The sequence below is a fragment of the Meles meles genome, chromosome 7 (genome assembly GCF_922984935.1).
Source record: "Meles meles chromosome 7, mMelMel3.1 paternal haplotype, whole genome shotgun sequence".
Classification (NCBI taxonomy): domain Eukaryota; kingdom Metazoa; phylum Chordata; class Mammalia; order Carnivora; family Mustelidae; genus Meles; species Meles meles.
This window is the reverse complement of record NC_060072.1, coordinates 136,444,712-136,500,355: the sequence shown is the minus strand read 5'-3', so window position 1 is coordinate 136,500,355 and position 55,644 is coordinate 136,444,712. Positions and strand designations below refer to the sequence as shown.

The following is a 55,644-nucleotide window of genomic DNA, read 5'->3' as shown; positions in this document are numbered from 1 at the left end:
GCAAGAAAAATGAAAGAACTGCTGCTACCCACAGCAACTCACATAGATGAAGGGCCTATGCAGAATGAAAAGAAAAAAAGCTAATCTTAAAAGGTCACATACGATATGCGTCCATTTATATAACATTCTTGTAATGACAAAATTCTGTAGATGGAGAACAAAGTACTGGTTGCAAGGGGTCGGGGGTGGTGGGGGAAAGGGGACAACTATGACATAACGGGATAGAACAAGAGAGATCTTTGTAGGACAGAATTGTCCACACCTTCTGTATGGTGGCTACATCAATTCCCACATGATAATGTAGCATAGAAATACATACACGTGCATTTAACCGATGTAAATCTCCTGCTTTTGACATTGTACCATAGTTACATGAGATATAACCACGGGGGGAAACTAGGTGAAGGGAACAAGGTAGTCTGCACTATCTTTACAACTACTTGCAAATCTAGAATTATTCTAAAACAAAAAGTGTAAGAAAAAAATGAAATTTTAAAATAGAAAATAAAAATAAATTCCTGTTCTTTGAAAATACAAATAAAATAAATACCTAAGTCTGACCAAGAGGGAAAAAGGAAGTAAATAAAAATATACAATTAAGAATAAGAGATAAGAATAAGAAACAAGGTATATCCCCCAATACAGAAGGAATTAGGAGATCTTAATTAGCAATTAACTTGAAAATTAGAGTAAAATGATCTACTGTGAGTCACTTTTCTATAGAGGGTTTCCCTGGATGGACATGGATTTGTGCTCCCTGAATCCATTTCCATAAAACACAGTGGAATACGTAGAGGTCTACAGGGCAGAGGAGAGAAGTTTAATTGAATGTATAAACTGCCCTTTTCAATTTTCTAAAGACAGATACATTCACAAGCATTGTCCATGTCTTCATGTCACTTACAGATGCAAAAGTTGTAAGTAAACATATAAGTTGAATCCAGTAGAATATTTTTTAACAAAACACTACTGTGTTTTGTTAAAATAAGTAATACATATTCCAAGACTATAAAGATGGTTTTGCAATAGGAAATCTTCAACATAATTCATTATATTAAACCAAGCAACAACAACAAAAAATTACTTGTATTAGTAGGTGGTTAAAAAAAAAGAATTTGAAAAAAAAATTCAGCTGCCATTCCAAATAAGATTGAGGTAAAATATTAAAAGAATGAAGCCGCATCAACATTCTAAAATAGAAAGACTGTTTCTTGAATAAAAAAGCAAATAGTACATTAAAAGGCAAAACAGTAAAGCTATTGCCATAAAACGAGTAACAAAATTATCTTTACTCACACATAAAATTATGAATCTAGAAATACACTAAAGAGATTAATATTAATAGCAAAATTTGGTAAGATGCTATTTATAAGAAATATATGCACTGATTTTTATTCATTACTGAGAACAATTAATGAAAAATGAAAAATATTAAAAACACTTGGTACACTGTAGTAACAATAAAAATGATGAAATGCCCAGGAATATATTTTTTTTAACTTTTTTGAAGATTGCCTTTATTTATTTGACAGAAAGCACAAACAGGGGGAGTAGCAGAGGCAGAGGGAGAAGCAGGCTCTCTGATTAGCAGGAAGCCTGATGTGGGGCTCGATCCCAGGACCCTGGGATCATGACCCAAGCCGAAGGCAGCCACTTAACCAACTGATCTACCCAGGCACCCCTGCCCAGCAATATATTAACACATGTCGCTAAAGGATATATATGAAACAGATTCTAAAATTATACTGAAGGATGTAAAATAAGAACTGAAACAATGGAAAGATATGCCATGTGTCTGGGTAGGAAGACTTTTTAAAATGTGAGTTTATAAATTAACACATTTAATACAGCTCACGTCAGAATTCCAAAAGATTTTATTTTGTACCTGGATAAAATGATTGGCAAAATAAGTTGTTAAAAAAAAAAACAGTGAGGGGCGCCTGGGTGGCTCAGTGGGTTAATGCCTCTGCCTTTGGCTCAGGTCATGATCTCAGGGTCCTGGGATCGAGTCCCGCATCAGGCTCTCTGCTCAGCCAGGAGCCTGCTTCCTCCTCTCTCTCTGCCTGCCTCTCTGCCTACTTGTGGTTTCTCTCTGTCAAATAAATAAAAAAATCTTAAAAAAAAAAAAAAAACAGTGAGGAGGAGAACGTGATTTACATTCTGTAAATCTAAATGGTTGACTTTGGCATAGCACTACATCGTTGGAACAGAATCAAATCTAGAAATAGATTAAACTGTTTATCTACTGACTGAAAAAAATTCACGATCCATCTAGCATCATGGCTTCCCCACTTCCAACTATCTATTCTTCCACTCCCTTAGGTGCCCACCCATGGTTATAATCTTGATTTACTCCCCAAATCTCAGTCCAGCATTTCTCTGACATTGCCTCCTTCTAGCTCACTTACCTTCATATGCCCACCTTTTTTAAATTTTATTTTATTTATTTATTTGACAGACAGAGGTCACAAGTAGGCAGAGAGGCAGGCAGAGAGAGAGGGAGAAGCAGGCTCCCCACTGAGCAGAGAGCCCGATTTGGGGCTCGATCCCAGGACCCTGAGATCATGACCTGCGCCAAAGGCAGAGGCTTAAACCACCGAGCCACGCAGGCGCCCCCATATGCCCACTTCTTGATTCTACCTTTTTATCTTCCTGTCAACAATTTCTTGTTGACCTCACTAGTTAAAAGGCCAATGACTGCTCTAGCTTAGGAGATACACGTATAAGCACATGTTTCTGTGCCCTCTCAAGAACATCTTAAAAATAAAGGAATTAAAGAATAAATCTTAATACTGAAGGCAGTGAAGTACATTATCATATTTCTGCAGATCTATGCAAAATGGAGAAAAGCTGGATGCCTTTAATGGATAAAAGGAGAGGAAAAGGAAGTCTAGAACATCCAGGTATAGACTGTAAGAGAGGCCAGAGCCCATCCGCCTGGGGTCCACAGAGAAAGCCCCAAGCAGCATTGGGTATGGTAGAAGTGGGAAGAAGAAGGGAACCAGACATTATATACAAGAGGACATTTTGGAATATGCATGTTCCATATCTTTACTGTAATAGTGATCATACAAGTGTATGTATCTATTAAAACTCATCAAAATGTGATCCTAAAATGAGTGCTTTTCACACTAGGTAAAATATACTTCAATAAGCATTTTAAAAATTGACTTAGGAAGCTACCCAGAGAAATGAAACACATAATTATTCGCTGTCCATTCATGGGCCATGGGTTGAACAAGCTGTGAAATCTGTAACATAGTACTGGCAACCATTAAGAGAGAGAGAGAGAGAGAGAGAGAGAGAATGAGGAAGAGCTCCATGGACCAGTGATATGTAGAAAGATTTCTTCAGGTTACATTGTTAGGTTAAAAAGGAAGATTCAAAAGAGTGTATGTTGTGGGCTACTTTTTCTATAAGAAATGGGGAGGGGGGTGCGTGCCTGGGTGGCTCAATGGGTTAAGCCTCTGCCTTCAGCTCGGGTCATGATCTTGGGGTCCTGGGGTCGAGCCCCACATTGGGCTCTCTGCTCAGTGGAGGCCTGCTTCCCCCCTCTCTCTCTGTCTGCCTCTCTGCCTACTTGTGATTTCTCTATCAGATAAATAAATAAAATTGTTTAAAAAAAAGAAAGAGAGGGGAAAAAGAATACTGCATAGAGTATTAAAAGAAACACTGGAGGAATAAATCAGAACTTAGTGATAATGACTGCATATGGTGAGGGCATGAGGTCAGGATGGCATCCGTAGGAATGGGAAAAAAATCAAAAGAAGGATGGAAAAGAAAGTCCTAAAATTGAATATAAATAGGAGCACAGGAACTTGTATCAAATAGATAATAAACCTAATCCCTACTAAACCATAGAGGAAAGTATTCAAGTAATGTGAACACTTGATTGTATGTCCATGGCGAAATTACACCTAAGGACAAAAAGAATGCTAATGAAGCTCTACTCTCTCTTAGCCGGTTTCTGACTGGTAATTCTATTGGTATTGTAACTCCAACCATTTCGTAAGAGTGATTTAATTGTATTTCCATTACTATGAAGTGAGCTGTGCGAGAGGTAAGTGTCAACAGACAAGTTTATAAATGTACATGGTTAAATTATCTGGTACGAGATTTATTAGTGTTGCGTTACAGAAAACTTGGATGTCAGTTGTGTTTAACCTAAAATAGGTGGTATGAGTGTGACATGTGGGAATATTTAACCAGCTTAAAATTCCTAGTGAGGAAATTATGGCTAAAGGACCATGAAGCTAAAGAGAACAAATGTCACGTGGGGAGGCAAGGCAAGTTGAATGCTTGGAGCGCCTGTGGTGTGTGTAGACACAGGCGATGTTGTGTAGCCTGAGGGGAGGCCTGTCAATAGAAGGCCTCAGTGGGCGTTGGCAATAGAAGAACCTGGCAGTGTTCTGAGTAAGTACCTTATCTGCATTTATCTACTCTACCTAGAAATATTATATCATTTATTTCCCATTCACTGTCGTAGACTACTGTTTTGCCTGTTTTAAAAGACCACAGAAGGGGATCTGGGTGGCTCAGTGAGTTACGTGTCTGCCTTTAGCTCAGGTCATGATCCCAGGGTCCTGGGATGGAGCCCCACATCAGGCTCTCTGCTCAGTGGTGAGTCTGCTTCTCCCTCTCCCTCTGTGATCTCGCTCCCTATTGCTCTCTCTCAAATAAATAAATGAAATCTTAAAAAAAAAAAAAACCCTAGAGACAAAATGCTTGCAAAACAAAAAAGGAAAATACACATGAATGAGAAACTGTAATTTCAGAAAAATAATTTTCACATGAGTATCTCCAATTTTGTTCCAAAAACTTTTTAACCCTCAAAAGAAAAATGTATTGTTTTCCCTCTGGGAAATATAAAAATTGATTTAAGGAACAGAAAAACTGAGGCAGCTAACAACCAGTTTATCCTATAGTAAGAGCTAACACTTCTTGAACCACACTGTGTCAAGCTTTTTACTCCCGAGGGGAGGAGCAAGACGGCGGAGGAGGAGCCCCTCATATCATTGGTCCCAGGAGTTCAGCTCGATGGTTATCAAACCATTCTGAGCACCTACACACTCAACAGGAGAGCAAAGAGAAGAAGAGCAGCAATTCTAGGAACAGAAAAGCAACCACTTTCTGGAACATAGGACGTGCAGAGAAGAGAATCCGAGACGTCGGGAAGAGAGACTGTGGGGGGAGGGGCTGGTTCCTGGGAAGCGGTGGAGCAGCAGAGCACAACTTCGGAACTTGTAGAGTCTGCTCCAGTGAGGGACTTTGCTCTGGAGGCTAAGCAGGGGGTGGAGCCCTCGCGGGGACAGTGTGGTCTCAGGTCCCCCGGGGTCACAGAAAGACCGGGGGTGTCTGAGTGTGGCAGAGCTCCCAAGTATCGGAGCGGGGAAGGTGGCTACAAAGACGGAGCCGAGGAGGGGCTCTCAGCTCGGGCTTACCTTAAACCGTCATCTGAGGCACAGTCCAGGCTGCTCTTCGAGCAGAGACCACATAAGTGGCAGATCCAGGGAGACTCACCTTCCTTCCTTTTCCGGGAGGACAGCACGAGCATGCGGCAGGAATGGGCTGGGTTTGGAGACTCCAAATGGGGCCGCGCTGGAGACAGAAATGCTTGGTCACAGGCTGGAGGAGCTCAGAGTGTGGCCGGAGACCAGGGAGACGGGAGTGATTGAGTGCTTATCTCTGAGGGTGCACTGAGGAGTGGGGCTCCAAGCTCTTGGCTCCTCCAGGGCCAGAGATTAGGAAGCCGCCATCTTCCTTCCCATCCTCCAAAGCTCTACGGAAAGCATTCAGGGAACAAAAGCTACAAAAGACCAAAACTGTGCAGATTACTTAGCTTGGCCTCTGGTAAGGGCGGGTCAATTCCACCTCAGGCAAAGACTTTTGACAATCAGGGCAATAGGCCCATTCCTGAGAACATCAGCAAGAACATCCAGCCGAGCCCAAATTCACCAATCAATGTTAGGGGAAAGCAATACATAGAATTCATGGCTTTTTCCCCCATGACTCTTGTCTTTCAAAGTTAAATTTTTTTTTATTTTATTTTTTTCTTATTCAATTTTTATATTTTCCCTCATTCCTATTTTAACCTTTTCTTAACTATTTTATCTTATCAATACCTTTTTAAAAAATCTTTTTAAATTTTCATGGTTATAGTCATATTCTATCCTTTCATTGTATTTAATCTTATTTTTTATATACATATAGGTTTTTCTTTCTTTAAAATTTTGAGATACAGTTTCTTCTAATACATCAAAATATACCCTAAGTCTAGTGCATGGCTTTGTTCTAGTGTCCAGCCTGATCACATTCTTTCCTTTTTTTTTCAACCAACTTATCATTCCTTTTCTTTTTGAATCTTTTAAAATTTTCATCTTTACAGTCATATTCCATCCCTTCATCCTATTTACCCTTATTTGTGTGTGATGTTTATGTGTGTGTGTATATATATATGCACACACATATGTATATATGTGTGTGCGTGTGTATGTATATGTATATATATATATATATGTTTTTCTTTCTTTAAAATTTTGCGTGTGTATGTATATGTGTGTATATATATATATATATATTTTTTTTTCTTTAAAATTTTGGGAGGTAGTTTCTTCTAAGAGACTAAAATACACCCAAAATCAAGGGTGTGGCTCTGTTCTATTCGCCAGTCACATATGTGTGTGTGTGTGTGTCTGTGTGTCTATTTTATAATATAAATGTTATTTTTTTTCCTTCTTTCTTCCCCGCCCAGTTTCAGGTCTCTTTTAGGTTGGATAGTGTATATACTTCTGCGGTTGTTGCTACCCTTTTAGTATTTTGTTCTCTCATTAATCTATTCTTATCTGGATAAAATAACAAGGCAGAAACACTCACCTCAAAAAACAAACAAACAAACAAAAACAAGAGGCAGGACCAATGGGTAGGGACCTAATCAATACAAATATTAATAAGATGTCAGATCTAGAGTTCAGAATGATGGTTATCAAGGTGCTAGCTGGGCTAAAAAAAAAGCATGTAAGATACTAGAGAATCCCTTTCTGGAGAAAGCAACCCATCTCTGGAGAAACAAAAAAAAAAAACAAAATCTAACCAGGCTTAAATAAAAAAAGCTATTAATGAGGTACAATAAAAAATGGAGGCTGGGGTGGCAATTTATATCAGATAAATTAAGCCAAAGACTTTAATAGGTTTTAAGCCAAAAGACTATAATAAGAGATGAGGAAGGGCACCCTATCATACTTAAAGGGTCTGTCCAATAAGAAGATCTAACAATTGTAAATATCTATGCCCCTAACAAGGGAGCACCCAATTATATAAACCAATTGATAAAAAAATCAAAGAAACCTATCAACAATAATACAATAATAGTAGGGGACTTTAATACACCCACCCTCACTGAAATGGACAGACCATCTAAGAAAAAAACAACAAGAAAATAAAGGTTTTAAATGACACACTGGACCAAATGGACATCACAGATCTATTCAGAACATTCCATCCCAAAGGAACAGAATATACATTCTTCTCTAGTGCACATGGAACATTCTCCAGAATAGATCACATCCTGGGTCACAAATTAGGTCTCAAGTGGTACCAAAAGAATGGGATCATTCCCTGCATATTTTCAGACCACAATGTCTTGAAACTAGAACTCAACCACAAGAGGAGAGTTTGAAAGAACTCAAATACATGGAGGCTAAAGAGTATCCCACTAAAGAATAAATGGGTCAACCAGGAAATTAAAGAAGAGTTTTAAAAAATCCATAGAAACAAATGAAAATGAAAGCACAACTGTTCAAAATCTTTGGGACACAGCAAAGGCGGTCCTGAGAGGAAGTATATAGCTATACAAGCCTTTCTCAAGAAACAAGAAGATCGCCAGTATACAACCTAACCCTACACCTAAAGGAGCTGGAGAAAGGACAGCAAAGAAAGCCTAAACCCAGCAGGAGGAGAGAAATAATAAAGATCAGAGCAGAAATCAATGAGATAGAAACCTGAAGAAGGCTAGAACAAATCAACCAAACTAGGAGCTGATTCTTTGAAAGAATTAACAGGACTGATAAATCCCTGGCCAAGAGAAAGGACCCAGATTTTAAAATCATGAATGAAAGAGGAGAGATCACAACTAACACCAGAGAAATACAAACAACTATAAGAACATATTATGAGCAACTATACACCAGCAAATTTGACAATCTGGAAGAAATGGATGCATTCCTAGAGACATATAAACTACCAAAACTGAACCAGGAAGAAAAAGAAAACCTGAACAGACCCATAAGCACTAAGGACATTGAAGCTGTCATCAAAAATCTCCCAACAGGCGAACCATAAGAGACTATGGACTCTGAAAAACAACCTGAGGGTTTTGAAGGGTCAGGGGTGGGAAGTTGGGGGAACAGATGGTGGGTAATAGGGAGGGCACGTTTTGCATGGAGCACTGGCTGTTGTGCAAAAACAATGAATACTGTTACGCTGAAAAAAAAATAAATAAATTATAAAAAGAAAAAAAAAAAAACAAATCTCCCAACAAACAAGACACCAGGGCCAGATGGCTTCCCAGGGGAATTCTACCAAACATTTAAAGAAGAATTAATTCCTATTCTCCCAAAACTGTTCCAAAAAAACAGAAATGGAAGGAAAACTTCCAAACTCATTTTATGAGGCCAGCATTAGCTTGATATCAAAACCAGACAAAGACCCCATAAAATAGGAGAATTACAGACCAATATCCTTGATGAACACCAATGTGAAAACTCTCACCAAAATACTAGCCAATAGGATCCAACAGTACATTAAAAGGATTATTCACCACGACCAAGTGGGATTTATTCCTGGGCTGCAAGAGTGGTTCAACATCCACAAATCAATCAGTGTGACACAATACATTAATAAAAGAAAGGACAAGAATCATATGATGCTCTCAATAGATGCAGAAAAACCATTTGACAAAGTACAGCATCCTTTCTTCATCAAAATTCTTCACAGTGTAGGGTTAGAGGGTACATATGTCAGTATCATAAAAGCCATCTACAAATATCATTCTCAATGGGGAAAAACTGAGAGCTTTTCCCCTAAGGTCAGGAACATGGCAGGGCTGTCCACTATCACCACTGCTATTCAGCACAGTACTAGAAGTCTTAGCCTCAGCAATCAGACAACAAAAAGAAATAAAAGGCATCCAAACTGGCAAAGAAGAAGTCAAACTCTAATTCTCTGCAGATGATATGATACTTTCTGTGGCAAACCCAAAAGACTCCACCCTAAAACTGCTAGAACTCATACAGGAATTTAGTAAAGTGTCAGGATATAAAATCAATGCACAGAAATCAGTTGCATTTCTATACACCAACAAGACAGAAGAAAGAGAAATTAAGAAGTTGATCCCAGTTACACCTGCACCCAAAATCATAAGATACCTAGGAATAAACCTAACCAAAGAGGCAAAAAATCTGTACTCAGAAAATTATAAAGTACCCATGAAGGAAATTGAGGAAGACACAAAGAAATGGAAAAGCATTCCATGTTCATTGATTGGAATAACAAATACTGTGGAAATGTCTATGCTACCTAAAGCAATGTACACATTTAATGCAATTCCTATCAAAACATAAATTTTTTTTCAAAGAAATGGAACAATAATCCTAAAATTTATATGGAACCAGAAAAGACCCCGAATAGCCAGAGGAAGGTTGAAGAAGAAAACCAAAGTTGGCAGCATCACAATTCCAGACTTCAAGCTCTATGACAAAGCTGTCATCATCAAGACAGTATGGTACTGGCACAAAAACAGACACATAGATCAATGGAACAGAACAGAGTCCAGAAATGGACCCCCAACTCTATGGTCAGCGATTCTTCCAACAAAGCAGGAAAGAATGTCCAATGGAAAAAAGACAGTCTCTTCAACAAATGATGTTGGGAAAATTGGACAGCCATAAAGAAGAATGAAAATGGACCATTTCCTTACACCACACACAAAAATAGACTCCAAATGGATGAAAGACCTCAATGTGAGGCAGGAATCCATCAAAATCCTTGAGAACACAGGCAGCAACCTCTTCGACCTCAGCCATAGCAACTTCTTCCTAGAAACATCACTAAAAGCTAGGGAAGCAAGGGCAAAAATGAACTATTGGGACTTCATCAAGATCAAAAGCTTTTGCACAGCAAAGGAAACAGTAAACCAAAACAGAACCAACAGAATGGGAGAAGACATTTGCAAATGACATATCAGATAAAGGGCTAGTATCCAAAATCTATAAAGAACTTATCAAACTCAACACCCAAAGAATAATCCAACATTTGCAAATGACATATCAGATAAAGGGCTAGTATCCAAAATCTATAAAGAACTTATCAAACTCAACACCCAAAGAATAATCCAATCAGGGAATGGGCAGAAGACATCAACAGACATTTCTGCAAAGAAGACATCCAGATGGCCAAAAGACACATGACAAAGTACTCAACATCACTCGGTGTCAGGGAAATACAAATCAAAACCACAGTGAGATACCACCTCACACCAGTCAAAATGGGTAAAATTAACAAGTCAGGAAACAACAGGTGTTGGTGAGGATATGGAGAAAGGGGAACCCTCCTACACTGTTAGTGGGAATGCAAGCTGGTGCAGCCACTCTGGAAAACAGCATGGAGGTTCCTCACAAAGTTGAAAATAGAGCTATCCTATGACCCAGCAATCGCACTACTGGGTATTTACCCTAAAGATACAAATGTAGTGATCCGAAGGGGCACATGTACCCGAATGTTTATAGCAGCAATGCCTACAATAGCGAAACTAAGTAAAGAACCTAGATGTCCATCAACAGATGAATGGATAAAGATGATGTGGTACACACACGTGTGCACATACACACACACACACTGGAATACTACACAGTCACCAAAATACACAAAATCTTGCCATCTGCAATGATGTGGATGGAACTAGAGGGTATTATGCTAAGCAAAATAAGTCAATTAGAGAAAGACAATTATCATAGATCTCTCTTATATGAGGAATTTGAGAGGCAGGGCATGGGTTCATGGGGGGTAGGGAGGGAAAAAATGGAACAAGATGGGACCGGGGAGGGAGACAGACCATAAGAGACTCTTAATCTCAGTAAAGAAACTGAGAGTTGTTGGTGGGGGTGGAGGGGGATAGTATGGTTGGGTTATGGACCATAAGAGACTCTTAATCTTAATCTCAGTAAAGAAACTGAGAGTTGTTGGTGGGGGTGGAGGGGGATAGGATGGTTGGGTTATGGACATATGTGCTATGGTGAGTGTTGTGAATTGTGTAGGACTGATGAATCACAGACCTGTACCCTTGAAGCAAATAATGTATGTTAATAAAAACATTTTAAAAAGGCTTTATACTCCCTTATTCATTTAATGCTTAATAGTTGTGGAGACTATTACCCCATTTTCTTCTTCTTCTTCTTTTTTTTTTTTTTTTTTTTTTTTTTTTTTTGAGAGCCCACACACACTGGGGGAGGGGCAAAGAGAGAGAGAATCCCAAGCAGACTCTACACCCAGTGCAGGCCAATGTGAAGGTTTACCTTACAACTCTAAGATCATGACCTAAGCAGAAATCAAGAGTCAGATGCTTAACCAACTGAGCCACCCAGGTGCCCCTATCCCAATTTCAGTATGAAGAAAATGAGACCCAAAAAGGTTAAGTAATTGGCCCAAGATCAAACAGCATTAAAATAACTGAGCTGGAATATGAACATACTCTGATGCCAAGTGGCCACACCCTTAACCAGTTTGCTATACTGACTTCTAGGAATGCTGCATGAACAGAAAATCTCCCTTTTTAAAAATTAAGTATTTCAGCATGTAGAAAAACACAGGAAAATCTTCCCAATTTTATGAATCTCACAAAACACAAAGTTATCAACAACAGAAATGACAGCCCAGTCTATTACTACATTAGAAAAAGTCAAAATGGTGGATCCCAGGGAGAGCTTGGCCCAGGGAAATCCAAGAAAAGCTATGGCCTGGAGACAGCTGGGAGATGTGGGCAGTGCTGGCCAAGGAGCAGCACAGGAGTGGCCTCTACAGAAGGCTGGGGTATGCAAACCTTAACAGCTGGTGTAAAATGGGAGGTTTTCTCTACCCACTTTGTCAGGGCACGGATCAAAGTATCAAAACAAGATGCCTACAGCTTTCTCTAGATAATACAAATTTTAAAATAAATTACATAATTGTTAGTTTACCTAAAAAAAAAATAAATAAAAAGAAAGAAAAGAAAAAAATAGAAGCTCTAGTTTAAACCGAAGGAGCAAGCTGATTTGGCACCTGGATAGACAGAAAAGCAACTACACAGATTCTGAAATGAGAAAACCAATTCTATTCACACTAATGAAAAAAAGAATTCCTGAGAATAACTTTTAAGAAAGTCCAGGACCTATGCAAAGAAAACTATCAGTTTTTAAAATGGTAAAAAATCTGGACAGAGATAAAGATATCCTTATGTTTCCTAATGGCAAGTAAAAATGTCATTCCAATTAGATTCCCAGTTTTTAAAACATTGATGAAAATGACTAAATTTCTGGTTTAAAATACTTTAATTATGTAATATTTCAAACAAATCCAAAAGAGAAATCATAACTTGAGAGAAAATTTCAGCAATATATATTAATGGTAAAGGATTAGTATCTATATCATACTTTAGGAAAAAACTCCGTTATTAAAAAAAAAACTACAAAAAGGAAAAATGGGCAAAGGATAAAGTGATCTTTAAGACTCATATGTAAAAAACAAATTGAAAAAGAATGAGAAAAGGCTCACCCTGCTAGCCAAAAACACATTATAGAGCCATTAACATCAAAACTATTGTTTCACCAGGCCCCTGAGACAGTCTGATGAAAGCTGCAGAGCCCTTCTAAGAATGTTTTTTAAAGCATGAAACAATATGCACAGGATTAAAGAAAACCAATTACACTGAAATGCATTAACTTCCAAGGTTAAGAGACCCTAGAATAGGCCAAAGAAGATTCCAGTACTTAAGGGAATTTAATCTAGGACAAAACTGGTATTTCAGCTCAGTGGGGAAAATAAAATGTATTTAATGTGTAGTGCAGGCACACTGGAAATCCATATGGAGAATACGATGGCTCCCTATCTTATGACATAAGCAAAAGTAATTCCAAGTTTTCAGTGGTTTAGAAAGCAAAAAGAAAATCATGATCTCAGAAGAGGCTAAGGAGACTGCATGTACAATGTGAGAACTGGAGAACCCAGAAGGTATAAAATACAAAAATGATAATAGTAATAATAATAACTTGTATGAAAAACCACAGCATCATTAGAGCAAAAAAACAAACACAGGTCAGAAAAAAATGCTTAAAACATACACATATGGGTTAATAGCTTTACTACACAAAGAGCTTATGGAAGATAAAACCCCCAAAACTGACAGAAAAACTGGCAAAGAATATGAATAATCATTTCAAAAAAGAGCAAATCCAAATGGCCCACAGACACAAAAACATGCTCTACAGAAAATGTGAAACAAGATGGGATTGGGAGGGAGACAAACCATAAATGACTCTTAATCTCACAAAACAAACTGGGGGTTGCTGGGGGGAGGTGGGATTGGGAGAGGGGGAGCGGGCTATGGACATTGGGGAGGGGAGGCGAACCATAAGAGACTATGGACTCTGAAAAACAACCTGAGGGTTTTGAAGGGTCAGGGGTGGGAGGTTGGGGCAACCTGAGGGTTTTGAAGGGTCAGGGGTGGGAGGTTGGGGGAACAGGTGGTGGGTAATGGGGAGGGCACGTTTTGCATGGAGCACTGGGTGTTGTGCAAAAAGAATGAATACTGTTACACTGAAAAAATAAATAAAATGGGAAAAAAAATAAGTTATACCTTGCAAATACTAGGTAACGAAAATTAAAATTTGAGAACACTTCCTGTGGCTGATGGGGAACCTGGTGGAAATGTTCGTTACACATTTTCGGAAAGCCATCTATAGAATGTATCAAAACTAAAAAACACAATTTTGTTTGACCCATGGATCCAGCTCTTAAATACATATCCCACAGAAACAAAAAGATCTGTGCACAGAGTATTTATCACAGTACCATCTGCAGGAGCGATAAATGGAAACATTTATGATGAGCGCACATCATGACAGCAGTAGTTACACCCTGGTAATCCATACCCCAAACCATGGGATATTAATATTGCACAATCACTGAAATAGATGTTAGATGCATATCAACTGGTCTGCAGGGATTTTCACAATCTATGGTAAAGTAAGAAAGAAAACGGGGTAAATACACAGATGATGCCATTTGTTGTATAACAATGTATATATACATATTGCATATGATTTTGGAGGCAACTATGGAGGCATGGAGAAATGCAAAAGGGGATACACGCCAGGTTGTAACAGATTCGCCAGGTTGTAACAGATTAGCTCAGGGAGGAGAGGTAAGAGCTGAGTATTCACGTGACACAGGAAACTAAACCAAAAAACATGAGACCCTATAAACCAAGAGGTCCTTAAAAATCACATGTATGAATTCAACTCATTTGTATGAATGTCTATAAAGAAATATATGAAAGTAACCTCACTAAAATATTGTTATTTAAGAGTAATAGCTTTTCAAGTGATAGCTTTTTTTCTTCCCTATGCAAATAAGTATCAACATACTGAACTCGGTGCAGAGAGCCCTTACAAAATAAGAACATATATACTCATGTGGCATACATTTGGTTGCAAGAAAAAAGAAAATCCAACTCACACTGGCTTAAACAAAAATGGAATTTATTGGCTCACATCAGTAAAAGGTCCGTAAGTAGGGCTGATTTCAGGTCCAACTTGATCCAAACGTTCCAGATTGCATCAGGGCTCTAATTTAGACTCCCTCTCAATTTTTTTTTTTGGTACAGCCCTGAGGCCGGCTCCTTTTGTATTAGAAAAACTAGTTGCAGCAAGTTTGAATGTGAATCTTCACACCACACTATCTTCCAAGAAGGTGTCTTCTTTCAGCTGTTCCTAAGGAAGCCTCTTGTATCTAAGCAGCCTGAGCTGGGTCAGGTGCCTATGCTTGAATCACTTATTTTGGGGGTTGGGGGAAGAGGGACAGTTAGTACCAATGGTTAAAGGTAACCAGGCCAGCCCTACCTAGAGCTGGGGGTGTGATAATCCCATTATCCAAAGAAAACATGGGTGGAAGTGAACGGTTAGATGGGCGACCACCACATACAGGAGCAAGGAATTAAAGAAAATACAAACATCCAATAAAATACTGAAAGTGCCAATCTCACTAGTAATCAAAGAAATAAATAAATTACATAATTGATCTCTTATCACAGGTTAATTTAAAAAAAAAGAATTAAGTGTGAGAGAGGTGGGTGGTGCAAGACTGAGAACAGGTGCGCACACAGTTGGAAATGTATGTGTAACACAACAGCTCTAAAACTTTATACCACAATCAGAAACAACATGGATTCCTAAATATGAAACAAAAAGCTAACAACAAATAGTAAAATTTAATGCCCCAACAGAAGTTGACTCCTTTTTTTGTTGTTGTTCAAACTGGTAAGATGCTCCCATTTGGGGGGGGGGGGGTGGAAATCAGAGATCCCTGGGCAAATCTTTATTTATATTCCTTAGCTCCAAGTCTGGACTTAGCCTGTTTCTTCCTATTTACTTCTGTCAACATTCTTAGACAAAACCCACGATAGAGTCTCTAGTTAATTACCCAAGGAACAGCTGGGGTCAGAACTAGGGTAATGTCTTCCGGAAATGGATTAAAGGCTTTTTCCCTCTATCTAAACAGACAAAAAACTTTCAAAGTATGACTAATGAAATGGAACCCAAGATAAAGAAGCATAATATTTAAATACTGAGAAGAACTACAATCCAGAGTACCTAGATGATTATCCCAGTTTGCCTAAAAATACAAAAAGACTACACACTGAATTGTGTTTAAAGATATTATGGATATGAGGTAGGTCTGTGCCATCCCACAGAGAGAAAAGGTAGTGATACAAGGATTCTTTTATGAACTATGGGGTTACAGTTCCAAACTTGTGCAGAATCACATATATTTCTTTGAGTATGCTAAGTACAATGAATCAAAATCAAGTTCAGTTCCACTGTGTTCAATTATAAAGTCAACTCCAAGTGTGAATCTGTAGATACGGCGATTAAGTACTTCAAACGAAAACATTCGCCCAGTCCCCCAGATTTCAATTTTGAGCAAAAGACTATTCTAAACAAACAAAAAAAGAGACTATTCCCAGATTTCATTTTTTTCAGGTCCAATTACAAAGTTAAGGTCCCATACATCTCCTGATTTTGTATCTTTCTTAAGTCAGGGATTTTCTTTCCATTCCAAGAAGGAAAAGGACTAAGAGACCAGTCTCTCTACTCCCTTAACTTGTAGATCAAATGACTTACCTGGTTAGTTTACATCAGTGGAATTTACTTTATAACCAAGAAATCTGACCTACTCTTATCACACTTAACAAAAAAATGACTAAAAAAACATGACAGAATGCATTAATCCTGTTGTGTTAAAACAAAAGAGCTAGTAGGCAGCCTTAGCAAAAGGAACCGTGGTTGAGACCATGGACATATGAAAAATGCCTTCACTGGACTCCAGCTCCATCACTGATGAAGCTTCGTGATCTTTGGGGAGTTACCCAGCAAACCTACGCGTCATCATCCTCATCTTTAAAACGAGCATAGTAGGTGTACAAAGCAATCTCTTAAGGTTGCTGTGAGGTTTAAAGAAATAAAAATAATCCAGCTCTCGGAACAACACCTGCACGAAGGAAGCTTCCGATAAATGTTAATATGAATCTTAATATAAACTGAGTATTTATTTGTTTGTTTAGGTCTGTGTCAGTACCCCTGGACTTCAAAACACGACATTCTAATTGTTCCAATTTGCACCATCTGCAAAAGGCACTTTTAAACTACTTCAAATAATTTGGAAATGAAGAATTAACAAAATCCTCAGCTATTCAAGTGACTACTTTCAGATACCATAGCTACTTCAGTTAGGAAACCTCCACTAGGAAATAAGCTTGCAACAAACCAGTAGAGTGAAAGCCATATAATAGATGAGAATCTGAGTAACACTATATTCAGATGTTTCTCAGCCCATGAGAGTAACAGGGAAATGTAGAATACCTCCTGCACAAATGCATCTACGGAAAGCAGGCTGTATTTATTTCAAAAACTATAAAAGGTTACAATATAAATCTATCAAACAAAATTAGTTTTTAAAAGTGACTCATATGTATCCAAATTTTGACCAAATCAACACAACAATCCAATGCACAAAAAGATGATTAGATAGCTCAAGGAGCAAAAAGCAATAAACAGAAATAAATGTCTTATCAATACAGACACAACATAAATATACAAATCTACAGCTTTAATGTAACACAAACAAATCATAAGTACATGTGTTAGCTACCTTTCTCCAACAGTAAAGGAGTAAATGCTTTATATTTAGTAAATACATATATAATGTATAAAACCTTTAATCACATGTAGTCTCACAAGCGTGAACCAAATAGAATGCAAGAGTTTTCTTACGTGGAAGATGTACAGTTCATAAAGGACCCAACTTGAAGTAAACCCACTATCACAAGTCATTGCAAAGGTGACCCAGAAAAAGTCTATCATTTGCAACGTATACACAGAACAAACGGCCCAGAAATTAGTATCAGAAATCTTACTGAAGGGTATCATGGTAACCTGACTGAAAGGACCAATAACTTACTTAGGGGCTTCATATAGCCAGTATCAATGTAAATTAAGTTACATATGAGTGAAAAAATTATGTAATGTATAATAGCAAGAGGTTAGAAAACTGAATACTGTGGAAAAGATTTATTAGTCTGTACAAGTTGGTTTTGATAAACTATTGGCTACTTGTTACAGTAAATTACCAAGGTTTTCAATGCAACAGTATTTTCCCACACACATCAAAATCTGGAAGCAATACGTCTTTCTCATATTGTCATTTAGTGTTCTATTTTTCCCAACCCTCAAAACACAGATACAGGTTTCTGAATATCAACTAGCCATTTAGAGAAGTCATAAGATACAGATGGTCATAAACATTACACAAGCTACAACGGACATATCCGGACAAACGCCAACATTATTTATGGAAGAAGGTGTTGGTTTTTAAAGTGGTTAAGTACTACATGGGTTACATAAACACACTATTCTCGTCCTTCCAAAACCAAAATGGGGGAAAACCTTATTGCCATTCTGCCAAACACCACATAACTAAAAACGCTGCGCAAAGGTCAGAGTCCAAGGTACATGTCACAGAGTTAAAACTCCAGTTAACAACTGAGCTACTCACTGAAGAAAATTCAAAAGTAAGACCAAACTTCTTAACACATCAACGCTGTTTTAGAAGCATCATCAGAACAAACAGAGATTTAATTATACATTGGCCTGAACCGCACCCTGTAAAGAATTCCGCTTAGTACTAAAAGAGAATCCGTCAGCAAACATCCTACAAAAGCTGTGGAATCACGCTCTGTGTTATTCCTGAAAGGAAATCTGCCAGGTTTGATGATACCTGAAGATCTCCCAGTGGCTCTGGGAGTTCTACATACCAATGAATTCAGTAATTGATAGGACTAGTGAAGCAAAGAGGAGACCAAAAGTAGACCTTGTATCAACATAGACTAGATAGGTGGATTTTTAATCACATGATAAATGTAAATCATAAAATCAAATGTACTTTAAAAAGTACACCTATTTTATGTTACATAAAAAACTGCAGACTGCAAACTGAGCATGCTTACCATAACATTGTACCTGGGAAAGCTGATGAGTGGGATTTCTTGCAAATATTTACTGCCATGATACAAAACAAATATGTGCAAACTGCAAGGTCCCTAAAATAGCAGTTAGAGTTTATATACAGAAAGATGTCACTATCTGATCAAATATGCAAGAGACGGAGTTTCCCAGAGTTTATAACATAGAACAGTAACCACCACAGGCTCCTCCTCCAGGGCCTTCTTCCCTGTGTGTCAGTTTCACTCCTTTATTCTGGTTCTCACTTTCCCACAGTCCAGGCGTCTGAATGATCTTTTCAACAAGTTCCTCAAAGGCACACTGTACACCATCACAGGTTTTTGCACTTGCCTCTGAAAGTCAAGAAAAAAATGTGAGAGTCTATTCTTTTACGGTTCTATTCCTACGCTTTTCTGGAAAATTATTATGGCATAAAGATCAGTCGGTAGTATATACAGAGGCAAATCAGCAGTTTCTTCCCACAGGTTTAATATTCGTGAACCTCCCCCAACTCTCAAAGTTGAGCTATTCAATTCTAGCCACAAGAAGAGTGGTATATAAGCCCGGAATTTTGTGATATGCCAAAGTTCCTTCTTAATTTTTCAGTTAGTTCTTAAAGTCAACCCCCCAAAAACAGATTATTATTCCCATTTCAGAATAAGGAAATTCAGCCTCCCAGCTGAACAGTCTGACTGTTCTGTGCTGGCTATGAGACACAGATCTCCTTAAAGGAGCATTTATGGCTCCCATGAAACTCATGTGGGACAGTGAGCCCTGCCCCCCAAGCCTACCTTTCCCTCGTCATTACCTTTTTGACTATCTGAGATGACTCTCTTACTCCTTTATCATAAAACTCCTCTATCTCAGCTCTTTACCTAACTTTACGTTGAGAAAAACAGAAACAATCTGACAGGAGCTACTGATCTTCCCACCAAGACGTTCACCAACCTGCCTGCACTTGTAACCTCAGGCTCTGTCTTCGCTCCTGTGACAGCGGATGACCTGTCCCTGCTGCGGTCTAGGCGCATCCCCTTTCCTAGCTCCTCGGATCCCACCCCTTCTCGGTCACTGCAGAATCACGGGCCCTCACTGCTGTATCATATCAGTCAGCCTAAAAGCCCGCGGAAATTACTGTCCATCTTACTAACCAACTGAGCAACCAACCACCCTGCCTTCTAGCCCACACACCAGACTAGCAGCCACCCCGGCTCTCTATTCTTTCAAAGCAAAACTGTCATCAAGAGTTACCTACTTAAGCTATTTCCCCTTTCTTATCTCACATTTTTTTCTTCAAACTCTAAACAACCTTGAACAACACCAGTTTGAACCGTGCTGTTCCACTTACACATGGAATTTTTTCAATAAATACAGTACAGTACTGTAAAGGTATTTTCTTCTCCTCATGATTTTAATAACATTTTCTCTAGCTTATTTTACTGTAAGAATACAGTACGTAAGACACAGAACTTCCAGGGCAGGCGTTAACTGAGGTTTATCAGTAAGGCTTCAGATCAGCAGGAGGCTATTCGCAGCTCAGTTTTGGGGGAGGCAAAAGTCATATGCAGATTTTCAAGGTCAGGACCCCTAACCCCCCATTGTTCAAGGGTCAACTGTACCCTAACTAGGTTTTTGTTCGCACCACTCCATTGACATTTTCTTTTAAAAAAGACCAACCTTCTCCATCTCGTCCAATCTAGCATCCTCCTCCTATTCAACATCTCCCAGCAGCTGATACAGCTGATCACTTTCTTCCTTTAAATACTTTGTTCACTTGACTTTCAGGAAAGACACTGAACACTCCTCGGATTCCTCCTCTCACAGACATGTCACTCACAGCCTTGTTGGCTGACTCCTCCTCTTTCTGCTGACCTCTAACTGTCCGAGCACCCCAGGCTTCAATCTTCAGCTGTTTTCCGCCCAGTTACAGTTAACATTTAGTTACCACCTAAATGCCAATGACCAGCATGTCCACAGGTTATCCAAAAAATGGTTCATCCTTATGCTAAGCGGAATTCCTGATTCCCCACTCCCTTATCCAAACCTCTTCTTCCCTTAGGCTCTCACACACAGCTAAGGGCAGCACAGTTCACCTAGTTTGCTCATGCCAGAGACTCAGAGTTATCCCTGACTCTGATAACTCAGAGTTATCTCCTTATCCTCAACACCCAATCTATCAGCAGAGGCTGTCACCGTTACCATCCAAATATCTCCTTGATCTGCCAACCTTCCAGAAGCTACCCACAACCACTCCCACAGTCAACGGCACCAGCGTTATTCATCTGGGCCACTATAAGAGAATGACAAGCCTCTTGCTTCTGCTTCTCAAGGGCCATTTTCTGTACAAACAGGTCTTTTTAAAAGAACATCAGATCACGGCACCACTCCCCTGCTTTCCACACTTAGAATAAAATTCATTTCTTTACCATACCCTATAAGCTTAGCCCAACATGACCTTTTAAACTCCATCTCCCATTATCACCACCTTTCCCCCCAACATACACTATACCCCAGCCCATAAGCTTTCTTCTTGTCCTTTAAACACACTAAACTCATTCCTACCTCGGGAAACATTTGCTATTCTTTCAACCTGAGATATCCTCCATCTAGATCTTCGTGTTATGGATTCTTGTTCAAATGGCACACCTCAAAGAACTTCCCCGAATTACCTCCCACCCCCCGTCATACTCTCTCTCCTTCACAGCACTACTTACTCAAGTCTGTTTCCTCTACTAGAATGTAAGGTTCATGAGGTCAGGGACTTTCTCCATTTTGTCCCTCTGTTTGTTATATTCTCAGAGTCCAATAAGTGTTTTCTGAACTGATATATCAAAATGAAGGACACCCAGCAAGTAAGCAGAAGAGGTAGTACTCAATTCGTTTCAATTCCCTATTACCTTCCACTTATAGCACCCAGCTTCTATGTATAGATGATGTTCTTTTATTTCCATTTCTTAATTCCTAGCAGATTCTAACAGTGGACTAGCTAAATCAGTAATCCCTAAAAAGCTGGTTTCACATCAGAATCAACTAGGGTGTCTTTAGAAACTGCCTCCCAGGCCCAGTTTCAGACCTATGAAAAGGTTCCAGGGAACCTGTAATGTTAAAAAAGCTCCAAAGTGATATAGTCTGCCCACTTTTCTAGACAGGGGGTCAACAAACTTTTCCTGTAAAGAGCCAGATGGTAAATATTTTAGGCTTTGAATGCCTTATGGTTTCTGCCGTAACTACTGAACTCTGCCAGCAAGCACAAAAGCAGCCACAGACAACATGTAGATGACCGGGTAGGTAAGGCCGTCTTCCAATACAAATGATGGAACCGGATTTGGCCCCGTGCTGTAGTTTGCTGAACCCCACACTTGACCCTGCTTCTCAAGTATTAATGTGCATACAAACCACATAAAGATCTTGTCAAAATATAGGTTCTAATTCAGAAAAGCTGAGTTGGGCCGAAATGAAGCATTTCTAACAAACTTCCAGGTGGTATCACTGCCGCCAGCACGAGGACCACATGGTACAACTACAGGGCTGGGCGCCTGCCTTTACAGAATGCCATCGTATCTGGAGAGGAAGGATCTGTGTCCTATGCAACTTCACATAATGAGATCTGATTTTTTTTTTTTTACAGAAGGAAAAATGAACGTGGCTCTATAGTTAGATTTCATAGCACAAGAAAATGATGAACTAAGTACATACATTTCACAGTTCATAAAGAAAAATTTATGTAGCAAAAACTCCATTTTAAAATTCCTCTTTAATAATGAAAGGATAAATGTTCACACACCTACCTATAAATAACATGGAATGCTTGCGTGCGAATTTCAGGCCTTCGTTTCTATCAACTTCACGATTTTCCTGAAAGGTAAATATAAAGATTAAGAAAAGCTACCAAAATACAGTCAAGATGCCAAGTGTCTGACTTCTTACCTTATCAATTTTATTTCCAACTAGCATGTTTACTATGTCATTTCTCGTGCAGTATGTTTCCAATTCATTTAACCAATTATCCAATTTAACAAAGGTATCTCTTCTTGTGACATCATAAACTGAAATAAAAAGGGTCACTTATTAAATAAGCATTAAAAATAAGAAGCAATGACATTATATTTCTGGTATGTGACTAAGAGCTAGTATTTCTATGTAAGTAAGTCTGTTTCTAAGCCTTCAAATGTTTAACAATCAGTATCTACTCATCCAGATGGAAGAAACAAGTGTGTTAAAAAATAATAATAAACATACACATACACACGTTTCAATTTTATTAAGACACACTCTGAGAGAAATTAAATTATATCCTGTGCAACAACTGAAAATTAACTTAAGCAAAACAACAGCTGTTCCCATTGGTAACTAAAAGACATTGATCCAAAAACCAAAATGTTCAGATCCAAGTCTGTGGCAAGATACCAAATTTCTTCCATGGATTTAAACATCTATGACCCTGTTAACTTGTTTCTTATAAGAATCAGAATTTGCAACTTTTGAAAAAATATGAAAACTTAATGGACAGGATCCTGATTGTCTCCCTGTTAACACTTTCATCTTACATCCCACTGCATTTTAATATGTAAAGAGCTTATTAATATAAAGACCTTATTAATTTAAAGTGTTTTCTAGGGGCGCCTGGGTGGCTCAGTTGGTTAAGCGACTGCCTTCAGCTAAGGTCATGATCCCAGGGTTCTGGGATTGAGTCCTGGATCTGGCTCCCTGCTCAGCCTGCTTCTCCCTCTCCCTCTGCCACTTCCCCAGTCTGTGCTCTCCTACTCTCTCTCTCTGTCAAATAAATAAATAAAATCTTCAAAAGAAAAAAAAAAGTGTTTTCTAAACTTAAAGATGCTGAACCGAAATAAGAGTTGCTGTTAAACCGATAAAATGAACCTAAAACCTCACAATTAATGACATAATATAAAAAGACAATCTTCCCTAAAATTGATCAGTATTTATTTTTAAGAAGTTTCCCAGGAATATTAACAACAAGTACTTTTCAACAACTAAGAGTGAGAATCCATATTTGGTTTTTAAATTCTGTATGATTATGGATCAACAATGTTAAGTGCTTTGTGATACTCTTTAGGACTAATAAAAGAGATTCAACTGAGCAACTAGCACATTCTTCCTTTATAAACGCACAGCGAATGTTCATACACTGCTGACTGAAGATCCGTCCCTGGTAACACTTCAGACAATTACTTGTAGATTAATCCTCAATTATATCCTCACCAACATGTGCTTTTAAAACCAAATAAATTAATCTGATCTTTATCTTTCAATCGCTAGACAAAGAACTGAAAAGAAATTTTGAAAATTTAAATATTCATTAATATTAAATGAAGTTAATATAACTTCAAGTTAATAAAGGGACCCTGAAGAAAAATAAAAACGTACTGACCTTCGCAGATAGGGAAAATCAGAAATTGCAATAATAAAACAACAATATTTAAAGCAGTATCATAAAGTAAAACCTTACCTAATATAACACCCTGCGCACCTCTGTAATAGCTGGGAGTTAATGTTCTGAACCTCTCTTGACCAGCAGTATCCTAAAAGTGACAATTATTATTAAGTTCAAAGTATTAAAAAAAAGACTGTCAACATATCAAGAGTAAAACATCAAACTGCATTATTAAAAATATCCATGTCCAAGTTCATTTAAAACTTGAAATTTAGGGGCACTTGGGTGGCTTAGTCATTAAGCCTCTGCCTTCAGCTCAGGTCACGATCCCAGGGTCCTGGGATTGAGCCCCACATCGGGCTGGAAGTCTGCTTTTCCCTCTCCCACTCCTCCTGCTTGTGTTCCCTCTCTCGCTGTGTCTCTATCAAATAAATACATAAAATCTTTTTTAAAAAATTGTAAAACTTGAAATTTAAATTAGATGTGTTCTCTTACTGACCAATGTTACATAAAATAAAGAAATACTGACTCATCTCTAGAAAAACACAGCTCAGTAAAGGGGTATTTTTTAAGATTTTTATTACACATGAAACCCATGGTTCTCAACTTCAGAAGTGCAATGAAATTTCCTGGAAATGAAAAATTCCAACCCCCAGCGATTCTGGTTTCACTGGTAAAGACAAAAGCAGGTGATTCTACTGTAGAATCAAGGTTAAAAACCACTTAACCACTTAACTTTTTTTTAAAGAGAATTACAGGAGTATCTTATTTTAGGTAAACAATTTTTAGGTTGGAAAGTATTTTCGGTGTATCTTCTTTTAGGAAAATGCATAAAACCAAACCACTTGCTATCACATGTTTCTGACTCAGACTGGGGGAGAGGAACATAAGATGTACACCAGTCAGGAAGTGCAGGGTCCTGGGATCAAGTCCCATGTCAGGCTCCAGGCTCAGTGGTGAGTCTGTTTCTCCATCGCCTTTACCCCTCCCCCGTGCATGCTTTCTTGCTCTCTCATAATAAAATCTTAAAAAAAAAAAAAAAAAAGACTAGAGCAAAAAAATGTTTTAATGTTAAAATCAAAATAAAATACTGCACAATTGACACTTTCCACACAAATATCTAAATCAGTCCAGTGATGCAGAGTCTTGATTTTTTTTTTTTTTGATCCACTTATAAAAATGTTTGAGTAGGTACGATAATTTGGGCAAAAACCCTGTGCCACAATACGGGTCAGGATTTATAACACCTGTAAATAGTCAAAAGTTAACATTTGCCTGTGTTTGTTTTCAAGAAAGGAATGTGCAGTCGCTGTAAAAGCATCCCTGTAGGTAAGAAAAGCGAGCTTATTATCTGTGCTTTTCTTCCCTGACAGGAAAGGAGGAAAGAGATTATTAAAGATAGAAATGAATAAAAGACTAGGAAGGATCTGGAAAGGCTAAATGTTAAAATGTGGGAGTGGAAGAGAGGGCAGGATATAGAGAAAGCTTTAGAGGAGCCAAGTAGGTCGTGATGTGTGTGCAGCACTTTCTAGAGCAGTGGGAACAGGGCTGTATTCGACTATTCTATTTGACTGATCCTAGGAGGAGTGCCCAAGCTGGAGAGGAACTGATTTTACATATATATTACAAAAACCACAGAAGAATCAGAGGAAGCAATGGTTTCATATATTTCTATTAATGAGTGAGGAGGTCTTCCTAAATATGACCTAACACCCAAATTCATGGGGGAAAATGGTTTGACCACATAAATATTAGAACCTTGGTAGAGCAAGAACATTTCTCCTGACCCCATCCATACCCCATATACACTCTCATCCTAAACAAGCTTTGAAGGCAAATGACAAACAGGAAAAAACATTTGCAGCATATGACAGAGTTGGTATCGCATGCGCACGCACACACACACACACAAACACGAACGTTAACACTTGGGGCACTTGCATGGCTCAGTTGGTTGAACGTCTGACTCTTGATTTCAGCTCAGGTCATGATCTCGGGGTTGTGAGATTGAGACTCTTACTTAAAAAATATTTATATGCCTATGATAAAGATGTCACTTCGGTAATACCTGCCAACCTTTTTATTACACAGGAACTAAAAAGTAAATTTTAAAAACCTCTTGCATAAAAGAAAGCTCTCATGGAAACCAACAAGCCTTAGATCCAACTCTAACATGCATATCTCACAAAACAGAAGCAAAGGCAGAAAGAAGTGATAAATTCAACCATGAAAAGTATATGGAAAATCAGGTCCCCACTTTTGTACAGGAAGAAGCCAACATTCTTAAATTGTTCAATATATTTTATTATGGCCTAGTCCAACATTTTCCAAATTGTTTTCCATTAGACATTACTATTCTGATTGATATCATAATTATATTTTGGGGAGGGGGCAAATAGGCTACCAATCATATGAAGTATTATGTGTTAGAAAAAAATTAATAGAAAAACATGAGACACACTTACACAGTTCCATGTTATTTGGGATAAAATGTGTATTAGAAATAATATGCTGTTCAGAGAATGCCAGAAGGATGCATCAGATCATACAGTGCATGAACAGTTGCTGTTTCAATCTGTAACTGATGCCCAAACATTTACTATTAAATCACCATGTTGAAGTACATCTCAACATTCTAATATTTATTAGGACCAGTTCTAATATTATCACAGGTAATAAAAACATATTTATATATTTAATTATCATAGTATATGTGGGAATCAGATATATAAGAGCATATTTTTATAAATTATATATGTAATATAATATATTAGCAATCATTTAGATATATAGAAAGAAGTAGGCAGGTAGAGAGATAAGAGTTGGGGAGAGACAGGCAGACAGAGATAGACACTGCGCATCTTGGATGTTTTTGACAATTAATGCTACTTTATTCAGTCAGCGCTATCATGAAAAGGTCTAGTTAGGAAAGCAACATGCATCAGAATGTTTGGGTTCTCAGGCAAATAAAAAGAAGTAAGTAAAGACTGGGCACTGATATTAAAAAATAAATCCAAAGTTGGCAAAATCAAATTTCAAAAATATTTATACTAACAAAACCCTCAGGTTGCCCCAACCTCCCACCCCTGACCCTTCAAAACCCTCAGGTTGTTTTTCAGAGTCCATAGTCTCTTATGGTTCGCCTCCCCTCCCCAATGTCCTAACAAACAGGAAAAATACTTTTTTTTTTTTTTCCTAAGCATCACTTCACCCCCTTCTCCCCAACAACTGCCATCAGTGTGAGTTGAGTATACACTGTCTTCTTCAAAACTTTAAAGAAACATATTCAATAACAATAATCCTCTCTGGCAGACAAGGTGATTTTTCTACATTCTGGTTTTAAATATTCTTCAGGGATTACACACTTTAAAATTTGGGTAAGTAAAACACATCTCTGCCTCATTACCCAATCATAAGACATAACCATTTATTGTTTATCCCTTAACCAACAAATTGTCCAAGTTATTTAGTATAAATTGTTTACCTCTAGAGCTCTATACACATCAATTTCTGCTTCTTTAAAAAATACAAGCTGAATATTTATACAAAATACATTTTTAAAACTCTTACCCAGATTGCCAGTTTAGCCTTATTTCCATCCACTGAAATTGTTTTCACCTTAAAGTCAACACCTTGAAAAAAATGAAAACGTTGATAAGCATCCCAGTAAAATACCACTTTCAAAATCAATTACCAAGAAAACAGAAAAGCCAATTTATCAAACACTCAAATTCATACCCCAAATTCTTGGAGTTATGGATGTAAAAATTTAAAGAAAAGTGTGCCTAAAGTTCAGCAGCTTAGGATCTAATCAGGATAAATGAAAACCAAATGCCTGCAGAATTCAAACACTTACCTACCTGTACTTGCTTGAAAAAAAAAAAACTTTAATGGAAAAATAAACTTCAATGTAAGGTGATTAACGATGCATATTAAAAGCCCAGTGATGGAATTCACGGAGCTCACGCAGAGAAGACTATCCAGGCTGACCCTGGATCAGGCCCATTTTCTAAAGGGCTCCAAACGCCAGCCACTTACTCCTTGTCTTATGAATTCTTTGTTTTTATCCTAAAAAAAAGTATCCGTTCTATATAACTTTATCAATGATCCCTTGCTACTGCACAATTGCAAAAGAATTTACACACAAAAACATCTGTGCCCAATCCTCTAAGAATCTTCATTAAGTGAAAAGGAGGAGTGCTCAAAGTGCTATGAAGATCTGCTGTAAATACTAATTTATGTAACGAGAAGAGTTCCATAAGAAGACACATAAGGTTTTACTACAATGCCCCCACCTCCAAAAAAAAAAAAAAACCGCTTTCCAGGAAAAGGAGTTGACACAAGCCATTTGGCTTAAATGAACAGTAACTGCCCACATGTCTTTAAAGAGTATCAGAATTCATGTGCAGGCTACCCCACTGGCCAGAGGGAAAGCATTAGCTCAAGAAGCTTGGAAAGAAACTTTGAAAAGATCTTACTAGCTTGTCACAATTAATTCAGAACAGCCACAACTAAGACGAACAGAACCCTCATATACTACATGCTTAGGAGAACACCTGTCACCAATATGGAAATACATCAGTAATTCTTGGATGATTTCCGGTGATCCATTACAAACACAAAGTAGGTAATAAAAATGCGTTCAAATATGCATTAGATTAGGTCCTTCTGTATGCCAAAGATTAAGAAAAAAAAAAAAAAAGTTTGATGTTTGGGGCTAGGGTGTTAAAGGAGCTGATAGAGCCACACCCAGAATCATGGGCAACTGTTTGTTAAAGGACACAGTCCAAGGAAAACCTGAAGTTTCTTTGCAGCTAAACATATAAAAAAATCTCCTATTAAATAATCTTGTATCATTAGATCTAGATAACGAAATATTGTGCCACACCACTTATATAAAAAGTATGAAGGGCGCCTGGATGGCTCAGTCAGTTAAACACCTGCCTTCGGTTCAGGTCATGTTCCCAGGGTCTACGGATCGAGTCCCACATCCGGCTCCCTGCTCTGTGGGGAGCCTGCATCTTCCTCTGCCTCTGCCCTCTCTCTCTCATGAATAAAATAAAAATAAAATCTTTCTTTAAAAAGTAGGAAATTATTTACATTTTATTTATAATACTTTAAAAAACAAAACCAAACCTGAGAAAATTCAGATGAGGGAAATGGTTCTGACTTGGTACAGGTACTAAATTAAGGTCACTGTAGACAATACAAAGAAATCACCCATCATACATAGTCTCCAGTTAAATTCTCAAAGTTTTTCAGAGAATAAAAAACTATTTTTTCCCTGATTACTCCAGACAACATGCTCAAGGGCAGACTGGCTTTTTGCCAGCTACCAGCTAGTATACCCAAGAAAAGAAACTCACTGTTTCCAAAATATTTGTGTTTATCTCCCCTCTCCCAATCTCCTTCGTCTCTTTCACAATTTCCTGTTTTTCATGTGTTTCTTGACAGTCTAATGACAGTCTCTATCACCATGTATCATTTACGTGTTGTTAACTGTTTCCAAGTTACTCTTCAGGGATATTAAATCTGAAAGTTATAGATAACATCCTTAGGAAACAATGCCCACTGATGTCCTATCCTCAAAGTCAATACACACAGGTAGCCTGAAAGGGCACCTCATCTGAACCCAGGCCCTGCAAGTCCCCCATTTCATCTTTCCTTCATCCCTCTGGGGAATCTCCTATGCAAACACTGAGTTCTTTAGCTTTCATCTGCTCAAACTGCTTTTTTTTCTTTTTTTTTTTTTTTTAAGATTTTATTTATTTATTTGACAGACAGAGATCACAAGTAGGCAAAGAGGCAGGCACAGAGAGAGGCAGGCACAGAGAGAGGCAGGCACAGAGAGAGGGGGAAGCAGGCTTCCTGCCAAGCAGAGAGCCCGATGCGGGACTCGATCCCAGGACCCTGAGATCATGACCTGAGCCGAAGGCAGCGGCTTAACCCACTGAGCCACCCAGGCGCCCCTCAAACTGCTTCTTCACCAAGTCTGGTTCTTCTGTTTTGCAAGTGGCTCTTAATTTCCTTTTAATGACACTGGCAATCTTTTTAATAATAATTAATAAATTTGATTTTGCCAACTTCTTACTAGATTTGATTAAACTATCTTTTCAACTTCCTCATGTGGATGACAAGGAGCTCGTAACAGAAGCTGAACGTCTAGGGAAAGAAAAAAAGACACTCCTGTGTATTTCTTCTACTCCTACAACACTGAACACATCTGTGACCATATTGTAAGGGGTTTTCCCACAAGCAATTCTTGACTCTCTGGGGACATCAGTGTCCTATAATTCAGTTAGGTCTGATAGAGTCAGATCCCACAGGGGAAGGGCTAATTAATAATAAGTCCTGTAAGACTACTGCCCTCCCATTTCAGATGCCATCCCAAATCCAGGTTGTTACTTGTGCTTCTGACCACCTGGCTATTAATCAAAGCTTCCCATAATCCCCTCCTTTGACTGAATTAATTTGTGGCTCACAGAATTCACGAAAAGCTACTTACTTGAGTATCATTTTATTATAAAAGGATATAACCCAGGAACAGCCAGATGGAAGAGACAAATAAGGAAAAGTATGGGGAAGGCACAAAGCTCCCATGCCCTCTCCAAGTATGCCATCTTCCCAGAACTTCCATGTGTTTGCCAAAACAGAATTCTCAGAACCCGTAAATTCAGCATTTTATGAAGGTTTCATTATTTAGGCATGACTGATTAGATCACTGTCCTTCAGTGACTGAATAAAATCTCCCAGCCCTCATCCTTCTCTCATCCCCTGAGGTAGGAGAGGAAAGAGTAGGACTAAAAATCCCAACCCTCTAATCACATGATTGATTCTTCAGGCAACCAGCCTCCACCCTTAGAGGCTTTCCAGAAGTCACAGCACCAACATAAACTCAGGAATCATTGAAAGGGGCTAGTTATGAAAAACAAAAGACATCTTTACTGCTTTGATCAGTTAAGAAAATCAAAAGGTTTTAAAAACTCTGTGCCAGGAACCAAATATATATTTCTTATAAATCAAAACATCCACAGAAGAACTGTCATTTTGGCTTTTTCTAGTTCATTTGGGCTTGCACTTTTAATAGTTAATTCAGGTTTTTTAAAGTAATCTTTTTAAGGCAGATAAGTATTTCAGTTAAAACTAGACATTACAGTCAATAAAACCTTTAAAACAAGCAGTAAATGGAACATGAAAGTTTACCAAAGATAATATCAACTGTATGATACAGAGATACTCATCAGTGAGAAATCAGAACACATCAATGGAATCATCTGCCATGTCAGAAGTAAAAAGCAAGGAACAGAAACTAACTCAAAACTAACAAAGATGGGGGCGCCTGGGTAGCTCAGTGGGTTAAGCCTCTGCCTTCAGCTCAGGATGTGATCTCAGGGTCCTGGGATAGAGCCTCACATCAGGCTCTCTGCTCAGCAGGGAGCCTGCTTCTCCCTCTCTCTCTGCCTGCCACTCTGCCTACTTGTGATCTCTCTCTCTCTCTCTGTCAAATAAATAAAACCTTAAAAAAAAAAAAAACAACTAACAAAGATGCTAGAATTAGCAAACAGGAGATTAAAAATTAGTTTAAACGTATAGCACATGGAAAAAGTGAAGTAGACATGAGAGATTAAAAAGACCCAAATCAAACATCTAGAGATGAAATGACAATGTCTGAGATGTAAATTATATGGGATGAGATTAACAAAAATCAGACATCACAGAAGAAAACATAAGTGAATATGAAGACACAGCAATGAGTGCCTGGATGGCTTAGTCAGTTTAGCAGCTGCCTTCCGCTCAAGTTATGATTGTGGGGTTTGGGATCAAGCCCCATGTCAGGCTCCCTGCTCAATGGGGATCATGCTTCTCCCTTGCTCTCTGCCCCTCCGCCCAGCTTGTACTCTCTCACTCTCAAATAAATACATAAAATATTTTAAAATAAATGAGTAAAAATCAAAATCAATGAAACAAAAATAATTGGTTCTATAAGGAAAAAATCAATACACTGATAAATTCTAGCCAAAGTGATCAGGAGAAACAAAAACAAAAACTGCCATTATAAAGAATGAGAAAGATCACATCACTGCAGATTGCACAGAGGTTAAAAAACTACCAAGGAAATGTTATAAACAAGTTCATAACAAAAAACTTGACAATCCAGATGAAATGTCAATTTCCTTCAAAGATTAAAAACTATCAGGACTCAAAAAGAAACAGACCACAAACAAAATACCTAAAGAATATAAACAAAAGGAAATCAAAACATGTCACTATAAAAAATCAGCTAAACCCAGAAGGCAGCAGTAATGGAGGAAACAAGGGAAAAAACTCTGTAAGACACACGGAAAACAAACAGAAAAAGGTCAGAAGTAAATCCTTCCTAATCAGTAATGATATTAAAGGCAGAGATTAGCAGAATATATAAAAATATAATATATAAATATATACATAAATATATATAAAAGATCCAACTGTATGCTGTCTATAAGAGACTCATATACCAAAGCAAAGATCCCAATAAATATGGAGCAAACATTTACATAACTGAAAGGAGAAATACAGTATTAGTTTTAGATTTTAATATACCACTTTTTTTTTATTAAATTTATTTATTGATTTTTTCAGCAAAACAGTATTCATTGTTTTTGCACAACACCCAGTGCTCCATGCAATACGTGCCCTCCCTATTACTCACCACCTGGTTCCCCCAACCTCCCACCCCTGCCCCTTCAAAACCCTCAGGTTGTTTTTCAGAGTCCATAGTCTCTTATGGTTTGCCTCCCCTTCCAAATTTCCCTCAACTTCCTTCTACTCTCCATCTCCCAATGTCCTCCATGTCACTTGTTATGCTAATATATCACTTTTAATAATAGATAAAACAACCAGAGAGATAAGACAGAAATAGGACTTTTGAACAACAATACAAACCAGTAAGACCCAATAGAACATTCTACCCAACAACATCAGAATAAAGTTTTCTCAAGTCCACATGAAACATTCTCCAGGACAGACCAGATGTTGTCTACAAAACAAGTATTAATAAATTTTAAAAGAGGGGCACCTGGGTGGCTCAGTGAGTTAAAGCCTCTGCCTTCGGCTCAGGTTATGACCCCAGTGTCCTGGGATAGAGCCCCGCATCGCATCGGGCTCTCTGCTCAGCAGGGAGCCTATTTCTCCCTCTCTCTCTGCCTGCCTCTCTACCTACTTGTGATCTCTATCTGTCAAATAAATAAATAAAATTTTTAAAAAAACAAAAAAAAATTTTAAAAGACTAAACTCATATGAAGTATTTTTTATCATAATGTAATGAAACTAGAACAGAAAGAAAACTGGGAAAATGCACAAATTAATACCCTTTTAAACAACAACTAATAGACTAAAGGAGAAATTGTAAGAAAAATCAGAGACTACTTTGAGACAAATGAAAACAGTACACCAAAACTTGAGATGTAGCAAAAGCAGTGCTAAGAGGGAAACTTATTATAGCTATAAACACATACATTATAAGAGAAGAAATATCTCAAATCAATAACCTAAGTTTATACCTTAAGGAACTAGAAAAGAAGAGCAAACTAAGTGCTATAAAAGGAAGGAAATAATAAAGATCAGAACCAAGATAAAGGACAAAGGGAACTGATACACAATAGAGAAAAATCCGTGACCAAGGGCTGGGTTTTTTTTGGATTGTTTTTACAAAAAGATCAACAAAACTGACAGGCTTTTAACTACACTAAGGAAAAGAAGAAGATTCCTATTACAAAACTCAGATATGAAAATGGGGACATTACTACTAATTCTACAGACAAAAGAGATTATAAGAGAATATTATGGACAATTATATACCAATAAGCTGAATAAACTAGATGAACAAATTCCTGAAAACACATAATTGACAAAATTGACTTATCAAAGAAAATAAAATCTGAAGAGACCATTAGTCATCAAAAGCATCCCAACAAAGAAAAGCCCAGGACCAGAAAGTTTCACTGACAAATTCCACCAAATATTTAAAGAGTTAACACCAATCCTCACTTTTCAAAAAATGGAAGAGAAAGGAACACTTTCAAGCTCATTCTAAGAGGCTAGCACTATTCTGATACCAGAACCAGACAAAGATGTTACAAATAAAGAAAACTACAGACCAATATCCCAGAGGAATACTGATGCAAAAATCCCCAGTAAAATACTAGCAAACTTAATTGAGCAGCTAATTAAAAGGATTATATACCATGATAAAGTGAGTTGTACTTTTGTAATATAGGGCTGGTAGATTACAAGCAAATCAATCAAAATAATATATCCCATTAAAGAATGAATGTCGGGGGAAAAACACATGATCATCACAATTCATGCAGAAAAAGCATCTGACAGAACTCAACATCCTTTTATGATTTAAAAAAACAAAACAAAAAAACAATCAACAAACTAAGAACAGAACAAAATTTCCCTAACATGATAAAGGCTATATAAAACTCATAACTAACATATTCACTGGTGAAGGACTGAGAGCTTTTCCCACAGATCAGAACAAGACAAGGACATCTACTCTCACCTCTTCTATTTTACAGAGTACTGGAAGTTCTCGTCAGAGCAATCAGGCAAGAAAAGGAAATAAAAGGCATCCGTACTGGAAAGGAAAAAATAAAATGACTTCTGTTCAAAAACATGATCTTATAGGGTATCATGCTTAGTGAAATAAGTCAATCGGAGAAAGACAACTATCATGATCTTCCTGATATGAGGACGTGGAGATGCAACATGGGGGTTAGGGGGATAGGAGAAGAATAAATGAAAGAAGATGGGATTGGGAGGGAGACAAACCATAAGTGACTCTTAATCTCACAAAACAAACTGAGGGTTGCTGGGGGGGTGGCGGTTGGGAGAGGGGGAGTGGGGTTATGGACATTGGGGAGGGTGTGTGCTATGGTGAGTGCTGTGAAGTGTGTAAACCTGGCGATTCACAGACCTGTACCCCTGGGGATAAAAATACATTATATGTTTATAAAAAAATAAGAAATAAAAATTTTTTTTAAAAAACATAATCTTATATACAGAAAATCCTAATTCTACTACATACATACTTACATACACACACACACACACAAACACACACCCAAAAGAAACAAAAAACCTGTTAGAACAAATGAATTTAGCAAAGTTGCAGGATATAAAATCAACATGCAAAAATCAATTGCATTTCTATACACTAGCAATGAACAATCCAAAAACAAAAATTTAAAAAACCATTCCATTTACAGTAGCATCAAAAAGAAAATAACTGGGAATAAATTTAACCAAGGACTTTTAGGCCTGTACACTGAAAACTACAAAACACTGCTGAAAGAAATAAAAGAAGACATAAGTGGAAAAAGTGTATTTATGAGTTGAAAGACAAAATATTGTAAGATGACAATACTACCCAAAGCAATCTACAGTTTCAACAAAATACCTATAAAAATTCCAACAACTTTTTTTGCAGAGAAGAAAAAACTGATATTCAAATTAATATACAGCAAGCAGTACTGAATAGCAAAACAATACTGGAAAAGAAGAATGAAGTCTAAAGACTCACACTTTCCAACCTCAAAGCTTACTACACATCTACAATAATTAAAGCAGATGGTACTAGCATAAGGACAGACATTTAAACCAATGGAACAGAAGAGATAGCCTAGAAATAAACCCTAACATAGAAAGCCAATTGATTTCCAGCAAAGGAGCCAAGACCATTCAATGGGGAAAGGACAGTCTTTTCAACAAATGGTCCTGGCAACAGTGAATATCCATATATAAAAGAATGAGGTTGGATCTTACCTTCTACCACACACAAAAGTTTACACAAAATGAACAAAGACATGAACGTAAGAACTAAATCTTTAAAATTCTTAAAAGAAATTATTGGGAAAATTTTTCATGACACAGGATGCAGAACTGATTTTTTTTGGGTATGACACCAAAAGCACAGGCAACAACAACAACAAAAAACAGATAAACTGGACTTCATCAAATTTACAAACTTATGTGCATCAGAAGATACTATCAAGAGGACAAGACAAACCACAGAGTAGGAACTATTTGCAAATTATATAGCTGATAAGGGATTAGTATCACTAATACATGAAGAACTATAATTCAAAAACAATAACAAAATAACCTAATTCAAAAATGGGGAAAGGATTTGAATAGACATATATACAAATGGCCAATAAGCACATGAAAAGATGCTAAACATCATTACCCATTAGGAAAATGCAAATCAAAAATCAAAACTACATGAGATACCATTCCTCATACCCATTAAGATAGCTATTTTAAAAAAAATAACAAAAGGTAACAAGGATATAGAGAAACTGGAACCCCTGTGCATTGCTTGTTGGAATGTAAAATGGTAGAGTCACTGTGAAAAATAGTTTGATGTTTCCTCAAAAAGCTAAAAATACAATTACCATATCATGCAGCAATTCCACTCCTGGGTATATACCCAAAAGAAGTAATAGCAGAAACTCAAACAGATACTTGCATAACAATGCTGATAGCAGTATTACTCACACCACAAGGCTGAAGCAACTCAAGTGCCCATGAATAGATGAAGATAAGCAAAATGTGGTTTTTACATATCATGGAACATTATTCAGTCATAAAATGGAATGAAATTCTGATATATGCTACAACACAGATGAACCTTGAAAATATTAAGGTAAGTGAAATAAGCTACTCATAAAAGGACAAATATTGTATAATTCTAGAATAGGCAAATTCATAAAAGCAGAAGACAGAATAAAGTTTCACAGGCTGAGAGGAAAGTGGAGTGAAAGCTATTGTTTAATTGGTACAGAGTTCCTGTCTGAGGTGACGAAAAAGTTCTGAAAACGGATAGTGGTGATGGTTGCAAAACAAAGCAAATATACTTACTGCCACTGAACTGTAAACTTAAAAATGGTTAAAATGGTAAATTTTATGTTTATTTTACCACAATAAAAAATAAATAGGTAACTGGAGAGTCCTGCATCTATTAAAGAAATTGAATCTATGATTAAAAACCTTTCCATGAAAAAAACTTCAGGCCCAGAGTAAATTCTACTGAACATTTAAATAATAATCCATTCTAAACAAACTCCTCCAGAAACATGAAGAGTGAATACTTTCTTAGTCACTGTATCAAATGTACATTACCCTGATACCAAAACCAAAGACATTATAATTAAAAGCTATATAGACTAACATTCTTCATGACTCAGATGAAAATCCTAAACAAAATTTTATCATAACTAATCCAAATATGTATAAGAGAACAACACATCACAACCAAGTGGGTATTATCCTAGGAACAAAAGGTTGACTTAACACTGAAAAAAATCAATAGGGACTTTACTACATTAAACTAAAAAAAGAAACTTCCATATGATCATCATCAAATGCAGGAAATGCACTTAACAAAATCCAACATGCATTCCTGATAACACCTCTCAGCAAACTAGAAACAGAAGGGAAATTTCTCAACCTGATAAAGGGCATCTATGAAAAACATACAGCTAACATCACACTTAATGGTAAAAGACTGAATATTTTTCCTCTTCACACTGGGAACAAAAGACAAATACCAGCCCTCTTCGCTTTTTTAAGAAAAAAAAAAAAAAAAAAATCTTTTTTTTTTTTTAAAGCCAGGGCAGTAAGACAAGAAATAAAAAGAACCCAGATTGGAAAGAAAAAAAATGTAGAAATTCAATGGAACCTACAGGATTAAAAAAAAATTAAATAAAAAAATTCCTAGAACTAGAAGCAAGTTTAGCAAGGTTGGAGGATACAAACAAAATGTTTTTTAAAAATCTATTGTATTTCTATATATCATCAATGAACAAAAGATTCTTTTTTAAATTTTAACATTTTTAATAAAACTCTATTAAATATTTAGGGCTAAATCTGACAAAAGATGTAAAAGACATATAACCACTCTGAAATAAATTTTGAAAGACCCAAATGACTGGAGACATATAATTTGTTCTGTGATTGTAAGACTCAATGTTGTTAAAAGGTCAATTCTCCCCCCAAATTGATCTATATAGGATCTATAAAAATCCTAGAAGGCTTTTATTTTTAAATCAACAAACTGATTCTAAAATTCATTGGGAAATACAGACACCAGAGCCAAAATAACTCTGAAAAAGTAACAGAACTCTTAGACTAAGAATACATGACTTCTAGGCCTACTATAAAGCTACAGAAATCAGGACAATGAAGCACTGACATAGACAAATAGATTAATGGGATAGAAGAAAGTCCAGAAATAGACTCACCATATATAAACAACCAAGTTTTTAGAAAGGCGCAAAAGCAATGCAGTGCAGAAAGGACTTTCAACAAAAACTATTTTCAACAAATAGTTTTAGAACATATTAGGGGAAAAAAAAAAGAAAAGAACATCGATTCATATACTTTACACTGTATACAAAAATTAATTCAAAATGAATCACAGACCTAATGTAACACATGAAACTATACAACTTCTAGAGGAAAACACAGAGAAAAATCACAGCAATGCTCTGTTAAGCAGAAAATGTAACACTGAAAACACTGATTAGAAAAAATTGACAAATTGGATTTATCAAAACAATAAACTTCTGCTTTTAGAAATAAACTGTTAAAAGAATGACAAGAGGAGCCGCAGTCCAAGAAAATATCAGCAAAGCATATATCATGTAATAAGGGGTTCGTATGCATAATATATAAGAACTCTCAAAACTCAACAATAAGAAAAAATTTAAAAATGAACAAAAGATTTATTCACATCACACACACTCAAAATACTGCTCAATAGATAGTAAATAAGAACTTTTTAAAAAGACTTTTATTTTTACTTATTTGTTTGACAGAGAGAGACAGAATACAAGCAGGCAGAGCAGCAGACAGAGGGAGAGGGACAAAGCAGGATCCCTATGAGCAGGGAGCCCGATGCAGGACTTGATCCCAGGACACTGGGATCATGACCTGAGCTGAAGACAGACGCTTAACGGACTGAGCCAACCAGGTGTCCCAGCAAATAAGAACTTTAAAGACACTCAACATCACTGGTCATTAGACAATGCAAATTAAACCACAATGAGACTACCAACACATACATACCTATAAGAATGGTTAAATTTTTAAAGTCTAATTATGCTAGGTATAACAGGTGAGGATGTGGAAACAGGAACTTTTATATACTGCTAGTAGATATGTAAAATGACATAATCACTTTATTAAGAAATGGATGAACTATTTTCCAAATTTAAACATGCATTTACCATATGATCCAGCAATCCTATTACTGGGTATTTACTCTAAAGAAATAAAAATTTATATTCATATAAAATCCTATCCCTAAATGTTTACTACAGGTCTATTCATAACCACCAAAAACTGGAAACTATCCAATATCCTATAAAAAGTGGACGTGAAACATCCACAAAATGGAATATAACCCAGCAGTAAAAAGAAACAAACTACTGGCATGCAAGAACTTGGGTACAGCTCAAAGGCAATATGCTAAGGGGAAAAAAAGTCTGAAAAGTTTACATTAGATATTCAATTTATAGGACATTCTCAAAAAGATAAAGTTATAGTGATGAAGACTGGCCAGTGGTTGCCAGAGGCTAGAGGCAGGGGAAAAGTATGACTAAAAAGACACTAGTTTTTTAGAATGATGGAACTGTTTCATATCCTGACTGTAGTAATGATTAAATAACTATATGCATTTGTATAACACATGTTAAAATTTTAAAAACTATGTACCAGAAAGGGGTCAATTTTACTGTATGGTAATTAAAAAAAAAACACTGTCTATTCTTACACTAGGAATATAAAATATAAAAAATATTTTCTAAAAGAATAAATTATCGGAGAACATGTATTACAAAATTTCTGCTTCTTTCTGATTTACAATTTACTTTGCTACTAAGTCCAAGACTGATTCTGTAAAACTGTTCCATGTGCTTTTGAAGTAATGAGTTCTTCACTCAAAAGATTTGACTGGGGCACCTTCATGGCCCAGTTGGTTAAGGGACCAACTCTTGGTTTCCGCTCAGGTCATGATCTCAGGGTCATGAGATCTGAGCCTTGTGTCAGACTCCACATTTAGCACAGAGTCTGCTTAAGACCCTCTCCCTCTCCTTCTGCCTCTTCCACCCCCATCCTATCCCCCTACCCCAGCCAGGATCTCTATCTCGATTAAATAAATAAATCTTAAAAAAAAAAAAATGTGTTGACTAAGGGGTGTCTGGCTGGCTCTGTCAATAGAGCATGCAACTCTTGACCTTGGAATGGCAAGTTCAAGCCCCACGGTGGATGTAGGGATTTTTAAAATCTTAAAAAAAAAAAAAAATCTATTAATTATGTTATTCTATTTTCCTATGGTCTCATTTGTGTCTTTTGGATCTATTTAATTATGAAAGAGATTTAACAAGTCTCCTAATATAACTGCATTTTCATCAGACTCTCATGCTTTGAAGAGGTTTTGCTCTTATACATAACATCTATGTTTGGTTCCTACTTGTTATGATTGTTACAGCTACTTTGTTAATTAACTGGGCCTCTCATTATTACATACTATCTTATTTCATTATATCCAGTGCACTAACCTTAAATTCTACTCTAAATTACATTATATTACCACCTCTGCTTTTATATTGTTGCATTTGCCTGGCTCATCCCTTTATTTTCAACCTTTCGTTATTTAAGTACTCTTCAATTCCATCTGACAATGTGAGTTACTAGAATTGGACTTATTCACATGTAATTAACTGACATATTTTAATTCTGTTGCTTCCTTCTTCTGTTCAACATTTTTGACATTCTGTTCAAACCTGTGTTTGATCCTTTTTATTTCTGTATTACTACGTCGTGATTAAAAGAATACCAAGTTAGAAGTTAGGAGGATGGGTTTAGTATCTGCTCTCACTGAGGTCTAGATAGGCAGAAGCTTAACCTCCTTAAGTCAGTTTCCTCCTTCTCATCAAGGAATATAAAAATTCCTGCTTTACCTGCTAGTTATTTTGGAAGGAGGGAGGGTGAGAACATCGGGGTAAGATGACATCAAGAGGGGTACTATAAAAGCTTTAAGGATCCCATGGAGAAACGATTATGAGAACCTAGATCCCCAAAACTGAGTTTATAAACTTTAAAAGTATCAACAATAAAATGAGGTAAGTGCTCTGCTACCCCAGAGGACAGAGTAAATATATTTTAAGAGTTGAGAAGGAGGGAAAGCTGGGCATGAGAAAAGATGTACAAAACCTTATGAAGATTAAAGTTTCTGAGATGAAGCCAGGGCTTTTTTGATGACTACCTAAAGGGAGATATACAGTATAATGGTTTTATGGCAAAAAGTAACAGCGAGATAAAAAATGTTTAGGGAGGGGCGCCTGGGTAGCTCAGTTGTTAAGCATCTGCCTTCGGCTCAGGTCATGATCCTAGGGGCCTCGGATTGAGCCCCCCATCGAGCTCCCTGCTCAGCAGCAAGCCTACTTCTCCCTCTCTACGTCCCCTGCTTGTGTTCTCTCTCTCTCTCTGTCAAATAAATAAATAAATAAATAATCTTAAAAAAAAAAAAAAAGGTAAAAAGGAGAGAAAGAAAAAAATGAAGAATTTCTCAAACAATTAAATAAATATATTCCTCAGGGTGCCAGAGTGGCTCAGTCAGTTAATGTCCAACTCTAGATTTCAGTTCAGGTCATGATACCAGGGTTGTGAGATCAAGCCCTGCATCAGGCTCTGCACTGAGTGTGGAGCCTGCCTAAGATTTTCTCCCTCTCCCTCGGCTCCTCCTCCCACTTGCACGTGCTCTCTCTTCTCTCTCAAATAAATAAAAAAAATCTTTAAAGAAAAAGTAGAGAACTTGTTCCAAATTTTAATTTAAAGAAATAAATTTTCTAATTTTTTTTATTTGAAAAATGTTTTACTCACAGCACTTTGTATTCTCAGCCACCTAAAACAAGGTACATTAAAAAATAAAAAACTTTTAAAAAATAAAAATTAAAAACTCTAATATGAAGCAAATTTTGCCAATTTAATAAGCTTATATAAAATTAGTGTAACTAATTTCCACAAGCAGAAAAAGAAACCTGATGCCTTTTGTTTTTCCAAACATCCCCTTGAAGCAAAAACAAAAAACCCAGTCAAAATATTCTTATCTGTGTGTGTGTTTGTTGTGTATATGTGTATTTATTTTTATGTCAGAAATATTATCTTGGATTATACCTTTAAATATTTGTTGTCTCATTCTATTTCTTCTTCTGAGTTTCAAATATACATATGCTGAATTTCCTTTTCTAATTTCCATATCATTTTTTCTCTCCAATGTGTTTTAACATTTTCATTCATTTTGGTAAATTCTACCCACTTCTTCCATCTTTAGCTTCTATAGTCTTTTATTTTGTTTTTCACAATCTCTACAATCCCTTGTGATACTTCTAATTTCACCTTTATTTCAGTGATGGTTTCATTTTCTTACCTTATTTTCTTTCCTCTCCATCAGCCTACACTGCAGTCTCACTATCTCTTCCTGAACTCTTGTACCACTGCTTTGTGCTTTCAGGGGTAAATACTTCCAAAAACTGTCTTACATTCATAGCAAAACAGCAAGGCATGATTTTCATCTTCTCTACAGAAATATTTCTTCTGCTGAGTTTTCATCTGTCCGTTGTTTTCTGCTTTCCTTCTTTCTTTATGATTCTTGAGTGGTCAGGGTGGCCTTTAGCTGAAATCCTTTTCATAATTCATCTTTAAAGGAGGTGAAGTTTTTCTGGACATGCTATTTGTAAGAGATTCATGCAGAAGGCTACAGTGGTTCTAGTTCTTGACCATCAAAACTATGTTTTGGTTCAAGGTTTCATATGCGAATCATTTAAGTTTTTCTGTTTGTTTTTTTACTTTTCAACAACCAATGGAGAGAGGCAGCCTTGAGGTTTTCACAATGAAAAGCCATTACTTCCCCTACTGCTTCAGAGACAGACAAACGTAAAAATGTCTTGTTTGTGTGATTCTTTATTTGGCTTCATCTCCCCAACTTCTTAGAATCAAACTCCTGCCATTAGCTTAAAACAAAACAAAACAAAACAAACACAAGAAAACCCATTTTGCTTTTGCAAACAAGGGATTTAGGCTTTGCATCTCAGGGTGGGCCTGTCAGGGTCATGAAGCTTCTCTTGCTGGTTCCAGGCTCTGCAGTTGTGGCATACTCACTCTACTTCTTCCCACATACAGCCTGCTTAGGCTCACTGCCTATGGCAGCCATTCCACCTATTTTGTGGCCTGGGGTTTTTAGCTTTCTTCTATTTTAGTGGAATATGGGGTTTGTGTTTTAGTTTGTCCCTCTCTTTGTTGTTATTCTAGTTAACCACCAGAAAGCAAAAGAAGAAAATGCCAACTTTACTGTACTGTCCTCGGATTCAAAATCCACGAATTATGTTGAAAGAATATTTTATACAAGACTGAAACCTGAATGTCTCACTCTATTACTGAAAGATGAAGGTGTGCTTTCCTATCGGACAGCTCTGTACAGAAGAATGAAGCCTGACCATTCTCTTACACCATACACAAAGATAAACTTGAAATGGATAAAAGATCTTGACATGAGGCAGGAAATCTATCAAAATCCTAGAGGAGAATGCAGGCAGTAACCTCTTCGACATCGACCTCAGCAACTTCTTTTAAGACATGTCTCCAAAGGCAAAAGAAAAGCAAAAAGGAACTTTTGCAAAGGAAACAAAAGCAAAAAGGAACTTTTGCAAAGGAAACAGTCAACAAAACAAAAAGGCAACCCATGGAATGGGAGAGGATATTCGCAGTGACACTACAGACAAAGGGCTGGTATCCAAAATCTATAAAGAACTCCTCAAACTCAACACCCCCAAAACAGATAATCATATGAAAAAATGGGCAGAAGACATGAACAGACACTTCTCCAAAGAAGATACACAAATGGCTATCAGACATGAAAAAATGTTCATCATCATTAGCCATTAGGGAGACTGAAATCAAAACCACATTGAGATACCACCTTACACCAAGTTAGAATGGCCTAAATCAACAAGACAGTAAACAACAAGTGCTGGAGAAGATGTGGAGAAAGGGGAACCCTGTTACACTATTGGTGGGAATGCAAGTTGGTGTAGAGACTTTCGAAAACAGTGTGGAGATACCTTAAGGAATTAAAAATAAAGCTCCCCTAGGACCCTGCAATCGCACTATTGGGTATTTACCCCAAAGATACAGATGTAGTGAAAAGAAGGGCCATCGGTACTCCAATGTTTATAGCAGCAATGGCCACAATCGCCAAACTGTGGAAAGAGCCAAGATGCCCTTCAACAGACGAATGGATAAAGAAGATATGGTCCATATATACAATGGAATATTACGCCTCCATCAAAAAGGGTGAATACCCAACTTTTGTATCAACATGGACAGGATTGGAGGAGATTATGCTGAGTGAACTAAGTCAGGCAGAGCGAGTCAATTATCATATGGTTTCACTTACTTGTGGAGCATAAGGAATAACATGGAGGACATGGGGAGAAGGAAAGGAGAAGGGAGTTGGGGGAATTCAGGAGGGGGAGACGAACCATGAGAGACCGTGGACTCTGAGAAACAAACTGAGGGTTTTGGAGGGGAGAAGGGAGGAGGTTTGGCTGAGCTTGGTGGTGGGTATTAAGGAGGGCACGTATTGCATGGAGCACGGTGTGGTGCATAAACAATTAATTTTGGTATACTGAAAAAATAAAACAAAACTTAAAAATATGATAAAAAAAAAAGAAAGAAAGAAAAAAGAAAAAAAAAGGTGTGCTTTCCTTACTATTTTACCAGTAAAATACTAATTTACCACAAAACACTAATTTTTACAAGGCTATTAGCAACTGAACTAATTGTTTTAGTTTAAGAGTTCGTGTGTATATTAGTTACAACCTCAGGCAGAAAATAATCTGATGCCTAAATGTAAAAGATACCTTCCAAGACCCAGAGCCCATTTGGGGAACAAATTATATACGTCATTAGTAAGCCACAATCTTAGTATTTATTTTTAAAGCAGACAAAGCCTTTTTAACAATGAGGACAATACATAATTTGTCATTGTCCAACTCTCCAGATTTCATTTGGGTTTGAAATGAAGACAGATAACTTTGTATTATATATTGATCATTCCCTTAGTAAAATTTTAACTCTAGGCAAATTCATTTTTCTGCCAGTTACAACTCTTCTACTCCTTGCTATCCATTGCTAGGCATGTACTGAGTGAAATGAAGTTTTATTACTAATTGTTTAAAGAACATAGGGCTCCCTGCTCAGTGGGGAGCCTGCTTCCTCCTCTCTCTCTCTCTCTCTCTCTCTGCCTGCTTGTGATCTCTGTCAAAAAAAAAAAAAAAAAAAAAAAAGAATCTTAACAAATAATATATCAAAGCCAAATTAAAATAGATTTTAAATTACTAGTGCTTTAAATGATTTCTTTTGACACACATAAAAGTAAATCTGTAAAAGTTAATATGCCACACAAAGGCTAAATAATGCCTTGGGATAACCTATTAAACATTTAGAGGCACTATGAGTTCATATTGATAAAAAGAAACAAAAAAGATCTTCCTTGCAGAATTCTAAATAAAAAATATAGACAGAATGATGGAATCTAAAAAATCACTGTTTGACAACCACCATACTTAGAATGACAGGGTGACACTTTAAAGAAACTGGGCATGTATCGCCTTAAGTAACCAAAGTCCTATCACCAATCATGATACAAATATATGGTACAAATACACACCATGCTCTGAGAAGCACTTTGTGGAATTCCCACCAAAAATCCATAAGCTGAATCTAACCACGAGGACATATTTGACAGATGCAACTGAAGGATAATCTACACAACTGAGCTGGTATGTACTCAATAATGTCAAGGCCAGGAAAGACAAAAGAAAGATCAAAGAACTGCCCAGATTAAGACAGTGAAGAGAAATAACAACTAAACTCAGTTGTGATCATGGACTGGATCCTGGACCAGAAATAATTTTTTTCTTTTGCTAAGTAAGACATTAGGAGGACAATTAATGAAATCTGTCTGTATACAGCAGAACTATATCCAAGTTCATTCAGGAAATACACATTAAAATATTTAGAGGTTAATCTTGTCTGCAATTTTACTCTAAATTCAAAAAAAAAACAAGAACACTGTGTGTATGTGTGTGTGTGTGTGTGTGTGTGTATTTAGAGAGAGCATGACAAGCATATGAGATAAATATTAACATTTGGGGACATATAAGAATTCTTGTACTATTTTTACAACTTTTCTCTAGTATGAAATTACTTAACATTTGAAAAAAAGAAAAAAATACAAATCCACACACACAATAAATGAAAACAAAGCCAGTTAAGAGAAACTCTTTATTTTCCTTAATAATAATGCTAGGATCATATTTATTACATTCCACTCAACAGATCATGAAATTTTAGAGCTGTAAGAAAAACACATTGTCTCTCACCAAAACTCTTCCATTTATCGGTGAAAACAGTGAGGTTAAAGGACTTCCTCAAGATCTAGACAACTGGTTTAAGGCAGAGCCAAGACCACTCTCCTACTCTGACTCAGCTCTTTCACAATGCAAGCTGTCTCTTGATACCTTCATATTGTCATCTACTCCCTGAACACGGGATACACACACTAACTAGCTCAATCTTCTCATATATTCTAGTGAGCTAATGGGGCAAACCACTTTCCAGCAATCTAAATTTCATTTTAAAAAGGCATTTAGGTATTATTGCTCCTAATGATATTTAATAACTAATGTCAGTAAACATGTGAGTTCACAATATACGCAGGATATAGTAGCAAATGCTAAAAACGCAGAATTAACACACTCTACTATTACATGATACTGGTAGGTCCGTGATGATAGACACTGAGTCCATATAATTCATCATTATAACCCCACCCTTAGGAGAGTGCCTGACAGACAATAAATACTCGGATAACTGTACGTTGCTAAATGAAAGGCAATCCATAGTACAAGAAAAAATGTATGTACAGACAATCGTAATATCCACGGTGTTAACCAAGTGCCATGAAACAACAAATGAATTATTTTTGCTTGATGAGATCTACAAAGACTCCAGAAATGCAATGAAACCAGTTAAGCCTGGAAAGACAAAGAATTCAAAAGACATGGAAGCAACGGGGTGGTAGATGGAGGGTAGAAAAAGTTACATAAAACATACTTAAGGCAAGAAAATACCTGGCATTTCTACTGAACTTTAAACATAGGCTTACCTATCGTTGCGGCAAGTTCTGGATCAAAAGTATCATCTGTGAACCTCAAGAGTAGGCTAAAAAAGATGTTAAAAAAAGAGAGATTAGAAATCTGTCTTTTCTCCTAACCATTTCATAAATGTTCATGATTATTATATTTTGTCACAAATTAGACAAAGATAATGGGCGCCTGAGTGGCTTAGTCGTGATCCCAGAGTTCTGGGATCAACCCCCGACATTGGGCTCCCTGCTCAACAGCGAATCTGCTTCTCCCTCTGCCCCTCACCCTATTTGCGCTTGCTCTCTCGTTCAAATAAATAAAATCTAAAAAACAAAGAGCCTCCTTTAAACAATAAATTAGACACAGATAAGAATAGCTGATGTAGGTCTGCTCCCACAAATACTGCCTCACTGTAGGTACATAAAGAGGGTTTAAATTATTGGAAAGGCAATGAAAGAATCCCAAGAGCAAAGCAGTTTAATTACTATACTCCCCATGCTCTCTTACACAATTCCCAAGTATGAAAAGATTTGGGTTTGGGTTTGGTTTTGATTGTTTAATTGTAATGGTATATCCATGTGAGAAAATGGAATCAGCAATATGTCAAACTGCAACTTGGACAAAAGGGGTGAAAATCAGTCTCTTGGAATGCAACAAATTAATTTTTTGTTTAAATCTGATGCGTACTACACTCTGAATTCAAGTGAAACAGAAAGCTGTGAAAATCTATCACTTGGTAACAAGTAGTAGTAGGACTACTACCTAAGCGGGAAGAAAACACATAGTTAAAAGTGAAGGTAGATCACACGAGAGCCAGAAGAGGTATACTCTAGCAATGCTAGACTGGGTGTATGAAATCAAGTACGAAGAGGGAGTTCTGAAAGCGTTTATTAAAAAAAAAAAAAAAAAGAATGGAAAGAACTGCTCCACATTTTGAAAAGTTAATGCCAGCAAAAAAAATGCAAGAAAATTAATCGAAGACAACAGCCATGGTTATGGTGAGCAATAAGAAGGACTAAACTGGGGCGCCTGGGTGGCTCAGTGGGTTAAAGAAGGACTAAACCTAGGAAATAGTAAAGAACCTAGAAAAAAAGAGGTGAAATAATAGCAAAAGACACCATATGAGCAGGAATTTAAGAAACAAGACAGAGGATCATAGGGGAAGAGAGGAAGAAATGAAACAAGAAGAAACCAGAGAGGGAGACAAACCATAAGAGACTCTTAATCATGGGAAACAAACTGAGGCTCACTGGGCAGAAGGGAAATGGAGAGACGGGTAACTGGGTGAAGGGCACTGGGGAAGGTGTGTGTTGTAATGAGCACATACAATAAGACTGATGAATCAAAGACCTGTATCCCTGAAACAAATAATACATTATATGTTACTTAACTGAATTTAAAATTTTTTCTAAAAGGACACCATATGAGTACTCAAAGATCTTATATATCCCAGAATTATTTATTTAATATAAGGTGGAAGTGTCAATTATTAGAAGCTCTTCAAAAATGCAGTTTAAGCTTTTGTTAAAGCCCTAGATTTATAAAATTAATCAATCTTCATTCACATTATCTCCTTCAATAGGACAAGACTGTTTTATCGACCCGCATGCATTAACAAAATCAAGGATATAGCTATCAGATGTCTGAAATGCAAAAAAAAATTATGCATATTTCTGTAGGCTGTAATTATTACTGCTAGAGATTTTTTTTTCCCCAGAGTATAATGCAACACATTAATGGCCTTTTGGTATTCAAAATCCAGTGCATTAATTGTATTTAAAAGATTAACTCTCCCTTTTTTGGTTTTGCTTTCTTGTGTCTATCATGAAACCAGCACCACAAAAGTGAAATAAATAGCAGATTTTTCACTTAACATTGTACCCTCTTGACTATAACTTTGTTTATTCCAATGTGAGTCAGGTGACAACACTAACAAGAATCTTAAAAGACTGCACTTGTCAAAAATTTTCTTCTCTCCCCAACAGTAAGTTTTTAAATTAACAAAAGTAAAAATTTCACTAAGAATTTAGTTACTCATATTTTAAGAATGGAAAAGGTAAGTATCCATACTTAGTCACCACACTAAATAGTATTACATAAAAGTAGCAGTGGCAGTAGTAATAAAAATACCAGAATAATACAAATAATAACAATGGTATTGGCCATTATTTATTGAACATCAACAATGTGCCAGACACTTGAGCCAGCATTTCTTCTTACATAATCGCTAATCTTTATGATAATCCTTGTCATTGACGGTCCCTTGTCAGGAAAGCCAGGGAACTGATACGGTCCAAAGCAACAAATTTTAATACTGGCTCTAAATGTAAGGAGATCTTAGCCAGGGGTATACTGTTAGCTGGAAATGTATTCAAAACTCAATGTGCTGCTTTTTTCTAGGCAGAGAGTCTATTTCGCTGTTAAAATTTTTAAAGACTCCACTCTTAACCACAGAAAATGGTTAAGAACCATGCTTTAAAGGATATTTGGTTAAGCATTCATATTTTCAATGTCAAAGGAACAAAACACTCTCCACACAGAGCTACAGGTACAAGGAATAACTACCTCCATATCATTTAGAGGAAACCAAATTTATAATAAGCAGTGTGATCATAAATAGTCTGCATTTCTTAATTTACACCTGAAATTGGCCAAAAAGGATGTGGATACACAGAGACACAGAAGGACAGCAATTTAATTAACAGAAGGTCTCTATAATCCCTCCCAGTTTCTGAAACACTTTGCTACTTCTTTACTTCACCATGGCTAGCCACAGAATCAGAGCATCTTACACATTTAGCGTTAGATAAGGTTTGAGGGATTTCTATTCCAACCTCCTTTTTCAAATAAGAAAAGAACACCTAGAGTGTTCAAGTATCACAAACAAGGTCACACGAGTGGCAACACCAGTTTCATAATCTTGATCTCCTGGCTGCTACCACACATGCTCATCACACTCCAACAGTCTGAAATAAACTGGAAAAATAACCCACTCATTTCAATTACTTAAGATGTCTTTCTTAAGATGTCCTTTCTCATGCAACAATACAAATGGTATTTCACTTCCCTTAACTCTACATCTGTAAAGAAACAAACTTACTGGTCAGAACAACCCTTACAGATTATATCCCAGACAAATGTTTGTGTACTAACTCACCTTAAAAAGAACAGGCTTCTGTGTTAGTAGAGTCATTTATTCTCATCATACCCAAAAAGAATAAGTGTTCAAGGTTGTTTTCCATAGCAGGGCACATGCACCAATAATGTTCATCTAGCTAGAAAAATAAGCCGACTTTCTCCCTAAACATAATCCTTTCTTGAAAGAGGTAAAGGTTAAAATTTTGCAGTGAGAAGCTGAAAATTCACCATTAAGTACTGAGAAAAGTTTGGAGCAGATTCGATCCAAACAAGTTTGTCTGAAGGGAGGGAACTAAGGAAACCGATAAATCCGCTTAACTGATTTAGCACTAAAGGAAAAACCTCAATTACATAAACACTCTAAACTTCCAGAAAATTTTAACACGGTTAACTGGTCATCCATCCAATACCTTTAGGAAAATGCTGCCAACCAAACTTGGATGGGGTTGAACTACGTGAAGTGACATTCAACCATTCCTGACTTCAAAATCAGCCATTTCATATGCCTTAACCTAAATGAGGATCACATCTCAAGAAAGAAAGATCACGAGGCTATAGAAGTCCTATTCAGACAATGCTCAAAATATTAGCTTTTTATCCCTCAAACAGTGATCATGAAAAGTACTTTATTCAGTCCTTATTTTTTTGAAGATTTTATTTATTTCTCTGAGAGAGAGAGAGAGAGCGCATGAGCCAGGGGAGGGGCAGAGAAGCAGACTCTCCTCTGAGCAGGGAGCCTAAGGCAAGGCCAATCTGAAGGCTCTGGGATCATGAACTCTAGGATCCTGGACTCAGCAGAAGGCAGACGCTTAACCAACTAAGCCACCCAGGTGCCCTATTCAGTCCTTTAAATAATGCATACATACACACTCCCCATACTATTTTGCTACCCCACGGTATTTCATTAATTCATTCCTTGTTATGTACAAGTCCCTCATCCAATATACACTGAGGTAAATGAGAAAAATTAGAAAATTATTAAATGAGAAAAATTAGGAAGCGTACTGTCACACTTTTAAAGTATAAAAAATTGCAGAACATATTACAGAACAAAATTCAAATTAAAGAAGTACAACTTGGGGCATCTGGGTGACTCAGTCGCTAAGCGTCTTCCTTCGGATCGGGTCATGATCCCAGGGTCCTAGGATGGAGCCCCGTATAGGGCTCCCTGCTCAGCGGGAAGCCTGCTTTTCCCTCTCCCACTCCCCCCTGCTTGTGCTCCCTCTCTTGCTGTGTCTCTTATCAAATAAAGAAACAAAGTCTTTTAAAAAAAAAAGGTCCAACTTGTAGCGATCTGAAAGATAACTTTAGCAGCAGATGTAGCTAAAATATTAAATTACAGCTCCTGGAATTGGAATATTGTTTAAAAATCAAGACAGCCAAGAATATAACCTAGTAATCATCATCATCATCATCAGATGGCAAGGAGAACTTTACCTGGAGAACTTTGTTCTAAGGCTTGGATGAAATCACAACCCGCTTGCAACACTCACTGGGCGTCATTGTTCTTACCTGATACTCAACTACTATCAATTATTCTTTTCCCTCCAGAAAAAGTCAAGAAAGAATACACACAACACTGATTTGCTCTTTCATCTCTAAACGATGCGGCAGAATGCGAAGGAACAATGCCACTTTGTTCTCAAAGGCGGTCCAGAGCTTAAACTCTAGCATCTCCGACTAAAGCGAATTACTCAAGCCGTCAGAAGACCAAAGAGTTCTTCTTCCACAGCTGACTCAGAGGCAACGCGAGAAGCGGCAATGGGCGGCACCGAAACAGGCCAGGAATGTGACCCACGGCGTCGCGAAACTTCCTGAGTGGAATACTACGTAGTCAGAGAAAGCCTGACAGAAGAACCGAAGTGCTGAAGTTACAACTCAACTCGCGGGGTGACAGTGAACCTGAACCCCAGGGCCGAGTCCGGGCTCCGCTCGCGGCCACACTCGGGCCGGAACCCGCCCGCCACGCCCTGAGCTCCTCGGCCGCGAAGCCGCCGACCGAGAGGCGGCCCTCGGAATTGTTTTTGTCTTTGGTACGACAGGACGGGAACGTATCCAGACAAGTCGGGCCTGCCAGGGGCCGACAACCAGGCGGGCGCTAGGGGCAGGGGCTGCAGGACAGCGCGGCGGAGAGGCCCGGGAGAACCAGCAGAGGCCGCCCCCAGCCCGGCCCGCACCGGCCGCCGCCTTTACCGTTCCCGACGCGGCCCAGCAGACAGCTGCCACGGAGACACAGAGAGCCCCGCCGCCCTCGTCACCGCCCGCAGACCCGCCTCACCTAGACTTGCCCACGCCACTCTCGCCGATGATGAGGATCTTCAGGGTGGTCAGCACGTCCTCGTCCATCCTGACGCTGCTCCTCTCTGAGTCCAGCTGGCCACCCCGTTCCGGTTCTCAACCCTTCACCGGAGAGAGGTGCCCGCGCATGCGCAGCGCTGCACGTCTGCCACCTTCCTTTCTCCCCGGGTGTTTAGGTTGCAGAAGCCCCGGTCGCCCCAGTTCCGCCTTAGGGAAGCTCTGCGTCTGCGCAAACTCAGTGTCCCAGCGTCTTTCCGGAGAGCTTATTCATCCTCTGCGCAAGCGCAGAGGGGAAGGGCCGCGTGTGATTTCGCCCTGGTTTGTAGGCGGTTACGCCTCCCCTGCCCTAACCTAACCCTCCTTCAGTGGTGTACTTGGGAAAGGACTGAGCTGGCAGAGCATAACGCTCTTTTATTTCAGCAGCTGCTCGTAACAGGTGCATTGCAGTAGGAAAAGCTTGTGCTTGAAGGCAGATATCTTAAATTTAGGTCCCAATGCTACCTGTTGAGGGATCGGAGCAGGAAAATGTTCACCCTCAGACCAAAAGGCTGACCTGCGGCCTGCATAGTTTTGATAAGGTTCAAATATGTTTTGCTTGCTGTAGTCTCATGACTACCTGTATGTCTTACTGGTGGCTAATATTGAACTGAATGATAAGCACCAGAGAAATCTTGTAAAAGTAGTTCCAGGAGTAGAAACAGGAAGAAAACATTTATGATCTAATATTCTCTGCACGTCTCTCCTCCCCCTTGAGCACTAAGCATATAACCACCAGCATCATACAGCAAAAAGTAAAGCCCTTTCTGCTCACGGGTCCTGTCCACATGCTACTTAAATAAACTCCTTTCGCTGCACCATACAACTCCTCAAGAACTCTCTCTTGACTGTTGTGCTCAGAAACCCCACACCATACCATACAACCATGTTACATTATCTAGCCTTCTGAGCCTATTTCTTGTCTCACAGTCAAAGCCAATAATACGTCTTAGAATACTATTGACTTAAAATTGTTACGAAGATTAAATGAGATAATTAATGAACACTCTTTGTAAACTCAAGCGCTCTGTAAAAGGTGCAGTCGGGTGTTATTAACCTCCTGGCTTAGCTTCTGTTAGGTTAAAGACTAGTACCTGTCACATGTCAGTTCACTGTGGAAGAGAGATGTAACTGTCAGATCAGGTGCATACAAACCTCTGTTGGTGCAACGTCAAGCCAACTACTGCTCCTCATTAGAACTGCTACCCCCATAACTGCAGGAATTGTAGGTACATGCTTTATCTTCTTCACTAATCTGCAAATCTTCGTGAAAGTACCAACCATCACATATGTTTAGCAAAGTGCCTGATACATGGCAGACACTAAATGAACATTAGCTCTCAAATCTTATTTTCTTTTTTTTTTAAGATTTTATTTATTTGCTTGACGGACAGAGATCACAAGTAGGCAGAGAGGCAGGCAGAGAGATAGGAAGGGAAGCAGGCTCCCCGCTGAGCAGAGAGCCCGACGCGGGGCTCGATCCCAGGACCCTGGGATCATGACCTGAGCCGAAGGCAGAGGCTTTAACCCACTGAGCTATCCAGGCACCCCCAAATCTTGTTTTCTTAACACTTGCAGCTAATGCCAGATATAATAGATATCTCATTAGAGAATATATAAATAAAATTTAGAATTAATTTTAAAAACTAATTTTCTCAAATACCTAGAAAAGCTTTTCTGCCAGACAACCAAATGGCTCCCTCACTTCCTTCAGGTCTTTGCTGGAATGTTGCCTTTGCTCAAATGAGTCCTCCTCTGTCCCTACTACTGAAATGTGCAAATCCTTCCAACAATCCCTATACCTCTTTGCATTCTTCTTCTGCAGAGTCCTTACCATGCTCCTGTGCCCTATGTATTTTACTATTTTGTTGACTGTGTAGTCTTACCCAACAGAAGGGAAGCTTCATGAAGGTAATTTTTGTCTATTTATTGTTATATCTTTTGCATCTGAAAGTTACTGGCATAGAATATGTGCTAAATAAATATTTGTGTTTATTTAAAAGATTTATTTATTTATTTGTGAGAGAAGAGTATGTGCATGGGGGGGGTGTTTACAGAGGGAGAGGAGGGCGTGGGAGAGAGAATCCCAGATTCCATGCTGAGCACCGAGTCCGACATAGGACTCGATCTCAGGACCCCATGACCATGACCTGAGCCAAAACCAAGAGTCCCACACTCAACTGACTGAGCCACCCAGGCACCCCTAAATAAATATTTGTTGAGTGAATTCACTGAATGAACATTCTCAAATCCATTCCTAACTTTGGAAGGTAGTACCAACCCGGTAACCTCAACCTCTCACAAAATAGCCCTTGAAAAGTGAATCGACTCTATCTGCCTTACTTTTGACTATAGTATCAAGAGTTTATTTGTGAAGCTCACAGTATTGTAAAGCATTCCCACTCTGGGGCAGTTAAATATAATCCCCAGAGCCCTAGAGGTCCCTCTCAAGGAGTCTGCAAAGCAGTCACACTCTTTTCATAATTATTTAGGACATTATCTACTTTGGGGGCACCTGGGTGGCTCAGTTGGTTGAGCCTTTGCCTTCGGCTCAGGTCATGATCTCAGGGTCCTGGGATCGAGCCCCACCATTGGCCTTTCTGCTCAGCGGGGAGGCTGCTTCCCTCTCTCTCTCTCTGCCCGCCTCCCTGCCTACTTGTGATCTCCGTCTATCAAATAAACAAAATCTTAAAAAAAAAAAGATGTTACTTACTTTTTT

The 55,644-nt window shown here is 37.8% G+C and overlaps 1 protein-coding gene across 1 annotated transcript; it reads right to left on the bottom strand.

The window, feature by feature from the left end:
* Positions 1-14,765: 14,765 nt before the first annotated feature.
* Positions 14,766-53,093, bottom strand: RAB18 (RAB18, member RAS oncogene family). Its single transcript, XM_046012797.1, has 7 exons — positions 52,870-53,093; positions 47,474-47,529; positions 27,763-27,824; positions 24,268-24,340; positions 22,728-22,846; positions 22,589-22,655; positions 14,766-19,156 (listed from the first exon to the last, which is right to left on the bottom strand). The coding sequence occupies exons 1-7, from the start codon at positions 52,935-52,937 to the stop codon at positions 18,981-18,983; spliced, it is 621 nt and encodes a 206-aa protein (XP_045868753.1). The 5' UTR covers positions 52,938-53,093; the 3' UTR covers positions 14,766-18,980.
* Between the last annotated feature and the right edge of the window lie 2,551 nt (positions 53,094-55,644).

Coding starts and splice junctions, on each gene's coding strand:
- RAB18 (XM_046012797.1), bottom strand. CDS start 52,937: ATGGACGAGGACGTGCTGACCACCCTGAAGATCCTCATCATCGGCGAG. Junction 22,656..22,727: donor TTGGAAATAAAATTGATAAG/GTAAGAAGTCAG, acceptor TTTACCTTTCAG/GAAAATCGTGAAGTTGATAG. Junction 19,157..22,588: donor GCATTCCATGTTATTTATAG/GTAGGTGTGTGA, acceptor CTTGACTTTCAG/AGGCAAGTGCAAAAACCTGT.